At 39.2% G+C, this 72,089-nt stretch overlaps 3 pseudogenes across 3 annotated transcripts; all 3 read right to left on the minus strand.

Moving 5' to 3' along the window:
• Positions 1-3,515: 3,515 nt before the first annotated feature.
• Positions 3,516-12,698, minus strand: LOC309847264 (spermatogenesis-associated protein 31D1-like; annotated as a pseudogene). The gene is made up of 4 exons: positions 12,691-12,698; positions 5,726-7,568; positions 5,034-5,246; positions 3,516-3,629 (listed from the first exon to the last, which is right to left on the minus strand). The product of its transcript is annotated as a spermatogenesis-associated protein 31D1-like (transcript).
• A 374-nt stretch (positions 12,699-13,072) lies between these two features.
• Positions 13,073-25,707, minus strand: LOC309847265 (spermatogenesis-associated protein 31D1-like; annotated as a pseudogene). Its single transcript has 3 exons — positions 25,635-25,707; positions 14,956-15,016; positions 13,073-14,731 (listed from the first exon to the last, which is right to left on the minus strand). The product of its transcript is annotated as a spermatogenesis-associated protein 31D1-like (transcript).
• Positions 25,708-28,517: 2,810 nt separating this feature from the next.
• Positions 28,518-33,561, minus strand: LOC309847266 (spermatogenesis-associated protein 31D4-like; annotated as a pseudogene). The gene is made up of 5 exons (XR_014316556.1): positions 33,468-33,561; positions 32,940-33,067; positions 31,969-32,014; positions 31,328-31,388; positions 28,518-31,084 (listed from the first exon to the last, which is right to left on the minus strand). The product of XR_014316556.1 is annotated as a spermatogenesis-associated protein 31D4-like (transcript).
• Between the last annotated feature and the right edge of the window lie 38,528 nt (positions 33,562-72,089).

Genomic DNA, 72,089 nt, shown 5'->3' on the forward strand with positions numbered 1-72,089 from the left:
TAGAGGGTATTATGCTAAGTGAAATAAGTCAATCAGATAAAAACAATTATTATATGATATCACTCATATATGGAATTTAAAAATCGAAACAGAGGATCATAGGGGAAGAGAGGAAAAAATAAAACAATGAAATCCGAGAGGTGGACAAACCATAAGAGACTCTTAAACACAGGAAACAAACTGACAGTGGCTGGAGGCGGAGGGAGGTGAGAGGATCGGGGGGGGGGACATTAAGGAGGGCATGGGATGTAATGAGCTCTGAGTATTATATAAGACTGATGAATCACCAAACTCTACATCTGAAACCAATAATACATTATATGTTAATTATTTGAATTTAAGTAAAAAATTGAAAAGTAATCTACTTTGAAGGATTATAAATATTGAATAGGATAATATACATAAAAGCATTTTTGCAAAATTGAAGTACAGCAAGCAGTACCTAATTTTTCTAAATTAAAATAAATCTGGCTCAGAGACCCCATGTTAAAGGAAGGTATCCAATATTAGTCATTACTGGCAATGGAGATGGGGGAGAGGCTTTTGATATCAGGCAAATATTCACTATCAGGCAAATATGTAAGAAGGAGACTCTACCCTTGAGTCCATCGTGGTTGCCATTGGGATGTTGATTGCACAAACTCCTTTGGCCCATTGAAAGGCCAGTCGTTGTATAACCTCTATGCCAACTGTGGGCAATGTAATATTTTGTTGCAGCTCCCAAGGTAATGCAGCTTGATGATCATTCATCTCAGCAATCATCATTTCATCCCTTAGAAAAATTGTGCTATTACTTAGTATTTACCCTAAAGATATAGATGTAGTGAAAAGAAGGGCCATATGGACCCCAATGTTCATAGCAGCAATGTCAACAATAGCCAAACTGTGGAAAGAGCCAAGATGCCCTTCAACAGAAAAATGGATAAAGAAGATGTGGTCCATATATACAATGGAATATCACTCAGCCATCAGAAAAGATGAATACCCAACTTTTGCATCAACATGGATGGGACTGGAGAAGATTATGCTGAGTGAAATAAGTCAAACAGAGAAAGTCAGTTATCGTATGGTTTCACTTACTTTTGGAACATAAGGAATAACATGGAGGACATTAGGAGAAGGAAAGGAAAAGTGAAGGGGGGAGAATTGGAGGGGAAGGTGAACCATGAGATATTAGGGACTCTGAGAAATAAACTGAGGGTTTTAGCGGGGAGGGAGGTGGAGGAATGGGTGAGCCTCGTGGTGGGTATTAAGGAGGGCATGTATTGCATGGAGCAACAGAGCAACAATGCTACATGTAACTGCAATGTTATATGTAAACAATGAATCTTGGAACACTACATCAAAAACTAATGATGTATAGTCACGAACATAACACAATAAAAATTTAGAAAAAACTCACACACACAAAAAAGAAAGAAAGAGAAAAGAAAAATTGTGCTATCTCCTAGAGACTTCCACACAGAACACACTTAGGAACTCCTCTTTTACACCATTAATATCAAGTCACTAGAATCCCTGGTACCTTTAGGTAATTCTCCTTTCAACCCAGAACCTATGTCAACCCCTGTCTCCTCTCTCCTGGGAACACCTGGTAAAATTTTTCCTCTCATGTAAGAGTCTGAACAGGACTATATAACAGGAGCCTCACAATTTCTCTTTGGGGTCAGGAAACATGAAAACCACTAATAACCCATGACACCAGAAGCTCAGAACTTCCTCTAAGACAAAAGGGAACGTTAACTTTTATTCCTTCTGGAGTCCCCTCTGGCAGGGAATAGAAGCTGTCAATAGCTTGGTAAATTATCCTACCTCAAATGAAGGCCGCTTAAAGCTGGGAAAGAATCCCTACAGAGAAAAATTACCCACTCTTGTCATTGCCTGCCCAACCTCCGCTTCACAAGGAAGCACTCGTACACTTCTATAAGAGTCAGTTCTGGGGTGCCTGGGTAGCTCAGTCAGTTAGGCATCTGCCTTGAGCTCAGGTCATGATCCCCAAGTCCTGGATTGAACCCCACGTCAGGTTCCCTGATCAGTGGGCCTTCTTCTCCCTCTCCCTCTGCTGCTTCCCTGCTTCTGTGTGCTTTCTCTATCTCTCTATGTCAAATAAATCTTCAAAAAAAAAAAAAAATCAGTTCTTTCCCTGCTTCCCCATCCCCACCAATGAAGGAAAGAACAGACAGTGAGTCTCCTGGGAGAAATAAGGAGGCAGCCTCTAGAAGTCTCTGAACCTGCCACTTGGCCTTCCTAATAAAAATCAAATGTAGCCTTGTGACCCCAGTAAAATAGCCTAGTTTAGGCTCTGATCCAGCCAGTGGAAGTTCTAGGCGAAAAGCCTCAAGAGAAGAGCCCCTTCAGATAGCCTGGGCTCCTTCACTGCAACTGCCAATTGGGGCACAAATCTGTGTTAATCCTTCTGATGGCTGCCTCAAGGAACCCGATTGCCTTAGGCACCACCTGGCACTAGAGAAATTCACAATACCTGAAGCTGGGATCTGGGGTCCCCATGCCCAGTCAACATCAAGGTACCAATCCATGCATTTTTGTCCACCCTGACATTAGGTTTAGAGATTAAGATTGAGGTTGAAAAATTCAGGTAACCCATTCCCATTGCATTATATGTCAGGGACAATTCTTTGGGCACCAGACTATATCACTAATGTATAAATGAAAGTCTCTTGAAATTTCATAACATTGGGATCCTGAGTGTGGGCACAAAGCACATCTTTTCCTAGAGAAATTGATCCTCATCTCTCCAATCATTTTTCAGCTAATATAGTTCTTACTTTTTATGATCATGATACTTTCTCTGAAAGAAAGGAAAACAATCCTAGAAGCAGAACAAAAGTATGAGATCACTCGTGGATGGTATTACTATGTAATTTGGACAGATGACTTCCTATATGTTCTGAGTGTGCAAAGTCTGTCTCATTACATCATCCAATGTTTCTCTGAATGGAAACAATAGACATTAGATATGACTTGTTATGTGACCCAAGGCCATTAACTCAGCCCATTTGAGCCTTTACATCTCTCTTGGTTGGAAGTCTTCAAGCCATAAAAACAAGGAAAATATCTCAAAATTGGAGTTACATACTCTGAGATCCCTAGTACTCGCTTTTCCATCAATTGGGTGACCCATTCTCTCTGATGTTCAAGCTATGAGAATTTAATTTGAAATGATGGATGTACTATATTAAATATATAAATAAGAACAGAACTTGAATCTTGTGAACAGTAGGGTTTCCTTCCTCTATAAGTGTGGCTAGGTCTACAGAAGTTGAAGGTTACTTATTTAAACCTGTGGTCTGCAACCTAGGGCAAAGTGGAGAGACTGTGATAGAGCCAGGATGAGCCATATTACATCTAGTTTTTCCTCCTGTCTAAGTCTGAATACTGGTAAGTCAGATGGTTCTGAGGGCTTATTTTACCATTCAGGATGAACCCATAGTAACTTTACCTCTCTGCACCAGCACCTTTTCTTCCTTCTTTGGATGCTCCAGTCTCTTTGCTGTTTACTTTCCAGCTGCCACTCCATTTAGCCAGTAAACAGTTTTGACCTTGATGACTTGGATATGAATGAGGACAAAGATCCACATGGCACCTTTGGCCACTTTTGCTTCAGCAAACTGAATAGGGTGTCCAAGAAGAAACCCTTGCATTAGGAAGACTTCTAAGAAGATTCCAATCATCCCCACTCCCTAATGTTCACACTCTTATGTAATTACGCCTCCCCTTGAGCATAAGCGGACTTAGTGATTTGCCTCTGACTAATAGAAAAAAGGAAAAGTAATGAGATGTCATTTCCATTAGTTTACAAAAGATCGCAACTTCCGTCTTGTTTGCAGACTCTCTCCTTGATTTGGTGAAGTAAGCTGCCATGCTGGAGAAGCCCACATGACAAGGAACCATCGAGCTACAGCCAAGAGCCAGCAAGGTACTGATGATCTCACTCCAAAAGACTTTGAAGAACTGCATCCTGCCAGCAACTGTGTGAATGAGTACAGGATTTGGTCCTTCCCCACTCAAGTCTCCAGATAAGAATGTAGCCTCAGCTGACATCTTAATTTCAGCCTTGAAGCAGAAAATCCAGGTAGGCCTTGCCTGAAATTCTGACCCACAAAAGCCATGACATAATAAGTATGTATTTTTTAAGCCACTAAATTTTGGAATATCCATTACACAGCAATAGATAATTAATGAACCCCTCAATTACTGTAAACTTGGTATAAAATGTTGCATGTCTGGGAAGACAGGCACCATACAGGATGACAGTGTCCCTGGCAACAACCCTGGAAGTACTCTCTTCATGCTCAAAAACTATACCATATACACATATGATGTTGAAATGGTATCATTGGGATGAAATTAGCCTGAGTATCCTCCAGGAGGTGAGGCTTAGATGACAGTAACTCATCCCACCCAACAGATAATTTGGGAGCAGATGAAAAGAGTTTGAGTCAAGTTTTACACTGTGAAGGTTTTTCTCATAATTTGTGAAGTCCTGAAGGTTTTCAGAGTAAGCTCTTTGTACTTTTTATGAAAAAACAAAACAAAAACAAAACAAAAAAAAACTGTAAATGTTTTAAATATAGGATTTTCAGAGCAGGATCAAATAAACAACCCCAGGATAAAACTGAGAAGGCTACTGTCTGGCTTCTTACAAGGGACTGGTGCACTTGTAGAAGCCAAAAGAGTTAATCATTAGGAGTTGAATGCGCTGCTTCCTTTCCCTGAGTGCAAGCCCCAGCCCCAGTCTCAGTGTAGCACACAGAGAACACCACTCTCAATTAGAAGAAATGTTTATTGAGGAGGATTAATATTCTTGGTTGTACTGAAGGTTGTTCTTATCAGAGGATATACTGTCATCAAAACTGTGAAGCTTTCTCAACAAGGACTGAATGATTTCTTTAGGGAAATTTTTCTCCCTGGAAGTGCTGGAGAAGCATTTTCTGCTTGAGTAGAAGAGTCAAATCTCTAAACACAGTACTTTCATCAGGGTCACCCCTGGTGGCCCAAAGGACCTGTCATACTTGATGCACACAGGTGGGGCTTGGATGAGGCACAGACTCCCCAGAGGCCAGAGAAGAAGGGAGATGACTCTGGCGTAACAGCTGATCCTTGAAGGCTTCAGCTTTCTGGGGATGTCTGACCCTGTCTCTGTTCCGTCTGACACTTGTAAGACGGTTCTGGTCAGCACAGGAATCTTCTTGGCTGCAGGACTTGATACTTGCCCATTTCTCTTGCTGTGGGTCAGAGAGAGTCTGACAGTTGGAGGGTTGTCACTTGTCAGGCCCTATTTGGGCCTGTACATCCTCCTGCTACTGGCTTAACTCTGAGGCCTCAGATCCATACATATGTGTCAGCTTCTCTTCTAGGACCTTCCCAAGTGAGCTTGTGAGTTTCAGGAAGCTGATCACTCCCAAAAGTAGCCACATTTTCAATTGAGTTTTGGCGCTGCGCTAAGGTGGACATGAACTTGACTTTTTTGTTGGGGACTTTCTTGATGCCCTGTGATTTTTTTCTTAGAATTGATCCACTGAAAAAATTGCCTCATCTTTTTTCTGAAGTAAGTTCAAGAGGAAACTGTTCATTCTATGACAGAGTTGGGGAAGCACTCTCTCATTTTCTGTCCTCAATGTAGTAACTCCTCTCTGCCTACAGATGTCCCTACTCCTGAGTCCTTACTTCTGCATTTTCTTGCTTTGGGATCCTGAGGTCTCACTTTCTTTGCACTTCTTCTTTGTGGGAAGTTCATAGGCTGGACCTTACAGAAGGCCAGCTTTGAGTCCCAGGATTCCTGCTGCTGCTCTATGCTAATTCTGCTGTCCTTCAGTTGGATGTGCAGCACCTGGGATGCTTCCATGTCTCCACTGCACACACTCTGAGACTGAGTCAGTGAAGCCTTGGAAGTCAAGCTATTTGAAGGAAGGGGCATGTCAGTAGGACATCCTTGAGCCTGGTTATGCTCCTCACTCTCTAGTTTAAACTTTAACTCACTTAGGATCTGTCCTTTCAGGTCTGATAGTTTAGTATCTTGTGAAACCAATATTTTTGGTGAGGGGTGTTCTGTGATCAGGGAATCTACTTCTGTGATCAGGATCTACTTTACTTATGTTGATATATATCATTTTGGAGCTTCCCAGCTCATTGGTTGTCAAGATGTCCCAAGATTGGGATTAAAGGGTACAGAGCTCCTTGGTGTTGAATATATCCCTGGATAAGTTGGACATGGCAAAATGTTCTAAATTCTCCTCCACCATCACTTTGCCCTGTTCCATTTCTACTCTGTTACTGGAACTCACATTCTCATGCATGCACTCATGTCCAGCCTCAGCTTTTCTTGTGAGCACCTCTGGGCCACATGTGTTGTCTTGTACAGTCTCACTGGGTCGCACTCGAGCTCCGATGCTGTGTGCAAGGGGATGAAAAGTCTGGCTGCCCCACTCAACTATCTGGATGCACTCTGCAGTCTTATGGTCAGTGTCAGAGTGTGATGGCTTCCAGCTCCCCATCCTTCATTACCCACAGATGACATAGAGGGGAGAGGATGATCCACAGGGGGGACTGACTTTGTTGTTCTCATCCTGTTTCCCAAAAAAAGTTTCAGAGCTTTCCTCAGGGGGTTTAAAAAACTCAGCTTTGGAATCCACCCCAGAAATATGCATAGCCGAAGAGGGAAAGTTAAATTGGGGAAGAGGCCATGTTTTGGCTTCTCTCAACATACAGAATTTTATGGATTCAAGAACCCTGAGGAGTAGACCCCACATTTGCCTCATGTAAAATCGTATAATATGGGCCTCTAGCACCTGTCATGTACTGGGATCAAGAAAAGAATGCTCTAGTGTGGTGCTCTGGCAGTAAACCCTACCCACCATTCTTTTTAGAATCTATGTTTTCTGTAGCAATCTAGGGACTCCCAGAGAAAGGCAGTGTATTGTCATCAGCCACACACGAATAACAAACACCTACAGGAATCCTACTACAGTGATCCGCAAAACTTCTTGCTCGTAGTAATCTAAGAATTCTCTTCATTTGATTCTGGTCTGTGTCCTTCCTTGAGACATTTAATAATTCATTTCTTGGGTGATTCCTTGAAAGACACACAGTTACTTGTCTCCAAAGCAGCCCTCAGACCTTTCTGAGACCCTTTGTGGGCTGTCTTCTGGACTATTCTCCAGGATATATCCAAGATTACTCCTCATATCCTTCTTAGCTGGAACTTTGTTTGGACCCTCTCATGGAACCTTCCAGGGAGATGCAACTCAGTATTTGCTAGATCCCTGCTACTATGGCCCTGAAGCTCAGAGAATTATGAGTTAACATGTCTGCCTTTTTGCTGAGAGATTTCTGTTAATTTATGCTGAGGCTCCATCAATGCTAGGGGCTCTAGATTTCTACAGTCATGGAGGCACCAGTGTGGGATTACCTTCCTTGGACTATGTAACTGTAGTGTCCCCTGGGGTTCACAAGTGATATGAAAATTGGCAGGAAAGATGGAGACTGGTACATAGGCATAGGATGACCAGCTAACAAATGGAAGGTTGGGAGCTTGAGACAAGTGGTTTCTTTTTTTTTTTTTAATTTTTAATTTTTTTTTCAATTTTATAATTTTTAATTTTTTTTAAACATATATTTTTATCCCCAGGGGTACAGGTCTGTGAATCGCCAGGTTTACACACTTCACAGCACTCACCAAAGCACATACCCTCCCAAATGTCCATAACCCCACCGCCCTTCTCCCAACCCCCTCCCCACAGCAACCCCCAGTTTGTTTTGTGAGATTAAGAGTCACTTATGGTTTGTCTCCCTCCCAATCCCATCTTGTTTCGTTTACTCTTCTCCTACTCTCTTAAGCCCCCATGTTGCATCAGCACTTCCTCATATCAGGGAGATCATATGATAGTTGTCTTTCTCCGCTTGACTTATTTCACTAAGCGTGATACGCTCTAGTTCCATCCACGTTGTCGCAAATGGAAAGATTTCATTTCTTTTGATGGCTACATAGTATTCCATTGTGTATATATACCACATCTTCTTGATCCATTCATCTGTTGATGGACATCTAGGTTCTTTCCATAGTTTGGCTATTGTGGACATTGCTGCTATAAACATTTGGGTGCACATGCCCCTTTGGATCACTACGTTTGTATCTTTAGGGTAAATACCCAATAGTGCAATTGCTGGGTCATAGGGCAGTTCTATTTTCAACATTCTGAGGAACCTCCATTCTGTTTTCCAGAGTGGCTGCACCAGCTTGCATTCCCACCAACAGTGTAGGAGGGTTCCCCTTTCTCCACATCCTCGCCAGCATCTGTCATTTCCTGACTTGTTCATTTTAGTCATTCGGACTGGTGTGAGGTGGTATCTCATTGTGGTTTTGATTTGTATTTCCCTGATGCCGAGTGATATGGAGCACTTTTTCATGTGTCTGTTGGCCATCTGGATGTCTTCTTTGCAGAAATGTCTGTTCATGTCCTCTGCCCATTTCTTGATTGGATTATTTGTTCTTTGGGTGTTGAGTTTGCTAAGTTCTTTATAGATTCTGGACACTAGTCCTTTATCTGATATGTCGTTTGCAAATATCTTCTCCCATTCTGTCAGTTGTCTTTTGATTTTGTTAACTGTTTCCTTGGCTGTGCAAAAGCTTTTGATCTTGATGAAATCCCAATACTTCATTTTTGCCCTTGCTTCCCTTGCCTTTGGCGATGTTCCTAGGAAGATGTTGCTGCAGTTGTGGTCGAAGAGGTTGCTGCCTGTGTTCTACTCAAGGATTTTGATGGATTCCTTTCGCACATTGAGGTCCTTCATCCATTTTGAGTCTATTTCGTGTGTGGTATAAGGAAATGGTCCAATTTCATTTTTCTGCATGTGGTTGTCCAATTTTCCCAACACCATTTATTGAAGAGGCTGTCTTTTTTCCACTGGACATTCTTTCCTGCTTTGTCGAAGATTAGTTGACCATAGAGTTGAGGGTCTATTTCTGGGCTTTCTATTCTCTTCCATTGATCTATGTGTCTGTTTTTGTGCCAGTACCATGCTGTCTTGATGATGACAGCTTTGTAATAGAGCTTGAAGTTCGGAATTGTGACGCCACCTACTTTGGCTTTCTTTTTCAATATTCCTTTGGCTATTCGAGGTCTTTTCTGGTTCCATATAAATTTTAGGATTATTTGTTCCATTTCTTTGAAAAAGATGGATGGTACTTTGATAGGAATTGCATTAAATGTGTAGATTGCTTTAGGTAGCATAGACATTTTCACAATATTTATTCTTCCAATCCAGGAGCATGGAACATTTTTCCATTTCTTTGTGTCTTCCTCAATTTCTTTCATGAGTACTTTATAGTTTTCTGAGTATAGATTCTGTGCCTCTTTGGTTAGGTTTATTCCTAGGTATCTTATGGTTTTGGGTGCAGTTGTAAATGGGATTGACTCCTTAATTTCTCTTTCTTCTGTCTTGTTGTTGGTGTAGAGAAATGCAACTGATTTCTGTGCATTGATTTTATATCCTGACACTTTACTGAATTCCTGTACAAGTTCTAGCAGTTTTGGAGTGGAGTCTTTTGGGTTTTCCACATATATTATCATAGCATCTAAGAAGAGTGACAGTTTGACTTCTTCTTTGCTGATTTGGATGCCTTTAATTTCCTTTTGTTGTCTGATTGCTGAGGCTAGGACTTCTAGTACTATATTGAATAGCAGTGGTGATAATGGATATCCCTGCCATGTTCCTGACCTTAGCGGAAAAGCTTTCAGTTTTTCTCCATTGAGAATGATATTTGTGGTGGGTTTTTCATAAATGGCTTTGATAATATTGAGGTATGTGCCCTCTATCCCTAGACTTGAAGAGTTGTGATCAGGAAGGGATGCTGTACTTTGTCAAATGCTTTTTCAGCATCTATTGAGAGTATCATATGGTTCTTGTTCTTTTTTTATTGATGTGTTATATCACATTGATTGATTTGCGGATGTTGATCCCACCTTGCAGCCCTGGAATAAATCCCACTTGGTCATGGTGTATAATCCTTTTAATGTACTGTTGAATCCTATTGGCTAGTACTTTGGTGAGAATTTTTGCATCTGTGTTCATCAAGGATATTGGTCTATAGCTCTCTTCTTTGATGGAATCCTTGTCTGGTTTTGGGATCAAGGTGATGCTGGCCTCATAAAATGAGTTTGGAAGTTGTCCTTCCATTTCTATTTTTTGGAACATTTTCAGGAGAATAGGAATTAGTTCTTCTTTAAATGTTTGGTAGAATTCCCCCGGAAAGCTGTCTGGCCCTGGGCTTTTGTCCGTTTGGAGATTTTTAATGACTGTTTCAATCTCCTTACTGGTTATGGGTCTGTTCAGGCTTTCTATTTCTTTCTGGTTCAGTTGTGGTAGTTTATATGTATCTAGGAATGCATCCATTACTTCCAGATTGTCAAATTTGTTGGCGTAGAGTTGCTCATAGTATGTTCTTATAATTGTATTTCTTTGGTGTTAGTTGTGATCTCTCCTCTTTCATTCATGATTTTATTTATTTGGGTTCTTTCTCTTTTCTTTTTGATAAGTCTGGCCAGTGGTTTATCAATTTTATTAATTCTTTCAAAGAACCAGCTCCTAGTTTCGTTGATTTGTTCTATTGTTTTTTTGGTTTCTATTTCATTGATTTCTGCTCTGATCTTTATGCTTTCTCTTCTCCTGCTGGGTTTAGGAATTCTTTCTTGTTCTTTCTCCAGCCCCTTTAGGTGTAGGGTTAGGTTGTGTACCTGAGACCTTTCTTGTTTCTTGAGAAAGGCGTGTACCATTCTATATTTACCTCTCAGGACTGCCTTTGTTGTGTTCCACAGATTTTGAACCATTGTGTTTTCATTATCATTTGTTTCCATGATTTTTTTCAATTCTTCTTTAATTTCCTGGTTGACCCACTCATTCTTTAGAAGGATGCTGTTTAGTCTCCATGTATTTGGGTTCTTTCCAAACTTCCTCTTGTGGTTGAGTTCTAGCTTCAAGCATTGTGGTCTGAAAATATGCAGGGAATGATCCCAATCTTTTGATACCAGTTGAGTCCTGATTTAGGACCGAGGATGTGATCTATTCTGGTTAATGTTCCGGGTGCACTAGAGAAGAATGTGTATTTTGTTGCTTTGGGATGAAATGTTCTGAGTATATCTGTGATGTCCATTTGGTCCAGTGTGTCGTTTGTGGCCTTTATTTCCTTGCTTATCTTTTGCTTGGATGATCTGTCCATTTCAGTGAGGGGACTGTTAAAGTCCCCTACCATTATTGTATTATTATTGATGTGTTTCTTTAAGTTTGTTATTAATTGGTTTATATAGTTGGCTGCTCCCATGTTGGGGGAATAGATATTTAAAATTGTTAGATCTTCTTGTTGGACAGACCCTTTGAGTATGATATAGTGTCCTTCCTCATCTCTTATTATAGTCTTTGGCTTAAAATCGAATTGATCTGATATAAGGATTGCCATTCCTGCTTTCTTCTGATGTCCATTAGCATGGTAAATTCTTTTCTACCTCCTCACTTTAAATATGGAGGTGTCTTCAGGTTTAAAATGAGTTTCTTGTAGGAAACATATAGATGGGCTTTGTTTTTTTATCCATTCTGATACCCTGTGTCTTTTGTTGGGGAATTTAGCCCATTAATATTCAGGGTCACTATTGAGAGCTATGAATTTAGTGCCATTGCATTGCCTTTAAGGTGACTTTTACTGTATATTGTCTCTGTTCCTTTCTGATCTACCACTTGTAGGCTCTCTCTTTGCTTAGAGGACCCCTTTAAATATTTCCTGTGGAGCTGGTTTGGTGTTTGTAAATTCTTCCAGTTTTTGTTTTTCCTGGAAGCTTTTAATCTCTCCTTCTATTTTCAATGATAGCCTAGCTGGATATAGTATTCTTGGCTGCATATTTTTCTCGTTTAGTGCTCTGAATATATCATGCCAGCTCTTTCTGGCCCACTAGGTCTCTGTGGATAAGTCTGCTGCCAATCTAATATTTTTACCATTGTATGTTACAGACTTCTTTTCCCGGGCTGCTTTCAGGATTTTCTCTTTGTCACTAAGACTTGTAAATTTTACTATTAGGTGATGGGGTGTGGGCCTATTCTTATTGATTTTGAGGGGCGTTCTCTGTACCTCCTGAATTTTGATGCTTGTTCCCTTTGCCATATTGGGGAAATGCTCTCCAATAATTCTCTCCAGTATACCTTCTGCTCCCCCCTCTCTTTTTTCTTCTTCTGGAATCCCAATTATTCTAATGTTGTTTCATCTTATGGTGTCACTTATCTCTCACATTCTCCCCTCGTGGTCCAGTAGCTGTTTGTCCCTCTTTTGCTCAGCTTCTTTATTCTCTGTCATTTGGTCTTCTATATCGCTAATTCTTTCTTCTGCCTCATTTATCCTAGCAGTGAGATCCTCCATTTTTTATTGCACCTCATTAATAACTTTTTAAATTTCAACTTGGTTAGATTTTAGTTCTTTTATTTCTCCAGAAAGGTCTTTTATATCTCCCGAATGGGTTTCTCTAATGTCTTCCATGCCTTTTTCGAGCCCAGCTAGAACCTTGAGAATTGTCATTCTGAACTCTAGACCTGACATATTACCAATGTCTGTATTGATTATGTCCCTAGCCTTGGGTACTGCCTCTTGTTCTTTTTTTTTTTTTTTTTTTTTTTTGTGAATTTTTCCACCTTGTCATTTTGTCCAGATTAGAGTATATGAAGGTGCAAGTAAAATACTAAAAGGGTGCAACAACCCCAGGAAAATATGCTTTAACTAAATCAGAAGAGATCCAAAATAGTGAGGGGGGAGAAAGTGGATAAAAAGACGTTCAGAAAGAAAGAAAGAGAAAAAAAAAATAAAAAAGAAAGAAAAGAATTTAAAAAAGAAAATGAATAAAGGAAAGTATAAAAAAGAAAAAAATATATATATATTAGATAAACTTTCAGAAAGTGGTTGTTTTTCTGTTTCTAGAATTGCTGTTCTTCTTCTCTTCAATCTGCTGATGGATTTGTAGGTGTTTGCAATATTTAGATAAGCTATCTAGCTGATCTCCTGCTAGCTGAAGTAGTCTCAGCCTGCTACTTCTCCGCCATCTTGACTCCTCCCCCATCTCAGACAAATGGTTTCTTGAGATTTCTGGAACACAGGGACTAAACCCTACAAACTTTCTGTTACTTCTGCAATATGTGCCATTTCAGGTGTTGATTTTCCAAAAAGATATGAGGGTCTGACTCATTCTTGGATCTATGGAAAGACACTGCATAGTCCTAATCTGGGATGAAGAAGAAGATGGGAGGCAGGACTGAAAATAGGCCTGGGTTTTCACCTGAGTGAAAGATGGAGGCTAAGATTGGGGCAGGGTTTGAGATAAGGCCTGGGGATGTACACCAGGGAGAGCAAGGGATTGGGAATAAGGAAGTGATGGAGATGCTTGCATTTTGATAGCAGAGATATTATGAATTCCTTGAATAAGACAGTGTGACACTCTAGTGGGGACGTACTACTAGAAAATAGGACAGTGGCTATGAAGGACTCACTCTGTAAAGAAAGAAGACCTTGGAAGTGCTGGGTATATTTCTGAAGCAAGTTCCCTGCCAAAGCCTTGATATAGAGGAACTGTTGATAGAGAGCTGATCTGGTTTGTCTTCAGTGTTCCAGCCAGTTTTGTGGGCTGTAGTGAACTGTACATCAAATGGCTGCAACAAATTCCCCAAAGACGTCCATTGGTATTTTGACCACATTTGTTTGGAAAATGGCCCCTCCTGCTTTCTTCTCTAACATCAGAAAGCCATTGTCTCTCCAAGAGGGCCTGGGAGTTAAAGTCAGGGAAAGAAATTCCACTGGCCTCATTGTGCTTAGTAGCAGAGTTTCTCCAGAGATAGGTTTCTGGTTGATGGAGGTAGACTTGCTCTTGCTGAGAACTGGAGTGTGATAATGTGGGGAGGAACATGTTCTTGGCATGAGCCTGCCAGGAGGAGAAATCTGAACTTGACAGACTTGAAGAATCACTATGTCTGATTATTGGGACATTAGTGGACAACCCACCAGGGCTCTCTAGAGATGACTTCTCAGGAACATGGTTCAATGAAATGGAAGTCGGTTTGGATTGAGTCACAAAGGGCAGTTTGGCAGTGGCGAAACAGTTGGTGGAACATGATGACAAGCAAATGAATCAGTGGGATTCCTTGTCTGAGACAGATTTGGTAAGAGGTTTATATCTTGTGAAATGGTGGGGTTAAGAGCAGAGATGGTATTTAGAGGTTAAGTAGCCTCTGGTTGGACAAGAGAATCTCCTTTCTGAATGTCATATAGTTTGAAAGGGGGAATGGCAAGGGGATGGGATATGGAATGGCTCACTGGAAACTGAGAATCCAAGGCTTTTGACTCTAGTAGCAGAGAGTGACCAGGGTGTGAGGGTAAGAAAAAATCAGCTAAAGGGGTCATTGGGTTAGGTGAGAAGATGGTGGGGACTGGTAGAGAAGGCTCAGACAAAGGGGCTGGTATTAGGTCTCCTGGGCAGACTACTGAGAAGTCAGGGGATGAAGTTTATGATGAGTCAGTCACAGGAGGGGTGGAAGCCAAGGGGATAACAGAGGGAGCAGCATCTTCCAGAGCCTCAGGGAACAGCAGCTGATCCATCTAAGCAGTTGTGGTATTACACACATCACAGAGGGAGTCTCAACATAACAGTTGACAAAAGTGGATGGTATCATGATGCCACCTAGGGGGCTGTGGGAGACAGGAGGTACAAAGCTGCAGTCAGGACCAGAACAAATATGAGTGACCCTGGCAAAGGTAGTCCCCCACATTCACATCCCCAGGACTTTCAAATTCTAACTCTGAGGAGTTTCCATCCCATGTCAATTCCAGGCTTCCCTGAGGCTCTAGAGGTTCAAAGACTCTGCTTAAAAGGGAGGTACAGGAAAAAAAAAAAAAAAGTAATGTTTAGTTACCTTTGTAGAAGAGAAAGCACATTTCTTACCTCTTCTACTTGACTCTGGCAAGTTCTCCAGCCTGGGAAACCAGGAGATAGATGAAGATAGAAGCAAAAGATCTTATAAGAAGCTAAGTAGAGTGTCCTTTACATGATACTCTTGGTAGATTGGACTTGCAGAGCTCCAAGAATTAGGATATAAGGTCACGTGGTCAATGCTAATAATAATAAGACTTATATTGTTCTATCATTCACAATGGGCTTTTATACATATTATCTATGCTATGTAATACTGAAAACCATCCTACGTGGATCATAGGTCAATGGTCATCTCAAAGAGGAAATTGAGTAGCCATGATGTCACAAGTCTTTCACAAAGTCAGGAGACAGATATTCTGACTCTTGACATCTCACATTGCCATCTAATGGGCAACACCCATTGTCCAGATCCATCACTTCTTCATGCTCAGTAATGGTCAGATCAGGGAATCTGAGAAGGGTTTTGTGATCTGACTACCTTTCCATGAGCCTCTCTTCTTGGGCCTCTGTTTTCTGAGAGGGAAAGTGTCTAGCAGCTGGCATCCTCTGAGATCATGGACCTGAGCCCTTATGGAGAGAACAGCAAGGATCACCCTTGGAGAGTTCAGGTGGAATAGGCAGACCCTTACCTTTCAGAGTCCCACCTTTTCTCCTCCTCTTGGCTCTGCCCTGATGTTAGAACAAAAATAAAAAAGAATGAGGGGGGTTGGGACCCATGTCTAAATCTTCTTTCAGAAATGGAGACATTCTTTATCCAAGAATAGTAGGACTTTAATTAATAGAACTTCGTGTTCCTTGCTTTTTTCAGTTTTTAAGGTGATAAAGTATTGTCAATATTTACTTCTTTGAAAAACTCAGAGGAGGATTTTGTCTGGGAGGTCCACACTTGATACTCTCAGTCAGAAGTCCTTTGTTCAATGAGGACATAGAAAATGAAACCCAACACTCACATCTATGCTGCCTCAGGTAGGACCCTATATCCCAGGTCATAGCTTAGACCCCACTGTCTTCTTAGAGGTTTAGCAGTGTTCTCCTGATCAGCCCAGCATGAAGGAAGGCTTGATCGAGTGATGCTGGACATGGGAATGTGACTCACAATCAGCTTCTGGGAAACTTACACAGACCTTACACAGTCTCTTACACAGACCTCCTACTCTCAAAATAACCCAATTCAGGACTACAGAATCCCTGTATTTGGGATTTTAACCAAGATCCGTCACCATACCCAGATAGACTGTGAGTTTCAGGGAGAAACCTTAGTCCTTCCTTAACCCTTACCCCTGCCAGGCCTCTTTTCCTAGAAGAACGGGTGTCTGTTCTCTTAAGACTTCCTATTTTAGGTATTTCTCTAGCCCTATCAAAAGCATTTAGAAATCTGGGAAATGGAACAGGAAAACAAAGAATCCATTCTCTGAAGGACAACCTCTGGATTGAACAGACTGAAAAACTGAACAGACTAATAATGAATGACTTTTCTTGGAATGATAGTGACAAACCACTACCTCAAATCTCCAGAGAGTATCAATGCGGAAAATCATACCTAAGATTAGCTTACCTGAAATAGAAAGCACTGAAGGCTCAACACTCTGCTCCTGGTAGGAACACTTAGAAACTTTAACAATTTGCTGGAGAATGCATATGGCCTAGCATGACAGTGATAAATTCCTGGAGTCACAGTCTGATGGGAGCCCCCCACTTATATGGGTTTTATTACTAGGAACCCAACCTTGTTTTCATAATAAAGAGCTACTTGCCCCCCAAATGTTTTCTGGCATTTTCTGGCCAGTAAGAATAGGGTTAGGGAGATAGGTAACCATTTTGAAAACATTGTGAAATATTCCCAGAGTGTTTTCTATAAAGGAAGCCTACTCAGAGGGGAAAAGCCTACCACAGCATTATGCCCCATGGGAGAAGGTCAATTACCCAACTACAGCCACCGCCTCTAGGTTTCCTCTCTCATCCAAAGAGTGGAACAAAACAAAACAAAAATCTCTGAAACACTAGTGAACATCACAATCCAGGAACATAAGGCCATCATTAAAAGATGATGATTAATCATATCCCTTTGCCTGACACCTTACTACAGTATTGACAGCTCTGGTGTAGGAACAGGATCACAGCTAAAAAGAGCTACAAGGTATAGGTTTTATTTAGGGAGATTTAGGGAAACCTAAAGACACTAGGGGAGACAAAAACAAGGACACTAGAGGAAACGGCAGCCTCTGATAGGTATAGCTACAGTAAATATTAAACACACCCCAACACCTAACCAGATTAACATAAGATTTCACATTAATGGTCTCTTTATTTCAGTTCCGATTACCCAATACATTATTTTTGGCTTTCAAAGAAAAATTACAAGACATGCTAAAAGGCAGGAAAAAGCAAACTATTAAGACAAACCAAGCATCAGGTGTACAGATTCATAAATGACACATTTCAGAATTCTCATATGTGGAAGCTAAAGTAACCACGATCATTATGATAAGGGCTCTAATGGAAAAGGTAGACGGCATACAAAAGCAGATGATGTATGTAAGCTGAGAGAAGGAAATTCTACAAAAGAATCAAAGGAAATACTAGAAAACAAAATCAGTATGACAAATGAACAATGCCTGTGATTGAATTATCTATAGGTTGCATACAGTCAAGGAAAGATATGTGAGTCTGCATAAATGTCAGTAAAAACTTGCCAAACTGAAATACAAAGAGAAAAAGAATTTTCTTAATCCTAAAATCTAGAATATCAAAGAATTGAGTTTCAAACTGTGTAATATATATGTAATTGGAATACCAGAAGAAGACAGAACAGAAAAAATTTTTGAGGTTTTAATGGCCAAATAATTTCCAATATTAATAACAGATTCATGATACATTGTGAAAGTTCAAAATACACCAAGCAGGGAAATACTAAAAAAGTCTATACCTGGACATATCATATTCAAACTATAGGAAAACAAAAGATAAACTTTGAAAGAATCCAAAGGGAAATAGAAACACTACTTCTAGAGGAAAAAAACTCAAGAATCATGACCTACTATCATAAACCATGAAAGTAGGAGATTGGAGTGAAATGTTTAGTGTTGAAAGAAACAACCACCAATCCAAAATTTTATATCTATTGATATTATCCTGCAAAAATAAAAGAGAAATAAAAACTTAGACAAACAAAACAGGGAATTCATCACCAACAGACCTGCCCTGCATAAATGTTAAAAGAAGTTCTTTGGCAAGAAGGGAAATAACTCAGACCTACATAAAGGAAAGGAAGAGAAGGAATGAATCAGGGTCAAATAAAACTTTCATTCATCTTATTCTCATTTGACCTAATAATAATAATGATAATGTGTTGGGTGATTATAGTATATGGATAAATGAAATGAATGGCATCAATGTTACAAGGGACAGGAGGAATTGGACACTCCTGCACTATCTATGAAGTGATATAACATTATATGAAAGTGGGCTTATAGTAGTTACAAACTCTAGGATAACCACTAAAATATTTTTAAACATAATAATTGATAGACTAACAAAAGTGAGAAAATAGAATTATATATAATGCTTGTTTAAAACCAGAAAAAAAAAAAACAGAGAAAGAGGGAAAGGATAGGTATAATGAATAGCAAATAGTATGGACAAGGGAGAGATATTAATCCAACTATATTTAAAAATCACTCAATGGAAGTGGTCTAAATTCACCAATTAAAAGAGGAGACTGTCAGAGAAGATTAAAAACAAAACAAACAAACAAACAACAAAAAAAAAAAACCCCAAAACAAGACCCAATTATATGTTGCCTATAAAATACCCACATTAAATACAAAGATACAGATAGATTAAAAGCAAAGGGACAGAGAAAAATGTGCCATGCTAACACTAATGAAAAGAAAACAGGAGTCACTCTATTACTTTTGGACAAAACAAACTTCACAACAAGGAAAATTACCAGGGGTAAAGAAGAGCATTACACAACAACAAAAGAGGTCAATTCTCCAAGAAGACAGAACACTCTTTAACAGGTACACATGTAACAACATAGTGTCAAAATATGTGAGCCAAAAACTGGTACAACTGCAAGAAAAAATGGATGAATCCACTGTTATTGTTGGAGATTTCAACAGCCATTATCAGAAATTGACAGATTCAGCAGGCAGAAAACCAGTAAAGATATAGTTGCCCCAAACAACATTATCAATCAACTTGCTCTAATTGACATTTATAGAATACCTCATCCAACCACAGAATACACATACTTTTCAAGCTCACATGGAATGTGCGCTAAGATGGACCATATTCAAGGCCACAAAACACACCTTAACAAATATAAAATAGAAATTACACACAGTATGTTTTCAGACCATAATAGACCTAAACTAGGAATCAACTACAGAAAGATAGCTGGAAATCCCAATATGTTTAGATTAGATTAAATGACACACTACTAATACACAGGCCAAGCAAGACTCAAAAGAAAATAAATATTTTAAACCAAATGAAAATTAAAATACAACTGAAGGGGTGCTTAGGTGGCTCAATTGGTTAAGCGTCTGGCTCTTGGTCTCAGTTCAGGTCTTAATCTGAGGGTCATGAGTTCAAGCCCTGTCTTGGGCTCTACACTGAGCATAGAGACTCATAAAATAAAATAGAATAGAATTAAAAAACAAACTACTTAGTATTTCTAAGATTCAGCAAAAACATCATTTCGAAGTTGTTTTGAATTCATCTATTTGGAAAGAAAGATTTAGTATCTCTGAGAGACTTTACTTACCTGATTGAATTTCTATTTCCAAAATACTGCTAAACACAGTTTCCTCTTTCAGTAGCACAGCACCAGGAGGAGGAACCCCACCCAACCCAGGAAGGCAATGATGGGAAGACTGAGCAAGTGTAACTGGAGTTCAGCCATGGTGCAATAAGGCTTCTCAGACAAAGATGATTCACATCACTGAAAATGCACTCCTGCCTCAGGCAGCTGAGCATGGAGAATCCATGTGCTAGACTAGAGTTCCAGGCCCACATCACAGGGCTTTAGTTCAGACACCAAAGATAACTGAGTGTTGGGAAGGAGACAGCACAGGAGAGAGAAACTCACATGCAACGCTTCCCCCACTATCCAGCCCAGCAGATGTGTCCATCCTTCCTGGCCTGTTAGATGCCTCCAGCCTACCTTCCTTCTCCACCTAGTCACATATCATATATTTACCTCAGTGAAATGTTCTCGGTCCCCTGTTACCCTGATATCACCTGAGACCCTTCTCACTGCTTGGTGATCTCACTTTGGACCTCAATTCATCTCTAAAGGTTTGCTCTACCCCAGGATTTACATTCTCAAGATCTACTCTGCCTTCAGCTGCAGCTCTCCCTCAAGCATTTTAACCTGTATGAAACCAGAAATAGACTCAGCAGCCCCACCCTCATAGCTTCTCAAAAGTAGCCCCACCCTCATAGCTCCTCAAAAGTATTCAAAAGGTTCACTGAAAAGCATGAGAAAGCAGAATAGCCTGTACCAAGGAACAGAAAGCATGACCAAGAGGGAGACAAGGGCACAACATATCCATGGAACTGAGGAAAACAATTTAAAAACTTTTAGTAATTCTTTCATTTCCCCAAATCCATCTTAGGCTATTCATGCCCTATAGGTTCTCTACCACAGGTATAGTGTCTTGCCCTGATGCTCCCTCTTTCCTCTCTGTCAAGTCCCCCTTTTCCTCCCAACATTTTTAAAGGTTCCTTTATCTTACAGAGCAAGTGTGCTGCATCACAGCAGACCAAACTCACCTTGATTTAGGAGGTAGGCTCCTCTATCATAATGTCTAATGAGCGCAACTGTAACTATACCTAGCAATACCTTTTGGTTTTTTGAATGACACCTATGTTTATTTCTTCCATGAAAAGTGTTTTTCCCATATACCTTCTACCTTACCTTTTCACCAAAATACCTTATTGTCATCTCTACCAATTTTAAATGATAATGTCATTATTGTTGATGGTTATATGTATTTATTTCTTCTCCCCATGTACCTAGTCATTTAATAGTTGAAACCATTATGGCTTCATTATTTAGATTATAAACAGTTGAAATTAAGCCCTGTATCATTTCCTTACTTGACCTGCCTACATTCCCTCGCTGATGAATCAGTCTTGGCCCTAGACACCCAATCCTTTCCCTCCCATATGACGAGGGTTTGCCAGTAATGACAGCCTTCTTTTCCCTCTTAACCTGTGTCCACAGCTTCACCATTGTCTCTCCCAAAGGAAAGTAGACTTCAAGCCCACCCCACTTCACATACCTCCCTTGACTACAGGACGTATGTCTGTTAAGAAAAAATCCTTCCACATATCTTTGAATTTCTGGAATTGTTTTTGAATAGGCCCCTATGACTCACAATTATAAAAACATACTTTAAAGTCTGAGCAAGATAAGCTCCACCCCAAAAAATTTCCAGGTGTGAAGGGGTTATAAATATGGCACATGGAATTGATTTTTCAAACCTGGCCTTGTTCTAAAAGAGGCTGAGAAACTGATCCCAATTAAAGGAAACTAAAGATTCTCAGCAACTGGATGTAGTATGTGACTCTAGACTAAATCCTGTAAGGAGGTTTACACACACACACACACATACAGGACATTACTTGATGATAGAAATGGAATTTGAGTGGGGGAAATAGTTAAAAGTCTTACATCAACGTGAAATTTACCGAAGGAGAAAACTGTGCTGTCAGAGAATATTCTTTTTAATAAGAAATACACTATGAAATATTCAGGGAGAAGGTGCATGATGCATGAAATGTATTCTCAAATATTTAAGAATGCATGCACAGTTTACATAGGCATATATATGTTTTCCTATAGAGAGAGAAGGGGAAGGAGAAAAGGAGAGAGAGATTGTAAACAGATCAAAATCTTAATAGGTAAATCTGGATAAAGGGTATATGGCTTTACCATCTATGTGACTTTTCCACAACTTTATTTTCAAATATATTTTTAAAATAAATTTAACCCAACCTTTGAGACTTCTTGCTTTGATTCCAGAAGCTACTGCCTCCACCATACCCCAACCCCAGATGTGTGCAATGCCAACTTTAAAACAGTTGTCTCAAGTTTTGTCCAATGCAAGAAACGTGGAATCTTCTCTGCACATTTGAAACATGCTAACATTTCAACAAGGTTTTACAAATTTGGCAAAGAGCACCCCAACTAAAAAAAAATTTTAGAAATTATATACAATATAAAACAAACAACAAAGAACAAAAATTCAACATCAACATTGTTTACTAACACGGAACACCTAATTTCCTTTTTCTCTAGTGCCACCTGGTTGCTCCTCTCCTGGGTTTTGCAGTGTGAATTGATTTGTCAGTTCTTTGTTTGCTCTGCTAGTCAGTTACCAGTCCTCCACCAGACTTCCATCTTCCAAAAATGTGTTGACAACCTTTGGCCTTTATGCTTCCCTTCTTGTCATCTTTAAGCATTTATTTTTAAATACTTTGTTTTAAAATCTTTATTGAAATACAGCTCACATATCATAAAATTCACCCAATTAACATGTATAATTCCTTGATTTTCAGTATATGCTTCACAGCAGTGAATTTTAAAATGTTGTCATGACTTAAGAGAAACAAATCTGCAACCTTTTGCTATTATTCTCCTCTCCCCTCCTCCCTCTGGCTCTAAGATGAACTCCTTTCTGCTTCTAGATTTCCCTATTCTGGATATTTCATGTGAATGGAGACATATGTGGTCATTAGTGACTGGCTTCTTTCATTTAACATGTTTTCAAGGTTCATCCCTCTTGTGGCATGGATTGGGCTTTTTTATTCCAAAAAATATTATATCATAAGGATATGTTATATTTTATTTATCCATTTCTCAGTTGACAGATGTTTGGATTGTTTCCATCTTTTGACCTTTTCATAAGATAACTACGAACGTTTGTTTATAAGATTTTTTTTTTAAGATCTTTATTTATTTATTTGACAGACAGAGATCACAAGCAGGCAGAGAGGCAGGCAGATAGAGAGAGGAGGAAGCAGGCTCCCCGCTGACCAGAGAGTCTGATGCGGGGCTCGATCCCAGGACCCTGGGATCATGACCTGAGCCAAAGACAGAGGCTTTAACCCATTGAGCCACCCAGGCACCCCTGTTTACAAGCTTTTGTGTAGACCTATGTTTTCATTTCTCGTGAGTATATACCAAGGAGTGGAACTGCTGGGTCCTATGTTCGTTCAGCCTATGTCTAACATTTTGAGCAACTGCCATACTGTTTTCTAAAATTGCTGTACCATTTTTCATTCTCACCAACATTGTGTGGGGGTCCTAATTTCTCCACATTCCCACCAACATTTGTATTCTTTTTGATTTTAGCCATCCTTGGGGGTGTGAAATTTTGGCAAATACTGATTTTGATTTGCATTTTTCTGATGGTTAATGATATTGAGCAGTTTTCATCTAATCTTTTACTTTTAATGCCATTTTGGGAAAGAGGGGAGTGTTTGATCTACTCCATTATAGGTGAAACACAGTAGTTTATTTGAAAAGTGACAGGACATATTTTTCTTCTAAATATTGAAAACACACAATGTCAAGTCTTTAACAACATATATGGTGTTCTTCTATATATTTTTGCATATTACAGTTACTGAGTGATTAAAGGACAGTGAAATTCTGCCCTGAATTTGCTCCGTAAGATTACGTTTTCTGTGGGGTTGAGAAATTCACTCAAATGGCTTCTCAGGGTTGACTATAAGGCAGAGCAGAACTGATTACCAAAGCCTCTAAAGCCCAGTGCCTTTTTGTCACCAATGCTGCATACACCTTTTGTGAATAAGTGTGTAGCACAGGTGATAAACATCCAGGAAATGTGGGAGCTTTAACATGAACACATAGCATATGTCTCAGAGATGCATGGCAAGGTGTTTTACTGGGCCTTTGCACTTTAATCACAGTGTATCACACCCGCCCAATGATAATAGTGCAAATTGGGTGGCAGATATGTGGGAAGTTATATTGTTCTGTGTGCCCTTGGACAAGGTTAAACATTTCTGTAGTAAAAACCATTAAAAAGATGATGTTGGGCGCCTCATAAGGACAGGGAGGAGGGGTCAGAAGGAGACCTGGCAAGGGTAGATCAGCCCATCAAGACAAGAAGTTAGCTCTCTCTCAATAAAGACATTAAGAAAGTGTATTTCCTTTGAGATTGGGAAGGAAACCTCTTTCCATATAACAGGAAGAGGAAAATGAAGAATGGGGAGATATTTTTTGGAAAGATTTGGGTTTCTTTTGTTTTGTTTTGTGAGAAACTCCATCACTGCTTTCTTGCTCCTCTGTGAGCTGTGATCCAGCACATCTGCTGAACAAGTGAAGATGGCCTAATTTTGAGGAAAGTAAAGGAAATTGAAAATAGATATGAGGGCCACCTGGGTGTCTCTCAGTTGGGAATCTGCCTTCAGTTCAGGTGATGACCCTTGTGTCCTGGGATTGAGTCCTGCTCCTTGCTTGGCAGAAAGCCTGCTTCTCCTTCTACCTCCGCCAGTCCCCCTGATTGTGCTCATGCTCTCTCTCAAATGAAATTAAAAGTAAAATAAAATAACTTAGATCTGAGAACACTGAGGAGAGAATGTACTAAGGAAATAGTGACCTAACGCCATTTATTTTGTTCAAGTTAGTAGGTCTCGGATAAGTATTTGTGGAATGAATGAATGATTTCCAGGTAGTGCTGGGGCTGAATTTCATGTGACATCAGTAGACTCAGTTGTGAGTAGACTCAGTTTTGACATGGGAGATTTAATCCAACAATAATCAGTTACATACAGAAAGGCATTTCTTAAAAAGGCAGAGAGACAGGATTTTGCCAGACAGGAAGGACTGAAGGGAATTAGATGGGGTCATTCACTTGTACTAGAGCCTGTTTTGGTTTTTTTTGTTTTGTTTTTTAATTGAAGAATGGTTGATACAATATCACATTAGTGTCAGGTATGCAACTCTATGCTGTGCTGTGCTCACCACAACTGCAGCTACCATCTGTCACCAGATAACACTGTTCCAGTACCATGGACTCTATTTCCTATGCTGGACTGGTGCTTTTTAAATGTTGGTTACCCGACAAGCCATCAGCGAGGAAAGGAAGAATAAGGCCTTGCTGGATAGGCAAGAAGTGGAAAGTGGATGAGGTGGAGTAGAAAAATTAGCAGGGACACATAAGCTGGAAGGACAGGGGCATGAGGCAGGAGGACAGAATGTCAGACTATAGGATTCCTGATGGCAGTAGTATTCCTGATAAGCTCTATAGGGTGGCACAAAGTGCACTGGTTTGGCCATAATGGACTCTAAAATGAGATTATATAGGAATCAGCAGGTGGGGTTACTAGCTGGTCTGTCAGCATAGATGTTAGAGCCTCCTGTACCCCCTTCCTCACCTCTTCAGGCTCCCTGCCCAGGGCCCCTTCCCACTTTATTATCCCCCTCAGGGCCTCCACAGCATCAAACATGCATTCTTTCTGTGACCACAACATTCAAATAGTGTAGGGTCAATGATAACCTGGACAAGAAGCTACAAGTATGGTAGTGAGAGAGGTCATGGACATTTTTTTGTTTTAACCCTGAGCAGTCCTGAGTCTGTCCAGAAGACTACCTCAGGTGTTCTCTAGCACACTCACCCCATTTTTGAGTCCCAGTCTGAGGTGGAGTTGCCTTCCCTCCAGAGCCCTGTTGTGTGGGAATGTGTGCCATCATGGACCCCCCCCCCCCCACCAAATAACCATTCCATTGAGTTCCATGATAAGCCTCCAAACATCTGTATCCTGGTACACAGTCTAGAACTTACCTCTGGTTCATAAGTTGCACGTCTTTTGGGGAAGAGCTACCATGGCTCCACTAAGGCCGTGAATATTGAAGGTGGCATACTGCCATCCTAGCCATAGTAAAGGCCGTATCTTATATATTGTCATTGAGCGTGGATGGAAGGCAGGCACCAAGATCACCTTCCCCCAAAGGGGATGCCATGCCTGACAGCCTGCAGGTATTGCTTGCATACTCAAGGAACAGAACCATGCCTTTTTGGTATAAGGCATCGGTAGGCTGTGCCAGGCTCTAGTCTGCCTCAAGTGGTGGTTTCTGGATCAGACTGAGGAAGGAGGAGAGAGGGACAGGGTCCTGTGAAGGGGATGATTAGACAAACTTTTGTTCTACCAGCAAGGTCCCTCTTTCACCTTTTCACTTCTTCAAGGGTGTCTTATCCTAGAAGGTGGTTGCTGCCTTCAGTCAACATTCCTACCACTAACAGCTAAGTGATGCTTTTGTTCTGCAAAAAACATCCTCAGTCCAGCAGCCTGAAGAAACACCCAGGGAAGGGAAGCACTTCCAGTGGGAAACCTCAATGTCAGGGTTTAATGTGACTCACAGGACAGATTCTTCAACATCATCTAGGGTATTCTTTAATTCTACCCCAACAAGCCCAAGATCAACCCAAACAACAACCCCCTCCCCCTAAAAAAACACTCCCATTCAGAGTTCATCCACCTGTGGGATCCTCTGATCACTGACTTCCAAATGATTAAGCTACTGTAACACAGTAACGGTGAAGAAATAAAGTGGCTTAATCATTATTTTCTGAAAACGATATCTGTCTTTGATCCTCCTCAGATATAGACTTTCTGTAAAGTGTGTAAAACATTCAATGAGGGGAGAGGTGTGAGCTGCTATACATTTTCAGTAAGTCTAAGCCATGGGACAGGAGAGAGAGTGCATCTTCATCAGAGAGGAAATGGGCATTTGGGGGCACTTGATACATATTTCCCAAGAGGTCCAGGAGACTGGTCACCTTTTAGAAGCCGAAGGAAGCAATCAGTAACAGCTGAACTGAGTTACCCAAAACCCATGCTCCCAAGACAGTACACAGAACAGACCTGACTTTATTAGAGAAACATTTATTCCTCACAAGGGATTATATTGGGGTAGGAAATGCCCCCCAAAACCCTCTCACTGGAAATTCTGAAGAAGGGTTTTCTATCTAAACAGTAGACACGCGTCTCTGCACACAGTGCCTTCAGGAATTTTGAGAGTGGCTGGAGGCCTTATGCCCATAGGTGGCCTTTGGGTGTGGCGCAGGCTCCTTGAGGGGCATGGAGAGGGGATACCTCTGATGTGGTAGCTGCTCCTTAAATGCCACAACTTTCTGGGGCTGTGTGTCCTTGTTTCTGAGCTGTCTGTTACTTCCAGTAAGGCCTTGGCCAGCAAAGACAGCTTCTTGCTGGCAGGACCTGATATTTGTCTCCTTACCAGCGGGAACCTTGTAGTTGAAAGGAAACCCGGGGACAGGCTGTGCCTGGGCCTGCACTTGTGCTTTCTGCTGAGTTTTCCCAAACTTGGTTGGGGAGGGAATGGGCTGCTGAGGGCAAGTGCTGTCTATTGGACACCGATGCCCCATTCTCTCCTCTTGGAACTTCCCAACAGCTACCATGATTTTCTGAGCTTCAGGTGTCCTGGTAAAGGCAGCTCTACCATAAAGTAGGCCTCTGCTTTCCACAGATAGGGGACTATGCTTCTCCTGGAAGTTTTCTTGCCTTTTTTTGTTTTTGTTTGTTTTCTTGCCTTCTGCATTTTATCCCAGGAGTAAGCCATTGCAAAAAATCCTGAAAGAAATAGTGAAAGCCTTTTCAATAAAAAAAAAAAAAAAAAGACTCTTCTGTGGAAGACTTTCAGGAGGCAGCTGAACTTTCTGTGATAGGGTCTGGGAAGGCTAGCTTCCCAGCTTTACCTTCAATACTGCATCCTGAATAGGGAACCTCTTCTTCGCTGCCACATCTTCAGTGGGGAACCTGTTCATTCTCGGTTGGGATATTCCCAGTCCTAAATCCCCCTCCACCATGCTCTTGTGCCTTGGAACCTGGAGGCCTCATGGTCTTTGCAGCCGGTGGGGGATTCTTATTCTGGCACTTCCTTAGGACATGCTTAGGGACCCAGGACTCCTGTTGTTCCATAGTAATTTCTGTGTCCTCTGGATGGACATGCAGCACCTGGGAAGCTCTCATGTCCCCATGGTAGACACCTTGAGTCAGTGAGGCCTTATAAGTCGAATGATCTGAGGCAGGGGGCAGGCCAGTGTATGGGGCTTGGACCTGGCTATGCTCCCTGTTCTCCAGCATAAGCTTTAACTCGTGCAAGAGTTGTTCTTTGAGATTCAATGATTTAGGATCTTGCGGAATTGGTATGTTTGGTGGGATGGTGGTTTTGACTTGATGCTCATTCCCCTGTATAATTTGAGAGCTAACTGGCTTGTTGGTTGTCAAGATGCTAGGTTGTGATTGATGTGTATGGAATTCCTTGGTCCTGAATATCTCCCTGGACTCTGTGGGCACAACAGGTTCTGGATTAATCATCTTTATGCCTTGTTGCCTTCCTCTTCCAGCACCAGAATTTGCACTCTTACCCTTTGGCTCATGTCTGAACACACCTTGCCTTGTAGGCAGCCTTGGGGAGCCGTCTGCTGCCTATGGCATCATGTCTGACAGATGTAAGAGTCTGGCTGCTGTCCTTAGTTTTCAGAACATCCTCTGACAACTGATGATATTAGAGGGTGATTGTCTTAGAATTCTACGTTCTTCCTTGCCCACAGTTGAGGTGACAGGGAGAGGATGATCGGGGATGGGGGCTGAATTTGCTGTTCCTGCTTTGTCTCCATGGTGAGATTTCAAGGTCCCATCAACGGAGTATGTGGACTCTTTTGATTTAAAGTGCTGCATGGATTCAAGGACCCTAGGGGGTAGGCCCCAAGTCACCTTCTTATTAAACCTTTTAATATGGTCTTCGAGCTTCTGTTCTGCACTAGGTTCAACAAAGGGAAGCTCCTGGAAGGTATTCAGGGAGTCATCCTCAACCTCTGATGGTGACAAACTTCTCTGTTTTATTTCAGTCTGGGATTTCTCAGAAAGAAGTGATGTCTGCTTCATAGTATACCATGAATTATGCACAGTCCCAGGCAACTGACCCTCATTGATTTCCTCAGACTTTCTGCATAAATGTATCTTCAGGGCATTTTCAAGTTGTTTCTGACCCATAGTCTCCACAGACACCATGGAGTTTTTCACTGCTGGGCTCCTAAGTTCTTTCTCAGAATCATACCCCATATCATTATCTGAAGAGCTAACTGGGTCACTCAACAGATAATCTTTTAGACCATTCTCTGGGTTGTGTCCCTGATCTTTCTCCAGGTAATCTTCTTACTTTGCCAGGTCATTGTCCTCTAGCAGAAGAATTTCTGGGCCCTCCACATACACGCTTTTTGACATACTCCATCTGATCTGACTCTTACTAGAGATCCCCGAGCGTCCACTATGGCCCTGAGACTCACGTAGATGTGGAAGAGTACTTGGACCGCTCATCAGTGCGAGAGGCTCCTAGATCCTGCGGGGCAGGCCCCACCACTGTTGGATGAGCCTCTTTCGAAGGTGACTCTCTAGTTTTCTCCAAAGCTCTTCAGAGGAAACTGTCCAGGAGGGACAGAGATTACAACTTGGGCCTTGGTGGCCTTGTGGCTGAGAGAAGGGTTAGGAGCTGAAGGGCAGTAGTCCTCCTGGGGTCTTTAGTGGGTAAACCCCACACACGTTTCTGTACTTTCTGTAACACGTTCTATTCCAGATGTTGCATTTCTGTTGACGCGAAGCTCTCAGAATCATTTTGAGGTCTGTGAAAACACACTCCACAGATCTTGATGTCAGGTAGAGGACCAAGGCAGGATTGGGAGTGGGGATTGAAGGTGGGCCTGGGGATGGACATGAGGGAGAGGTAGGGGCTGGGTTTGAGGCAGGAGTTGAGGCGGGTTCTCAGGCAAGGATGGAGGAAGCGGATGGGGAACTACTGGGGATTCCTGCTCTGGGGAGGCATTCGAGATGTTATCTGAGGCATCAGTAGCACGGAAGAAGGACTCACTCTGCGGAATTTGGAGACCCCAGAAGAACTGGATGGGGGTTTGCTGTAAATGGCCCTCCTCCAAGGTTGTAGGATATGGACACTGCTGATGCATAGGCAGCTCCTTTGATTGGTCTTTGCTGCTCCAGAAAGGAAGGGAGGATGCCAAATCATGCTTATCAGCAACTCTTTGCTTTGGAAAAGAAAGCTTTGCTCCCTTCCACTTGAGGAAGTCACACCTCTTTTGAACTTGTTTCTCTAGAAGTGCCAGGGCATCAGGGCTGAGAAGTGAGAGGTTACCAGGCTCTGCAAGGTTGGCTGCAGGGTCTCCCCGGAGGAAGTCTTTGAAGAATGGAGGGCCAGACAATGGAAATCACGTGGAGCCAGGGTTGAAGGGAAGAAGTCTTTGGCATGAGTTTGCCACCAAGGGAGGTCTAAAATTGACAAGCTGGAGGGGTCAATGCCTGTGATTGCTGGGACATAAGTAGACAACCCACAAGAGCTCTGTGGGTGTGAGCTCTCTGGAACAGGCTTCCTTGAGATGGAAATCAGTTTAGATTGAGTCACAGATAAATTGCAGTCTGGCAGTGGTGAAGCAGACCGGGTTGGTGGTGTGTGGTGACAAACAAAGGTCTCAGTGGGATTCACCCTCTGGGACAACCTCAGTAAGGGACTGACATCTTGAGAAAGGGTAGGGTCCAGAGAGAAGTGGTATTTAGAAACACTGTCTCTGTTTGGACAATATGGTAACTCTATGGGCATGATGTAGTGGGATAGGAGGAAAGGCAAGGGGCTGGGATGGGTAATGGTCCCTTGGGAATTTGGAATCCACGGGAGGAAAAGGCTTTGGTGGCAAAGAATCACCTGGTGGTGAGGGTGGGTAAAAGTCTGCCACAGGGATCACTGGGTCAGGTGAGAAGATGGAGGCAGGTGGCAGGGAAGGCTCAGGCAAAGAAGCTGATATCCGGTCCCCTTGAGGGACTGCTGAGAAGTCAGGGGAGAGAGTTAATGATGAAGAAGTCACATGAGCTGTGGAAGCCAAGGGAGTAGAATCTTCCAGAGCCTGCAGGAATAGCAGCCGATTGATCTCAGCAGTTGTGCTATTACATACTTCACAGGAGGGGTCTGGACATAATGGCTGATGAAAATGGATAGTATCATGATGCCACCAAGGGGGCTGCAGGAGACAGGAGGTACAAAGCTGCAGTAGGACCAGAACAAGGGGATGAGGACATGCAGGCCTGACAAGGGTGGGGCCACCTGAAGCCTGATGCCCCTTTACAATGCCCCACCTTTATGACTTGACAGTGTACTCAGTAGCCTTCACCCCAATATCTGTTCCTATGGAAACCCCCTCCCATGGTATGACAGACTGCAGTGAATCCTGCAATTGCATAAAACGTGCTCTAAGAGGCAACAGGATAGAAGGGGAAAGACTGGTCACCTTCTTAAAACAGAGATCAGCTTCCGGGTCTCCTCTACTTCCCGTTGGTACCATCTGTCATCTGGGGAAACAGGAGAATGAGTTATATAGTGAAAGTAGAAACATAGGTAATAATACAGGATTCCCCTTATGGGACAGCCTTGGCATGTTGGGACTCTGAAAGCCTCAATAATCAATAGATGAGGGCACATGGCCAATGATGTGAAGCCGGTTAGTAATCTTTCTTCTTGTATAATGTACTTTCATGTAAATTTTTCCATGTGATGATCAGACCACCTCCGTGAAACACAAAAGTCAGTGGTTACCTCAGGGAAAAATCCTGAGTATCCATGATGTCACAGAGCTTTCACAAAGTTAGGAGACAGAAGTTCTGACCCTTGACCTCTCACACGGCCACCTAATGGGCAACACTCATTGTTCAGATATCACTGCTTCATGCTCAAGTAATAGTCAGAGCAGGGAATCTGAGAAGGATTTTGCACTCTGGCTACCTTTCCATGAGCCTCTCCTCTGAGGCCTCTGTTTTCTGAGGGGGAATGTATCCAGGAGCTGCATCCTCAGAGATCATGGACCTGAGCCCTTATGGAGAGGACAGCAAGGGTCATTCTTGGAATTCTCAGGTGGAATAGGCAGGCCCTTACCTTTCAGAGTCCCACCTTTTCTCCTCCTCTTGGCTCTGCCCTGATGCTAGAACAAAAATAAGAATGAGGGGGGTCTTACTCTTATCTCAGAAATGGAAACATTCTTTATCTAAGAATACTGTGACTTTAATTAATAGAACTTTGTGTTCCTTGCTTTTTTCAGTTTTTAAGGTGATAAAATGTTCTCAATATTTACTTCTTTGAAACATTCAGAGGAGAATTTTGTCTGGGAGGTCCACACTTGAAATTCTCAGTCAGAAGTCCTTTGTTCTATGAGAACATAGAAAATGAAGTCCAACAATCACATCTGTGCTACCTCAAGTAGGACCCTGTATCCTACTCATAGCTCAGACCCTACTCTTTTCTCAGAGGCTCAGCACTGATCAGCCCAGCATGAAGGAAGGCTTGATCGAGTGATGCTGGACATGGGAATGTGACTCATGATGAGCTGCTGGGAAATTGTTCTCTTACACAGACCTCATACTTTCAAAATAATGCATTTCCGGACTCAAGAATCTCTGTGTTTGGGATTTTACCCAAGACCCACCACCATACCCAGATAGACTGTGAGTTTCAAGTAGAAACCTAAGTCCTTCCTTAACCCTTACCCCTGCCAGGCCTCTTTTCCTAGAGGAACGAATGTCTGTTCTCTTAAGACTTCCTGTTTTAGGTGTTTCTCTGACTCTACCAAACTCATTTTAAAACTTGGGATTAGGGAGCCTAATTGGCTCAGTTGGTTAAGTGTCTGCCTTGGGCTCAGGCCAGGATTCCAGGATCTTGGGATCTAGCCCCACATTGCACTCCTTGTCTAGCTCTCCATCTGTGCCTCTACCCCACTTGTGCTCTCTTGCTTTCTCTTAAATAAAATCTCAAAAAAAAAAAAAAACAAATAAAATTTGGGATTAGGAATGGAAACCATAATAATCAGTGTTGAGCACCACCACCGTCCAGCCCCCACAAGGATTTCTTACCTTTTGGGTAGTTTTGGTTTTCCAAGTTGGAAGTGGAATCCCCACCAGGTAGCACAGGAACAGAAGGAGCAATCCCAACCCACAGGAAGGTGAAGTTGGGATCAGTCTCCAAGCATGTTGAGCCAAAGCTCAGACATGGTTTAGTATCGCTATTCAGAAATGAGAGAACATTCCAGTGTTTGAACTTCATTGTCTGAATCACAAGACAGCCTATACTGTGCACACACTGAATATATATCCTCCCCAGGCCTACATCACAGAGCACTGTCACAAAGAGTTTCTGAGGGTGGGGGAGGTGAGATTCAAAGAGGATGTTCCATTGCCCCTCCCCCACCCACCAGCCCAGAAGACCCCTCCACCTTTCCTAGGTCCTTCAGGTCTACCCTACTCTGGCATCCTATTTTTATACATATTTTCATTATATCATACACTTACCTTTATGAAATTTTCAGTTTGTTCCATCTATAACCCACATATTAATTACCTGGGTCCCTCTTTACCATTAAGAGACCTTAACTTGGGTCTTACCAGTTCCATTGCCTTGCAAGTCTGCAAAAATGCCTGGAATTTTTGCTTGTACTCTGACATTTACACTCAGGATGACATATGTTCTCAAATCCATCTTTCCTATAGAATGTATTTGCCTTACCTGACCGCAGATATAGACCTTAAAGTTCTTTCTTATTTAGTTTTGAACATGTTGCATAGCAAATTTTATTTTTTGTTTTAACCTTTAGGATCTTCAGAGAGGCTAACTTAATTAAAATCAATAATTTACCATTAAATATTCTCAAAACTAAAATCAGTATAAAACAAAATAAATAAACTTTCAAATGATCTTGGAGTGTTAAGTCTGTAGCACTTTTCTGAAGTTAGGAGAGAAACTGCATAAAATCTTTGGGGATGTGCCACACACACACACACACACACACACACACACATGCATGAGTGGGGGAGAGGGGCAAAGAGAGATAATCTTCAGGCAGATGTCCCACTGAGCATGGAGTCCAATGGATCTCACAACCTTTGAGATCATGACCTGAGCCAAAACCAAGAGGTGGCCACTTAACCGACTGAGCCACCCATGCAGACTTTAACTTCATATTTTAGATAACCTTCAACTACTCTTTATGGTTATTAAATAAATATAGATTTTAGAACTTGAGATTGGACTCTGCTTATGTGCAGCAGTATTTCCCAACTACTGCTGTAGAAGACACCTATTAAAGGTACTTACCTTCTTTGATTAGGTATATTGATCTTAATTCAAAGCAAACAACACAACAAAAAAAAAAGCCTCATTGATTTTAAAGATTCTTTCCCTTTTCCATTTGCTCCTCACTTAGTTGGCATGTTGTTATACACTATTCCTACAATTGGCTCCTGGGAAATTGTGATAAATTACAAACAGTAAATCCTGAGTTGATATTTACTGATTTGGCAGTAAGTTGGCATCTCTAAACCAGCTGTGAGTAAATTAGCTGACGTGAGAATACAAGAGAATACATTCTGTATAAAAGGGAATTGAGTTTTTTCTCCTTGTGCTGTCAATCTCCTCTCAGGGTTAAGAACTGCCCCTCACCCCCACCTCACCCAGAGCATTCTATAGGATAACCAGGCTCTTGGGACTATGGAACCAGCTGACTGCAGTAACTGTCTCTTCTTTATTGTGCCCTTTTCTTCCCCATGGTCATCTATTTTATTTCTTCAGAAGGGGATTATGTATACTTGAAAGTTCCCTACTTGTCTGTAACCTTGACGACTTCTTTAATAATCTCACACAGACCGACACTGTGATTTTGTCCCTCCCCTTCCACGTCCACCCCTTTCCACTGTCTTAGTTCCATCTGTTCATAAACATAGCAAAAATAGAGAAAGCTTTCAATGTTTGTATTAAATAAAATCAAATGCATACACCTTCAAGAAAAATTATATGTATTCAAAGAATTCCCTCTTTTTAAACTCTGTAGAGCTGTAGAGCAAAATAGAAGTTCCAGGGTGTAGTTCACATACTTTCTGATTTAATCAGATGAACTTCCTTCTATCGTGATTTAATCAGAAAAATGTATGTTGCTGCCAATATCCTTGAAAAGTTATGAGGTCAACCTCATTCATGCATTCGTCAGTAAATACTGAATGTCTCTTATATGCTGGGGGCTGTTTTAGGAACTTGAGGATATAGCAATGAATAAGACAGACGCAGCTCTCAAAAAAGTTATATTCTATTGTTTATGTGCATGGAGTTGGGTAGTTGATGAGGGCATTAAATTTCTTATTCTTTGTCCAGGGTGTTTAGGTTCCAGTCACTATGGCAGATCAGCATTCAGCAGGCCTCAAATGTCATCATTTGGACTGACTGTGGGCTGGGATGCTAACTGTAGTACAATCTGGAAGCCTCTGTATTATCTTTTGTTTCCAAAAACTTTTTAGATTTTATATTTTTCTCAACAACGTTTGGAAGACAAACACATCTGTTGTGTTTCTGCACATCTTATCAGTGAGGCATTTCCTGCCCTTTGTTTCAGGCTGTCTTTTCAGGGATATTTATATCTAGAAGAGTCTTAGTAGATAGAGATAGTGTCTCCCTCAGGAGTAAAGGGCAGGCATGCTTCTTGTCCAATATAATAAAGATGATGTCTCCCTCTGGAATAAAGGGAAGGCATGCCTAGTGCTCATTATAAAAGATTCAAGTTCCCTAAGCTCCAGGTTCCTCTCTTGTAATGCAACCCTCTGTGTGCACAGGTATCTTCTTGCTTTCTTCACATCACCCTGTGGGAATTGGGATTCATGGAACTACCACAAAAATGCCAATACTCTAGCTACTGCTGTTGCTGTGAGTTATAAACTGGCCTTCATCTATGACCCAGGAGTTTTGGGTCTTCTGCCCTCATCCATGAAACTTGGCAGGATAACCTGTTAGCTTGCAGATAGGAAAAATCTCACACCCTTTCCAGCTCTTGAAGGTAATTTTGTGAAGGAAACCATATTGAACTGAATGTTATTCCAAAGGTCTTACTGGTAAATGATTATTCACTACTCTGGAGCTTAAAAGGGAATGAGGCAGGGTTAGGAAGGGGTGATGTTTCCTACATTCCAGTTCTTGAGGAACACGGCTATATAATCTCCACATTTGGAGGGGACAGTGGAGTCAGAGCTGTGAGAACAAAAGTGAAATGTTGATATATCTCCTTTAGCACTAATCTTTTTTGAAGTGACTACTTTTTATATGAATTTTAATAAAATATGTTCTCTAATTTGATACCTTTTTAAACACAAATTATTAAACAGGATTCCTGCCTTCTGCAGGAGGCAAGCTCCTCACTGTGAACATAATTTAGTGTATGAAACTACAGTTGTGTTTTTGCTGCTCTGCAGATGCCTTAGGCTGACAACTAAATTTGCTGTCTCCTTTCTAGGTGTTGATGGCCAATTCACCAGAACACAACCTTGTTCCCTTGTTACTTCTTATCTGCAGACCCACATTTTTAGATCAGAATACTGAATTTCACACAACTTCTGGGCCCCATTCTACCATAAAGAGGAGGGCAGGCTCTCCTACATAGTAAGTGAGTTATAAACTAACTCACTGAGCTCCCTGAGATTTTTACCCTTTGGGCTGTGACTTACAGATATATATGGGGATGTTATGTGTTATCATCATCATTTTCTAGATGTCTCTCTTTTCTAAGTTTTAAAAATTCTCTTGTGTATCATTTTTGAATTAATTGTACAGTGAGTCACTTTTCTGTGTGTGCTCTGATGTCTGTTTTGCAATGGGTGTGATGATTGTGTATTACTAATTTACTTGCTTTCTAACTAGTGATAGTCCTGATTTAAGACAGTGCTTATTTTAAGTTATTTAATTATTTATTTTATTAATATTAATGATATTGATTATATTAGAATAATGTATTATATTTTATGTAATACTATTTATTATATAAAACATTCAGTTTTTATATAATATATATAACTTATTCCTACCATATATGGAACACATAACTAAAGGTAATAAGTATATATTTATATGAATTCATATAATAAATATCTATATACAAAATAATTATATATAAATATTTGCCTAGATAGAATACTAGATGGTTAGGAAGGTAGGTTTTGCTGTGGTGACAAATTAACCTCCAAATCTCAGTGGCTTAAATTACAAAGATTTATTTCTTGTGCGCACACTCTGTCTTTCATGACTGGTGAGGGATCCTATTCCACATAGTTGCTTGGCATTCCAGGCTGAGCCACCTTGTGATCCTGCCATCCTAGCATGTGGACTTCTGAGTGGCCAGTGAAAGAGAATAGAGTACAGAGAGTTCATACCTTCTCTTAGTGGCCTCTGACCATATATGGCACATGGACTTTCTACTTAGACCTTTGGTCAAATCTAGGCAGAAGTCCTCCCTAACTCCAGAAGGGACTGGGAAATAAAGGGAAGCATATGGAATATTAGGTGAATATTATTACATCTGCCCCAATAACAACCAATCGAGCTGGGTGAGCAGGAGAATCGTCTGCACTCCTACCCTTGGCATGGCAAGGATACCTGTGCTCCCTCTGGCATTGCAAAAAGTAGCTCGGCTTGAGTCTCCTTCCTATAGCCATCTGAGGAGAGATGCTTACCACACAAAATGACCCCAGAAGCCAAAAGGCTATGCATTACTGTTGAGAGTAGGAGGAAAAGGGAATGAAAATGGAATCATGTGGAGTGCCTGGGTGACTCAGTGGGTTAACGCCTCTGCCTTCGGCTCAGGTCATGATCTCAGGGTCCTGGGAGCCTCCTCTCTGCTCAGCAGGGAGCCTGCTTCCTCCTCTCTCTCTCTGCCTGTTTCTCTGCCCACTTATGATCTCTGCCTGTCAAATAAATAAATAAAATCTTAAAAAGAAAAGAAAATGGAATCATGCAATGGGGAGGACGTCGTAGAACCAATAGATGTGTCTCATGAGAGAGCCAGCATTTGAACCCCTATCATTCAGATGGCATTGAGGCCAGGCAGTGTTAGTCAGAGAAGCAGGGGTAAATAGTAACAGAATTTCAGTCACACGCCCAGTTAACATTTGTTCCTTTGCTCCCTATTCTTTCTCTTGGCACCTGACATGAATGAAGGTAGGTTTTGTGAAGAAAGGAGAACAGATGATCCCCAGAAAACCTGCTAGCCAGTCCTAACTTGAAGATGGAGGTAGGGAGGAGGAGCAAAAGACCACAAGTATTCATACATGTGTGTGCATGTACATACATAGAACAGACCCATGTTCATGCACACACACACACACACATGCACACACTCATACTTTAAAGTCCTAGAGCTAAAGCCTCATTGGTGATGGATATAGGATCATTTTAAATCAGCTATGAGACTGGAGCTTTAAAGTGAACTAGATAGGACTCTTGTTATGGTCACTTGCAAAGGCTATTGGACTCCCTCCCACCTCTATTAGTTGTGATGTCAAGTTATGACACCAAATACACACACACCAAGAAGGTATAAAAGTATTCATTACTTACATTATTGAAGTTCAGAATTCCTTGAGGGAGACAGAAAAGGGGACTGGCCTGAGTTTTTATTGTAGTTGGGAATGGGGTTGGGCCCACCTGTGTACATATAGGGGCTTGTGTAATATTAATTTCTTTTCAGAGTGCCAAAGGAGAAAGTACCTAGGGTTTTTATAAGCTAACCCAGATGTGGGGCACAAAAGGTTAGAGTGAAGCTAGGCTTAAAAGTTATCAACATCAAACATCAAAAAATGGAGTCAGAATCTTCATTGCAACTCACTAACTGAAAATGGTGAGCTATAGTGGAATCTCCCTGAGGCATTCATTGGTTGAGGGACAGAGGAAAGGTGGCATTTTGCAGTAGAAGAAAAGAAGGTTGAGAGAACTCATGTCAAGTCCCTTTTATGGCAGAATGGCCTCCCTCTGAAACAGGTTGAGGCACAAAGGACTGACTCTCAGTTCTTATTGTAAACTTAAAACATGGGGTAGTATGTGCCCTTATTCCTGTTGCTACGTAAGTGACCTCACAGAGGCAAAGAGATTCTAAAAAGTGCTATAGTTTTATTAAAGTTCTATTTAATAGAGCACCACTATATTGGTGTCTATCTGACCAAGGACAGGAAAGTTCAGTTCTTAGGAGTGAGTATAAGGTCTAGATCCACCAGCTCTGACATGAGACCCACCCACTAAAGCATAGATTGTGATGTGATAAGGGGCCTTGTAGAGAGTTGGCCCACTAGACCAGAGGTACCTGCAAGGTCCCATCAGGGTATCTGCAAGTGTATTATGCAATGATGGCACATATCTCAAGAAGTATTAGTATTTTCCCCAATACACTATTTCATTTAACATTTAATTAGCCATGTAAAATAGTTAAAAGTCTCACAGTAGAATTATTTTAAAAAGGAAACCTAGGTTGGGAGGGAAGAGACACTTTGGTTAGGAAAAATCATGACTATTATTGAAGAAAATGTCCTCTATTTTCCATTGCATTTGAAAGTTATTGCCCATAACTTTAAGGCCTTTAAGGCCTTAGGGGTTTGGGATTAAACTGAAGTTTATAAAAGTACTGTGTTAAAGAAGGAATTATACACCATCTCCCTCCCTTTTCATGTTATATTAGAAATTACCATAAATCCTAAAGTTATTTAAGGCTCTTTTCCCGAATCTAGCTAATGTAATTAACTGGGACCCATGTTAAAAATGATACTATATGTGGAAAACCCAAAAGACTCCACTACAAAACTCCTAGAACTTGTACAGGAATTCAGTAAAGTGTCAGGATATAAAATTAATGCACAGAAATCAGTTGCATTTCTCTACACCAACAACAAGACAGAAGAAAGAGAAATTAAGGAGTCAATCCCATTTACAACTGCACCCAAAACCATAAGATACCTAGGAATAAACCTAACCAAAGAGGCACAGAATCTATACTCAGAAAGCTATAAAGTACTCATGAAAGAAATTGAGGAAGACACAAAGAAATGGAAAAATGTTCCATGCTCCTGGATTGGAAGAATAAATATTGTGAAAATGTCTATGCTACCTAAAGCAATCTACACATTTAATGCAATTCCTATCAAAGTACCATCCATCTTTTTCAAAGAAATGGAACAAATAATTCTAAAATTTATATGGAACCAGAAAAGACCTCAAATAGCCAAAGGGATATTGAAAAAGAAAGCCAACGTTGGTGGCATCACAATTCCGGACTTCAAGCTCTATTACAAAGATGTCATCATCAAGACAGCATGGTACTGGCACAAAAACAGACACATAGATCAATGGAACAGAATAGAGAGCCCAGAAATAGACCCTCAACTCTATGGTCAACTAATTTTCGACAAAGCAGGAAAGAATGTCCAATGGAAAAAAGACAGCCTCTTCAATAAATGGTGTTGGGAAAATTGGACAACCACATGCAGAAAAATGAAATTGGACCATTTCCTTACACCACACACAAAAATAGACTGAAAATGGATGAAGGACCTCAATATGAGAAAGGAATCCATCAAAATCCTTGAGGAGAACACAGGCAGCAACCTCTTTGACCTCAGCCACAGCAACATCTTCCTAGGAACATCGCCAAAGGCAAGGGAAGCAAGGGCAAAAATGAACTATTGGGATTTCATCAAGATCAAAAGCTTTTGCACAGCCAAGGAAACAGTTAACAAAATCAAAAGACAACTGACAGAATGGGAGAAGATATTTGCAAATGACATATCAGATAAAAGACTAGTGTCCAAAATCTATAAAGAACTTAGCAAACTCAACACCCAAAGAACAAATAATCCAATGAAGAAATGGGCAGAGGACATGAACAGACATTTCTGCAAAGAAGACATCCAGATGGCCAACAGACACATGAAAAAGTGCTCCATATCACTCGGCATCAGGGAAATACAAATCAAAACCACAAGGAGATATCACCTCACACCAGTCAGAATGGCTAAAATCAACAAGTCAGGAAATGACAGATGTTGGCGAGGATGTGGAGAAAGGGGAACCCTCCTACACTGTTGGTGGGAATGCAAGCTGGTGCAAGCACTCTGGAAAACAGCATGGAGGTTCCTCAAAATGTTGAAAATAGAACTGCCCTATGACCCAGCAATTCCACTACTGGGTATTTACCCTAAAGATACAAACGTAGTGATCCAAAGGGGCACGTGCACCTGAATGTTTATAGCAGCAATGTCCACAATAGCCAAATTATGGAAAGAACCTAGATGTCCATCAACAGATGAATGGATAAAGAAGTAGTGGTATATATACACAATGGAATACTATGCAGCCATCAAAAGAAATGAAATCTTGCCATTTGCGACAACATGGATGGAACTAGAGCGTATCATGCTTAGCAAAATAAGTCAAGCAGAGAAAGACAACTATCATATGATCTCCCTGATATGAGGAAGTGGTGATGCAACATGGGGGCTTAAGTGGGTAGGAGAAGAATAAATGAAACAAGATGCGATTGGGAGGGAGACAAACCATAAGTGACTCTTAATCTCACCAAACAAACTGAGGGTTGCTGGGGGGAGGGGGTTGGGAGAAGGGGGGTAGGGTTATGGACATTGGGGAGGGTATGTGCTTTGGTGAGTGCTGTGAAGTGTGTAAACCTGGCGATTCACAGACCTGTACCCCTGGGGATAAAAATATATGTTCATAAAAAATAAAAAAATTTAAAAAATTTTTAAAAATTATATGGATTCCCAGACCAACTTCCTCAGAATATCCAGCAGGGAATTTTATAGATTTGTATTTTTGACAATTCCATTTCCCCCAGATGATTCTGACAGCAGCCAACAGCTGATGCTCCTTTAGTATGAGGCATTGTATCTATTCTATTTTGAATCATAAGAGCTCTCCTGTCAAGGGAGGAAAGCCTAGAGCAGTATGGTAGGAAAACAATGGTTTTTAGAACATATGAGCTGTACAAAAGAACTCCTTTGGGTTTAATTACACTTAGTTGATTCTATTTTGGACATGCTGGGTAAAGAGCATATTTTGTTGGCTAATACACAGCTCATTTTTGTTGTTTGGTTGTTTGGTGAGAGTATTAGTGGCATTTAGATGGCCTTTCCTCTTTGGTCTAACAACACTCAGTCCCACACCACCATTAGGGCACCTTTCACATGCTAATGCCTCTTTAGAAATCCATCTGCCCCTTCCCAGAAGACTGAGCTTCTTGAAAGCAGAGAGCAAGAATTTTCTAAGGTGGAGCTTTGACAGTTAGGATAAGGATTACTTGTTAAATAAATGTAAGAATTAAGGAATGGATTAATGTGTGAATATGTAAATGCATGAGTGTGATAATTACATTAATTAGAGGGGTTCAAAATAATTATGAACAGGCAGAGGACAAAAATCAATCAGAAGTTCTTTTTCAAAGAGAGCTTATATGACCATTATTTCCAAAGAGTTACTTACCCACCCTATGTCATAAAAATTTGAGCACTAAAGCTTATGTATAATGAAAGGGCAGTAAAACCCTCTCAAGGTCTTTAGTAAAAAGCAGCTGCTAAAATTTCTTAACAGGGAGAACATCCTGAAAGTGGAATGGTAAAACGTGCCCATATATATAACCTAAAAACATGCATGTGTCATGCAGGAAAGCTTTACAAGTAGGAACTTGTTAAACATTTTTACTATACTTTTTATTCATTTATTAGCTTGCGTTCTTGCCTGGCATTGCCACACTTCTCTTTGTTGAAGAATTTTATGCTTGCTTGTCTATCTATTTATATGAACATCTATGTGCCAATTTTCTTAACTCTATATAGTATCTATACAACACACATCTATACTTCACACACTGGTACTTAATAAAGATTATTTAAGCATGAAGATTTGATCACTGGCAAATGGCACTTGAATATTTAATAGAAGAAGACATCTTTGCATTTAAATGTACACTCATTCTAAAAATGTTAACCAGAAATACTTGGGGGGAGAACCTTAAAGAATCAGCTATCATGTTTCTGGATTATGTTGGCAATAATTCTCCACTATATTAGTTCCTTCAAAGGTGAATGATTTTTTATTATGGTATAACCTTAACTTGCCATCTGTTATGAAACAGTGTATGAAGCTTAAACTTAGGATTTTCAGCTTCACAAATTCTCCAACAATTATGGACTCTTACTGACTTCATAATTAAGTCTAGACAAGGTTAACCTGCCATTCTGCTAATGTGATTGTTCAGCTGTGAACCTTGCAAATTCTTGAAACTAATTGTGATCTTTGCTGTGAAAAACAAATATTTTTATAAAACTTTCAGGGAGTGAAAAATCCTATGACAAATCAGAAGGACTCTTGAGGCTTAAGAGACCTTTAAATCCAACTCTCTGTCCACTTCCTGGGATAGAATCCCAAATTGAAAAGCAAACGAAGTAAGGAACTTTTTCAACATCAACTCTGCCAAGGGCAGAGTTAGAACTAGAACTCATTTCTTTCTAATCCAAAATTTGGGGCAGTATCCCACACAATTTGAGTGGAAGATGGTGTATAAACAGAAATGAAATTTATCCATGGCAGAGCATTCAGGAGCTGCCCTTTAATGAAACAGTATTCTTGTGATTATGCTGCTATACGACTCTTACATGGTCAGATAATTTACAGAAACTTGCTGCTGTGGGCAGCATCTGCTGTTGCTATATATGACTTGCTGAGTGTTCTTCTCAGTAGAATATATACTTTGATTACTGGATAAATAGTCAGCATTTTATGAACTATATGTTCATATATAGTTCTTATGAACTATAACTTACTTGCCACATAGTTCTCAATAATGACCAGAAGTTTAATAACAGTTACAGATGTTTGCCTCTGATATGAAAAGATTTCCTAAAATGATATTAGACCTACTACCATTAAGATGGAAGCCCTTCTTGGGCGCCTGGGTGGCTCAGTGGGTTAAGCCGCTGCCTTCGGCTCAGGTCATGATCTCAGGGTCCTGGGATCGAGTCCCGCATCGGGCTCTCTGCTCAGCAGGGAGCCTGCTTCCTCCTCTCTCTGCCTGCCTACTTGTGATCTCTCTCTGTAAAATAAATAAATAAAATCTTTAAAAAAAAAAAAAAAAGATGGAAGCCCTTCTTAGTTCAGCCCAGCTCAGTGCTTGCTCATTCTCTATCTTTCTCTCTCTTTCAGTGGAGCCTCAACTAGTAAGGGATAGAGAAAGAATACTAACACAGGAATGACGAACCCCAAACTCTGTGTTCCTAGCTGTTATTCTATATTGCCATTCATGTGCCTTGCTCCTCCATCCTTGCTGGGTCAGCTTGAGCTAATGGCCACCTCCAGGACAGTGGTGCAGATAATTCAGGGTCCTTGCTTGAATACACCATAACATAGTACTTTCTCTGATTCTGTCATACACAGCAGGAGACAAAGAAAGCTGCTTTAGTCATGAATGTTCAACATTTCATTGTATTTAAGATTATTTTCCCCTTGAATGGATTCAAATTTTCATAGTTGCCAGCAACTGTGGCCCTCTAAAAGATGTTCTTTCATGATGAAAAGCACCCTTTAACCACTTAGACCTACCCTTCCCACGTATACTAAATGCAGTCCAATTTAATGAGAACATGTCTAGCCAATCCAGGTCATAAATGAATAAGTCTTTTACTGTGGGTGCATTTGACATAATAGAAATTATTCTCAGAGGAGGATTATCAATTTAAAATATACAATTTGGGTAGATATACCACTGATTTTACTGCTGAGCTGTTCTTTCCAACACAGTCAAATGTGTCTTTTCAAAAAGCAGAGCTTCACGCTGCAGTCAGGGCGTGGATATATGAGGTCCTAGAATAATCAGAAAGCCACCTGGTTATACAGCTTTTCAATTCTCTCATTCGGTCATTGTCTTCCCTTCAACCTTTCAGAAGAAGAAAAATATTATTCCCCATGGCAACGTCTAAAAAAATTACATTGGCCCCATTTAGACAGGAATTCCAGAATGAAAGCAGTATTTTTTTTTTTTTTTTTTTTTAAGTAGTGGCAAGATAACTCTGAAGTGCTCTGTCATGGAAAAAATGTAAGGGTAGAAAGAGTTGTAGGCCTAAGGTTTGCAAGAGACAAATTGTTATCATTCCTTCCTACCCATCCTGTTCTCCTCATCGCTTTCTTGTATACTGTTTATTCTTTTTACCCTTTGTTTTCACTCATTCCTTCCTTTCATAAACTTTTACTGTGCCTCTCCCATATTCTAGACCCTAAGGAGATGGGGGGAGGGTACATGCCCACCTTCACATGGGACTGCATGTATGAAACACATAGCATTGCTGGAAAGAAAAGGGAAAGTGGGGAGGCTCCACATCAGTGGTTCTCAACCGCAGCTATAATTAGAATCACCTGGAAATTTTTAAAAACAAAACCCAAAAAACCAATGCTAGGGATATAACCCCAGAACAATTGAATCAAAATTTCTGGAGAATGGTGGATGGGGTTTTTTGAGGATTCAGAACCATTGCTTTCTATGGAGAATACAAAAGGAAAGAGGAGTTCAGGGTGGGGTTAGGGAGCCTTTTGATGTTTTTAACTTGCCTGTTTTTTTGCAGGTAGCCTAATAGACCCTGGCAGATCAAGAGAAGGTAGCCACACAAATATCAGTGGCTTTCCTTAAATTAACAAGGAAAAAATACCATTAATTCTACCAACTGACATCATGATGATTACAAAGGAATCTCCCAGCCTTTGGAATTGTAGTTGACAGTGCCTGAGCTTGCTGACTTCTAGTGGCTGCCCTCTAGATGAAGAAGCAAGGCTCACCCACCATCTCCTCTCAACGTGGACAGCCCACTTGCTTTATATAACCCCAACTTTTGCCTTATGAAGTTTCAAGTTGTAAAAAGTGAGACTCAGAGAGAAAAGCAAAGGGAATTAAGGGAAGAGCAGGTTTCCCTTCTATGGATAGTGGAATTTCAGGTATCAGTCATAAAATAGTGGCACAACAAAGAGTATCCAGCCCATTTTGTGGTGGAGGAAACTGAAGCGGAGTTTAAATGACTTACAGTACTCCCAATGTTCTTGTCTAAGACTTCCCAAAACTCAGTTCTCCAGGCTCTATGTCCTCCCTCTTTCAGTACCATGATGCCTAGTTGTGCGGCAAATTATGTTTTGAGCAAATGACAAGTATCAATCATGAAAATAAAGAAGGAAATCTCTCCATGAACGAGAAAAAACATATTTATGGAGTAGAGACACTATTAATAATAGGCCCTCATGCTGAAGGCAGAGCTTGGATTCAGAGAAGCAGAATATTTGCTTGGCAACCTCCCTTCCACCCCCAGCCCAAAAGAAAAAAATAGGGAGAAGGGGAGAGCAGCGGTCGTAGTTTTGTGGACTGTCAACAACCCCAAGGTGGTTTTGTGGAGCTATGTTGTTTGTGAAAATGACCACAGGTCTCAAATCATAGCATAGCAAATGCCAGCACAGTAGAGCCATGTTTAAATAGGAACCACAAGTAAAGGCAGATACCATTCCTTACAGAGTACCTGAGGTGTTAGCTGAGAAACTGCACTTCATTCAGTAATAGAAATAGTTATATATGGCTGAGTTGGAGTCAAGACTATGAAATTTCCTTGCTATTTCGGGGGCAGGGCAGTGGGAGGGAAAGAAAAGGGAAGAGGGGCGCCTGGGTGGCTCAGTGGGTTAAGCCGCTGCCTTCGAGGGTTTTGGGATCGAGTCCCACATCGGGCTGTCTGCTCAGCAGGGGGCCTGCTTCCCTTCCTCTCTCTCTGCTTGCCTCTCTGCCTACCTGTGCTCTCTCTCTGTCAAATAAATAAATGAAATCTTTAAAAAAAAAGAAAAAGAAAAGAAAAGGGAGGAGATGTGAAAGAGTGGCTAGTGTGGAGAACTGTCTCTTGGCTCCTATAAATTTATAGAGCTGGTTTTTGTGGAGTTGGTTTTGTTCTTTGTTGAACAGGTAATTACAGGAGATGAGACAGGTAAGGAATAGAGGAAGAGGCTGCTGACATAATTTTTATGTCTTGCTTGGAAGGTAGACTGTTAAAAGTCTTGGATTTCTAGTCTAACTTGAGTTGATCTTATGATACTTAAGATAAACTAATCTGGAACATATTGGTATTGAACTATGTCGGTCTATGTCAATGTCTTAGTGGAGCTGTAAAGCAAGATCACACTTCATTTGGCACAGGGGGAGTTTTACTCCAGAGAGATACTCTTCCCCTCTCTGGAATATGACATGGATGGTCTTAAATTCTAAAGCCTAGGTACTCAAAATATTCCTAGTGAAATGGGTGAGCTTATCTCTACTGGGTGGGAAGAAATTATAGGCTAGAAAGGAAATGACCCCTTGGATGAACAAGAATATTTCCTTTCCATCATCCTTGCTGTTTAATGAAATCATTTAAAATATTACAATCTGGATTTGAAGATACTGCAGAGAATTAAGGAAAGAGCATGCTTCTTCATACATGGGACAGTGGAATCAAATGGAGGTTTGCAGCACCCCCTCTAAAGACACAGTGGTGTAGGAGAAATAGACACTCTTAAAAGATGTCCATATCCAGCATGGGGGTCCTGTCACAAGGGGACAGTGAGAGCAGAATTAGAGGACATAAGCCAAAGGACATGAGAGTTCCGATTCTGAATATCAGTGAAACAGCAGTGGTAACTCTCAGACAGAACTGTAGGCAATGTGTAAGTGGGGGCACAGGGTAATTGTAAATTGGAGAATAAATGGAAATATAACTTCAATTAGAGCCAAATCAGTGAAGTTGGTATTCTGACTGGCAAATATCCTTATGAGACGATCCAGAAACCAACAAGTATTCTGATTAAACTGCCAAACATTATCATCTGTTGTCCTTACAAGCCAGGCCTGATAGTAGAAACTGCTAACAAACTTGTATTGCATATTTCTTCTGTGCCATATACAATGCTAACACTTTAAAATTCTTAGGATAACATTTTGGGTTTCATATCACAAGCTTTCTTTTGTCAATGAGGAATGTGTGCCTTTAAAAGTTTAAATAAATTGCCCCAAATCAACAGTAAGTGGTGGAGATGGGAATCAAACAGAGATCACTTCTAAAGCCTGAGCTCTTGACCACCCCACTATAGTGTCCATTAGGAACTAAAGATGAAGGTGTGGCAGTGGTGGGGAGGGGGAAGAGCAAGATGAATGAAACTAATATAATTACACAATTTTAGGACATGTCAATATAATCAGTTTTTCAGGAAAAGAAAGAATAAAACATTTATTTTTTTATTTTTTATTATTTTTTTACATTTATTTTATTAACATAATGTATTATTTTCTTCAGGGGTACATGTCTGTGAATCATCAGTCTTACATAATTCACAGCACTCACCATAGCACAACGTCCCAATGTCCTCCCAATGTCCATAACCCAGCCACCCTATCCCTTCCCCACCCCCAGCAACCCTAGTTTGTTTCCCGAAATTAAGAGTCTCTTATGGTTTGTCTCCCTCCCCAGTCTGATCTTGTTTAATTTTTTCCCTCCCTTCACCCCACAACCCCCCACCCTGACTCTCAAATCCCTCATATCATAGAGATCATATGATAATCATCTTTCTCTGGTTGGCTTATTTTGCTTAGCATAACACACTCTGAAGTTCTATCCACGTCATTGCAAATGGTAAGAGTTCAGGGTTTTTTGATGGCTGCATAGTATTGTTATATATATCACACATCTTATTTATCCATTCATCTGTTGACAGACATCTACATTCTTTCCATAGTTTGGCTATTGTGGACATTGTTGCTATACACATTGGGGTACACATGCCCCTTCCGATCACTACATTTGTATCCCTAGGGTAAATACCCAAGAGTGTGATTGCTGGGTCATAGGGTAGCTAGCTCTATTTTCAACTTTTGGAGGAACCTCCATACTATTTACCAGAATGGCTGCAACAACTGATATCCCCACCAACAGTGTAAGAGAGATCACTTTCTCTGCATGCCAACACCTGTCATTTCCTGATTTGTTCATTTTAGCCATTCTGACTGGTGTGAGGTAGTATCTCACTGTGGTTTTGATTTGTATTTCCCTGATGGAGAGTGATGTCGAGCATTTTTTCAGGTGCCTCTTGGCCATTTGGATGTCTTCTTTACAGAAATGTCTGTTCATGCCTTCTGCTCATTTCTTGATTGGATTATCTGTTCTTTGGCTGTTGAGTTTGCTAAGTTCTTTATAGATTTTGGATACTAGCCCTTTATCTTATATGTCATTTGCAAATATCTTCTCGCATTCTGTCATTTGCCATTTGGTTTTGTTGACTGTTTCCTTTGCTATGCAAAAGCTTTTGATCTTGAGGGAGTCCCAATAGTTCATTTTTGCCCTTGCTTCCCTTAGATTTGCTGATATTTCTAGGAAGAAACTGCTGCAGCTGAGGTTGAAGAGGTTGCTGCCTGTGTTCTCCTCAGGATTTTGATGGATTCCTGTCTTATATTAAGGTCTTCATCCATGTAGAGTCTATTTTTGTGTATGGTGTAAGGAAATGATCCAGTTTCATTTTTCTGCATATGACTGTCCAATTTTCCTAACATCATTTGTGAAGAGGCTGTTTTTGTTTTTCCCATTGGACATTCTTTCCTGTTTTGTCGAAGAACATGGAGTTGAGGGTCTTTATTTTGGGGCTCTCTATTCTGTTCCATTGATTTACGTGTTTCTTTTTGTGCCAATATAATACTGTCTTGATGATTACAGCTTTGTAATAGAGCTTGAAGTCTAGAATTGTGATGCCACCAACTTTGGCTTTCTTTCTCAACATTCCTCTGGGTATTCGAGGACTTTTCTTGTTCCATGTAAATTTTAGGATTATTTGTTCCATTTCTTTGAAAAAAATGGATGGTATTTTGATAGGGATTGCATTAAATGTGTAGATTGCTTTAGGTAGCATAGTATAGACATTTTCACAGTATTTGTTTTTCCAATCCATGAGCATGGAACATTTTACCATTTCTTTGTGTCTTCCTCAAATTCTTTCATGAGTGTTTTATAGTTTTCTGAATACAGATTCTTTGCCTCTTTGGTTAGGTTTATTCCTAGGTATCTTATGGTTTTGGGTGCAACTGTAGATGGGATCAACTCATTAATTTCTCTTTCTTCTCTCTTACTATTGGTGTATAGGAATGCAACTGATTTTGGTGTGTTGATTTTATATCCTGACACTTTACTGAATTCTTGTACAAGTTGGAGCAGTTTTGGGGTGGAGTCTTTTGGGTTTTCCACATAAAGTATCATATCATCTGTAAAGAGTGAGAGTTTGACTTCTTTGCCGAATCAGATGAATTTTACTTCGTTTTGTTGTCTGATTGCTGAGGTTAGGACTTCTAGTACTATGTTGAATACAGTGGTGATAGTGGACAGCCCTGCTGTATTCCCAACCTTAGGGGGAAAGCTCTCAGTTTTTTCCACATTGAGAACGATATTCACTGTAGGGTTTTCATAGATGGCTTTCATGATATTGAAGTATACCCTCTATCCCTACACTGTGAAGAGTTTTGATCAAGGAAGAATGCTATTCTTTGTCAAATGGTTTCTTCAGCATCTATTGAGAGTATCATATGGTTCTTGTTCTTTCTTTTATTAATGTATTGTATCACAGTAATTGATTTGCACATGTTGAACTAGCCTTGCAGCCCAGGAATAAATCCCACTTGGTTGTGGTGAATAATACTTTTAATGGGGGATGCCTGGTGGTTCGGTTGGTTAAGTGTCTGCCTTCGGCTCAGGTCATGATCCCAGGGTCCTGGGATCGAGTCCCACATCGGGCTCCTTGCTCAGTGGGGAGCCTGCTTCTCTCTCTGCCTCTTCCTGCCACTCTGCCTGCTTGTGCACACTCTCTCTCTCTGACAAATAAATAAAATAAAATCTTTAAAAATAATAATAATACTTTTAATGGACTGTTGGATACTATTTGCTAGTATTTTGTTGATCATTTTTACAACCACGTTCATCAAGGATATTGGTCTGTAATTCTCCTTTTTGATGTGGCCTTTGTCTAGTTTGGGGATCAAGGTAATCTTGGCCTCATAAGATGAGTTTGGAAGTTTTCCTTCCATTTCTATTTTTTGGAACAGTTTCAGGAGAAGAGGTATTAATTCTTCGTCAAATGTTTGGTGGAATTCCCCTGGGAAGCCATCTGGCCTTAGGCTCTTGTTTGTTAGGTGATTTTTGATGACTGCTTCAATCCCCTTACTGGTAATGGGTCTGCTCAGTTTTCTGTTTCTTCCTGATTCTGCTTTGGTAGTTTATATATCTCTAGGAATGCATCCATTTCTTCCAGATTTTCAAATTTGCTCGTGGATATTTGCTCACAATATATTTTTATAATTCTTTGTATTTCTTTGGTGTTGGTTGTGATTTCTCCTCTTCCATTTATGATTTTATTAATTTGGGTCCTTTCTCTTTTCTTTTTGGTAAGTCTGGCCAGCATTTTACCAATCTTGTTAATTCTTTGAAAGAACCAGCTCCTAGTTTCGTTGATCTGTTCTACTGTTCTTTTGGTTTCTAGTTCATTGATTTCTGCTCTGATCTTTATTATTTCTCTTCTTCTGCTGGGTTTAGGTTTCTTTGCTGTTCTTTCTTCAGCTTCTTTAGGTATAGGGTTAGGTTGTGTACTTGAGACCTTTCTTGTCTCTTGAGAAAGGCTTGTATCACTATATACTTTCCTCTCAGGACCGCCTTTGCTGTGTCCCACAGATTTTGAACAGTTGTGTTTTCATTTTCATTTATTACCATGAATTTTTTCAATTCTTCTTTTATTTTCTGGTTAGAGAAGCATGTGTATTCTGTTGTTTGGGGATGGAATGTTCTGAATATATCTGTGATGTCCTTCTGGTCCAGTGTGTCATTTAAGGCCTTTATTTCTTTGTTGATCTTTTGCTTGGATGATCTGTCCATTTCAGTGAGGGGGGTATTAAAGTCCCCTACTATTATCACGTTATCTTTGATGTGTTTCATTGATTTTGTTATTAATTGGCTTATGTAGTTGGCTGCTCCCATAATAGGGGCATAGATATTTAAAATTGTTAGATTTTCTTGTTGGCCAGACCCTTTAAGTATGATATAATGACCTTCCTCCTCTCTTATTTTTGTCTTTGGCTTAAAATCTAATTTATTTGATATATGGATTGCCACCCCAGCTTCCTTTTGAGGTCCATTATCATGGTAAATTTTTTTCCATCTCCTCACTTTAAATCTGGAGGTGTCTTTGGGTCTAAAATGAGTTTCTTGCAGACAGCATATTGATGGGTCTTTTTTTTTTTTAATCCATTCTTATACCCTATGTCTTTTTTTTTTTTTTTAAGATTTTATTTATTTATTTGACAGAGAGAAATCACAAGTAGGCAGAGAGGCAGGCAGAGAGAGAGAGAGGGAAGCAGGCTCTCCGCTGAGCAGAGAGCCCGATGCGGGACTCGATCCCAGGTCTCTGAGATCATGACCTGAGCCGAAGGCAGCGGCTTAACCCACTGAGCCACCCAGGCGCCCCCTATGTCTTTTGATTGGGGTACTTAGCCCATTGACATTCAGGGTAACTTGAAAGATAAGAATTTAGGGCTGTTGTATTGCCTGTAAGGCAAATGCTACTGTCTATTGTCTCTGTTCCTTTCTGGTCTGTTACTTTTAGGCTTTCTCTTTGCTTAGAGGACCCTTTCAGTATTTCCTGTAGGGCTGATTTGGTATTTGCAAATTCTTTTATTTTTTGTTGGTCCTGTAAGTTTTTTCTCTCTCCTCCTATTTTCTGTGACAGCCTAGCTGGGTATAGTATTCTTGGCTGCATATTTTCCATGTTTAGTGCTCTGAATATCTCATGCCAGTTCTTTCTGGCCTGCCAGGTCTCTGTGGATAAGTCTGCTGCAATCTAATATTTCTACTGTTGTATGTTACAGATCTCTTGTCCCAAGCTGCTTTCAGGGTTTTCTCTTTGTCACTGAGACCTGTACGTTTTACTATTAGATGATGGGGTGTGGGCTTATTTTTATTGATTTTGAGGGGGATTCTCTGTGCCTCCTAGATTTTGAAGCTTTATCCCTTTGCCAAATAAGGAAATTCTCTGTTATAATTGCTCCAATATACTTTCTTTCCCTCTCTCTTTATTCTTCTCCTGGAATCCCAATTATTCTAATATTATTTTGTCTTATGGTATCACTTATCTTTATGATTCTCACCTCCTGATCCAGTAGTTATCTCTTTTTTATTCTTGGCTTCTTTATTCTCCATCATTTGGTCTTCTATATCACTAATTCTCTCCTCTGCCTCAATTATCCTAGCAATAAGAGCCTCCACTTTTTAATTGTACCTCAATAATAGCTTTTTAATTTAAACTTGGTTAGATTTTAGTTCTTTTATTTCTCCAGAAAGGGATTTTATTTCTCCAGAAAGGGATTCTCTAGTATCTTCCATGTTTTTTTCAAGCCCAGCTAGCATCTTGATAATATTCATTCTGAATTCTAGTTCTGACATCTCACTAATGTCCATATTGATTAGGTCTCCTCCCTGAGGAGAATAGACGGGGTGTCCCCAGATCTGCACTTGTGCAGTCCCTTCTGGAAGAGCAGTGGCCCGACTGTGCCTTGGATTATGGTTTAAGGTAACCCCAAGCTGAGATCCCCCTCCTTGGCTCTGTCTCTGCATCTAGCTTCCCCAGCTCTGCCACACTAACACCTCTGGTCTTTTGGTGACCTCATGAGTCGTGAGATCATGCTGTCCTGGTGAGGGCTCTACCCCCCGCTTAAGCCTCTGGAGTGACATCCCTCAGTGCAGCAGACTTCTAAATGTTCCAATTTTGTGCTCCACTGCCCAACTGCTTGCCAGAAGCCAGCTCCTCTCCCTTCAGTTTCTCTTCCCATATATTGCCTCAGATTCACTTCTCTGCACATCCTACCTTCCAGAAAGTGGTCACTTTTCTGTCCCTAAAATTGCTGTTCTTCTTCTCTTCAATCTACTGTTCAGTTTATAGGTATTCAGAATGGTTTGATAGCTGGGACCCCACAAAATTTAGGTCTCCTACTTCCCTGCCATCTTGCTCCTCCACCCCCGGAATAAAACATTTAAACTGTATCAATTGTAAGATACTCTTGCTTTCAGGAATATTAAAGTAACGAACAAATATAGAATATGGGAAACATAGTACATCGAGTGATTCCCATGTTCCAAGGCCCTTGTGTATTATTTTATGTAATGTGCACAACAATCCTCAGAGAAGTAAATGACTTGTTCAAAGGTATGTAACAGGTCAGCAACATCACCAGAATTTAAACCCATAATTCCCTGTGTATTAACTCAATATTTAGGGGGGTACAAAGCCTCCATTTCTAGTTTTTTCTCCCAAGACAGGATCCCATGATTGAAAGAATGGCCTTAGATGTGTTTTCCATAATTGCTTCTCCTGAAATCAATGTAGATGACAGTTCTACGATCACCTTCACTCATTTTGGATGCATTAGAGAAAATGGTAATGGCTTTTGCCCTTTACCTAGTAACCACAACTTTCAGAAGCTTTACTTTAGAGCCAAGTTACTTATGTGATTTTGAACCAGTTTTCTTTGGAATCTAACACTGAAGTGGTTCAAGCATCATACATGAAGAGCTATTATTATTTCTTATCCAGAAAAAATATATTTCAATGTGTCAGCTTCTCTCAGTGTGCAGTACTCTTTGTGCTATATACACATTTGGAAACTGCAGCAAATGTTTTTGGAAAAATTAATTTAATTTAAACTGATATTTATTACCCTCTGGTTAATAGAATTAAATATAACTTCTTAAAAGTTTCTTGCTTGTAATTGAAGATAATAGAAGAATATTTGTCTCACCGAGTAAAGGAATTCTGGAAAATTGAAGTCCAATTGGATTGTTAGAAAATATAGGACTAAATCATCATATACACACCACACACACACACACACACACACACACGAGTGTGTCTACATGTATATAGATGTGTACACTACCCATGTATACGTATGCCCTTGGAGGAATCATTTGACCTCTAAAAAAGGTAATGGATATAAAAATATTTCTAGATAAATACATTCACACATCACAGGCATAAACGCATGTACTCAAATGTATACATTTTCATATACAGGCACTCCTCATAGAGACTAGTCCTGAAAACTTGATTAGGGAATTGAATTTTTCTTTAAATAGATTTTAACTAACTTGATGGGCCAATATTTAATTGAATACTTTTTAGTAATATTTGTTCTTTCTCTTTTGTTTTATATATTTAAAATTTTTTTTATATTTGCATTTATTTTAATTTTAAAATTGAGGTATAATTGACAAAATCACTTCTTTTTCAAAAGTTAAAATTCCCGGGCGCCTGGGTGGCTCAGTGGTTAAGCCGCTGCCTTCGGCTCAGGTCATGATCTCAGGGTCCTGGGATCGAGTCCCGCATCGGGCTCTCTGCTCAGCAGGGAGCCTGCTTCCTCCTCTCTCTCTCTGCCTGCCTCTCTGCCTACTTGTGATTTCTCTCTGTCAAATAAATAAATAAATAAATCTTTAAAAAAAAAAAAGTTAAAATTCCCTGGGCAGTTTATATGATTTACAAAAGAGAGGTAGACACTTCTCAAACAAGTCATCCATATTTTAAATATATTCATATATTGCATTTATTTCATCAATGTCAGTCACTCAATGAATATTTATTTAGCACCTACTGTAGACATAGCTTTCTGACAGGTATGGAAGAAACCATTATGTGCATGCATGTGCATGCCCCCACCCCCAGAATTAGGGTATAAATTTGTAACCAGAAACTTACTGAAATAATAAAAATTCTTTGGTCTTCCTGAAGTCTGTTGGTCCTTGGGAAGCTATTAACTACATATGGAACCGAGCTCTCCTGGGCACTGTTAGCAACACAGTCCATTCTTAATCTCAGTCTTTTAGTCTAGACCAGACATTTGCACTTGATTCCCATATGCAAATCCAAGTCCACAGCCAGCTAGTCCAGTATATTCATTTTAAAATCCATTCTACAACTTCAAAGTCAACAACAGATTGAGAACATTAATCTAAGCAGAAAAATACACGTTCAGATCTTTAAACTTTTCACTACTACTTGTAGGCTGCATGGAAAAAGAGGGATAATTGAAGCAAGGACACCTGATGGAGACCATTTCGGTGTAGTTTAGCAATCTCTTGTCTATGAGTCTGGGATTGTACGCTGTTGAAAATCCTTCAACAGTTAAGTAATACCAAAAAATTGGCCCCCTCAAGCCATAAATTACTTTGATATTCACCACAACACAACAACAAACTGGCTCTCAAGTTTGGCAACCATTTGAAAAGAGGCGGGCCTCCTCTCTGAACTCTGAATGGAAACATTATTTTTCCTCCACTAGAAGCCATCATCACTCTTTCACCATAGGGAAGGTCACACCATCTTTCACAAAAGATTTGCCTGCTTGTAATTACTGCCTGCAGCACACAGACAAACGCAATCTTTTAAAATGCTAACTGTGTTATACTTAGACCCAAGGGATCCGGGGTACAAATGTAACTTGGCCTTACCAGTTTGTCTTAGCGAGACCTTACAGTGCTGATTGAAAACAGCTGAACTAAATCAACAGTTACCTTGAGCCAGGGGCCTTTGGAGAGCAATTAGAGTCAAGGCTTGGGTTTTGAACCCAATATGCTCTGTCAGTCTCAATGATTTGTGTTTGTTGTACTCAGTCTCATTTCCTGCATGAAATATGAGGCTGTATAAAGAGGAAAAATTCCCAAGATTAAAAAATATTTGACCTCAGTGCATTTGTGAGCATAGAAGTACACATGTCTAAATGACCATTTGGGTTTGTAGTACAAAGTTCTATTGATGTTGGCAGCCTGAGCTTCCCAGTCTCAAAGCCACATGAATGGTTTCCAGTTTCAGCCAAAAAATGTTTTCCACATGCTTTAGTGTGGGCCAATTTACACAGTAGATTTTGTGGAGACTGCGGCCAAGTGCTTCATAAAGGGCTGCCTTCTCTGGGATCAGGGAAACCACAACAGACACATTGCTAATGCAATCTAATTATCTGCTTGAATATTTTTCCAGATGTATCCAATGTCTAAAAATACTGCAATAAAAAAGGTATTATTTGGCTCCCTTGACTGAAACAGTGGCATAAAGAACCTGTTTGTCTAGAGGGAAAGTTATGACATTGTACCGCTCTGACTGCATTTAAATCAGTCAAACAAAACAGTACCCACAGGGTGGGCCATGCTTTCTGTTTGAATGAGTCTTCCAAACTGAGACCCTCGTATGAGAGATCTTCTTTGTATAAAGAGGTGACCCTCTCACTTATAAGTTAATTCCTCTCATTTGTGGTTTCCTAATTTGATTGAGGTTGGTTAGTGTAATTCATGACAAAAAGAACCCATGCTTTTTCCACTAAGCTCACAGTATGCCTCACACAACGGGACAGCAGACCATTTCCTTCCTGTCAGCGGAGAAAAATCTTTTGACTAATAAGCTGAGATTTTTACCCTGTCCCCATAGAAAAACTGGCTGTTCTGAAGGTCTTAATGTTTCCCTTTTGTTTTCCTTCAGCAGGATTTATTTTTGTATAGCAAGCCCCATACTTCAGCCTAGTTTCCTTTGTGTCATTTGGATCTCAGCTAGCCCAGCAGATACATGATGTTATGCCAGGTTATTGTTCAGGTTGTTGGCAACAAGGCTCATTCCTAACACATCCAGCTGCCTAGGAGAACACAAGCGCATTCAGTAGGAATTTGTTGAACTAAACTGAGAGGTCAGTTTTACTAACCTGTCTTTTAACAAAGACTTTAGAAGGAACTATAAAATTCCAAATAAATAACTAAGGCTAGGCAAAACACCCCACGCACACATGCACACACACAGTTTCCCAAGAAACTGAAAAACTTTATGAAAAATTTGTATCCTTGTCTTTTTTTTTTTTTTTCCCCAATCCTCCTTCGAGCAGCAAGGGTGGGAAAGGGGTGCATTCTGTATTACACCTTTCAGGAAGTAATAAATCAGAGGCAAGACATCACCTTCACTATTTTAATTTGTCTCAGTCACAACCACAAAACCACTGTGCCAGCTTCTCTAATTTCCATATTGCACCACTAGAATGAGAGAACTGCCCAACATGAGGATAATTTAAACAGTTATATACTGAAGTTGTGGCTGAAACTAACAAAAAAAGGAAACAGAGTGCCAAGGACTCCTGTGAGCTAAGGATGAAGAAAGGAGCCCCCCCCCCCCCCCGGCTGATTCATTCCATCTTTCTTAATTGAGCTATTTCCTTGCAAGGGGAGTTCTTACTGATTGATTTGACTCTGTTGTTTCTTGTGAAATCTTGAAACCATATTTTTATTCACTCCATTGTTCATTTGTGGGTGGTTGTTGTTGTTTTTTTCCTCTCAGCTGGGATATGGTGTCAAAATCTGTTCATGTTCCCTAGAAGATATCCATAGGGAATGAGGTCACCTGGGTTTTACAATTTGAAGAAAATAAACGGTTAATTCCTCTGGCAATCCTTTTTCATTAGATAATCTCCCCCCTTCCCCCAGCAATATATGATTATACTGTTTCCATGTATCATTAAGATATTCTCAGGGAAGTGGAAGCAGATAAGGCATGCAATGAGATGCTATTCGCTTTGGCAAATAGAGGTTATATTTAAAAGTACATTGTGTTTGGTATCATCAGAAGAAATGCCTTGTGATCAAAGTAATTAGTGCTAAGTTATGAATAACCTCATATTCATCTCAGGCTATTTATGTTTTAAGGAATCATGTAAACTAATCCCCAATAATATTTAATTTATTTATTTCAGGCAATGTGAAAAATTGAAAACAAAACAAAACAAACAAAACCTAATCTTGGAGAAAACAAGATTTGGCATCTGGATCTCAACTCACAAGCCGGCCTGCCCAGGTTACAGCTTTGCTCTTGATGTAAGTGTTTTGAGTTTTCACATATGATTCTCTCTCTAAAGCTTTAGAGAGAATGTACTTTTCTAGGGATTTCCCCCTTTTATGGAAGCTGGTTCTCTTTACTAAATTCTTTTGTATGACAGTATTGTTAGTACACAGGGTAACTGTAAGTCCAAGAGTTACTGTAGCACAAAATAAAGTGGAGCTCTGAGATCTAAATTTGAGTTTTAAAAATGCTATCCATAACCTTCATAATTGTTTTGGGCAAATAAAACCAAAATACTTTTTTTTCTTTAATTTGTCAAAGAGCAAGTTAAGAAATGAGCCACTTTGAACTGAATTGCTAGGAATTAGACTTTCATGGTTCCTAAAGTTGGCTACTTTGGTTTTGAAAGTTTTGGTTTTGGTTTTCATGGTTTTGAAGATCACAGCATGACATAAAGCAGTGTTTCTCATAGTCCATAAATCATTTGTGTCCCCTTGTGGTTTTTTAGCAGAGTTTAGAACATTCTGAGGAAAAAGAAATTAAAGCAAACTTTGTTTCCAGGTATTTAACAAATTTAAAATGGAAGATTATATAGAATTCTCACTGAGCTCTCCCATGTTCTTAAGTCATTAACATCTTAAAGGTAACCCATTCATTGAAAGGACTCTGATGATCAGACTTCAGCTTCCAGTCAGTTAACTGGGTGCAATGCATTTAGGTTAACTTATTTTCACATTACTAGCATGTTACTTGTTTGTATTTGTACATTTGCCTTTTTAAAGATTGTTATTATTGGGAACTATTATTAGATTTCTAATTTTATTAAAGAAGCAATTGCATACACAAGTAGTTTATGCAAACATAAAATGGTTATAAAAGTAGAGACAGAAATACACCACCACCATAATCATTTTTGGTGACCAGGTTTCAGAGTGAATGTAGAATGTGATTGCATATATACTGAAAGGAGGGGAAAACAGCTAGAAGCAACCAGATATAAAAAGTGGAAATGGGAAATCCAAAAATAAACAATGGAAAATTTTACTTAGAAGGCTAACAATCATTTTGACCCTTGTGTGTAGTAAACTGCCTTTTATAAAATTTGGCTAATTAGTGGCATAAGGCCATCATATTTTGCATATAAGTGCTATGTACCTCTCTGGTTTAAAAAATGGTATTTTTCTATAGAACTATTTTCCAGTTTTAAATTGCTGGATTCTATCGCTGAAGGAATTGGAGATATCAAAACTATAAAGGTGTAATTCAGAAGTTACCCTTCTTGTAGCAAAAAAGCACAAGTCATACTTTTTCAACTTAACTGTAAAACTAGCTACAAAGCTAATAACAAATAATGAGCTCAAAGTGAAAGCATAATAAGAATTGGCAAAACTTACCTATCATATGAAAATTGCATATCATGGAATGTCAATGGCATGTAATGTGTGTGGTCTAGGAGATATTTTGCTCTTGGTAGGGCATGTGTAAGGTGTGGATCAGGTTTTGGCTAATATGTGATGTGTGCATCACAGAAGAAGTATTTGGTGTGTTGATTTTTGTTTGTTTGTTTTTGTTTTGGTTTGGTTTGGTTCTGTTAGCCGTTCAAGTTTTTGTGGTGGAAAACATTATTATTTTTTTTTAAAGATTTTATTTATTTATCAGAGAGAGAGAGGGAGAGAGCGAGCACAGGCAGACAGAATGGCAGGCAGAGGCAGAGGGAGAAGCAGGCTCCCCGCCGAGCAAGGAGCCCGATGTGGGACTCGATCCCAGGACACTGGGATCATGACCTGAGCCGAAGGCAGCTGCTTAACCAACTGAGCCACCCAGGCTCCCTGTGGTGGAGAACATTATTAATATCACTGTTTTTCTGAAGTATGATGTGCATTGGGAAAAGAGTATTGGTATTGTTCCTAACAAGTCATCATGCATGTGTACCACAAGGAACAGGGGTGCTACACAATATAAAATGTGACAAATTGCCAATGTGCATGCATTACTATTCACAGTGAATGGCTGATAATCAACTATATGCCTCCCAGTCTTGGTTCTGTGTTGAAGGAAATACAGAAATTTGTGGATATAATCAGATGGCAATATATGTCTGTTAGGATGGTCTGGGAAATGAGATTTTTCTTTTCCATGCTGAAGTATGCTAGCTCCCAAGATGAAATTTCCATAACTTTTAAAATGATGAAATATAATGCACACAGAAGAAAAGGTACAAAACACATAAATGTACAATATAATGAATCATTAGAAAGTGAACATCTTTTTACCTACCATTTAAAGAAATAAAACCTTGTCTACACTGAAGAAGTACTCTTCTCCATCACATTTCCTTCATTCTCTCTGATATGTACAATGTTTTCTCCTTTGATATCCTCTGTATTTCTGTTACTTTCATATGTAGTCATAAATAAAATGGCTAATATTGACTGCTTTTAAACTTTATATAAAGGCATAGTTTAAAAGAATTTCTTTTGATAATATGTTTGTAAGATTAAATTAGGTTGTTTGTACAAAGCTCTAGTTAGTTCACTTCAATTATGGCACAAAATTACATTATATTAACAACCATGAGTTATTTATCTATCCTATCATCCTTATTTCCTGATGGATATTACAGTTGTTTTCAGCTGTGGCAAAAATTGTTGCCATGAACTTTTATTTACATGTTTCCTTACACACATGTGGTTGTACTTCTCTAAGAATATACCCAGGAATGGAATTATTTGGTATTATTTGGTCACAGACTATTGTTTTGTTTTGTCATAGATTAAGTATGGGAAAGGACAGTATTAAAGTCGTTGAAACAATTTTCACTCACATTAGCTCTGTATGACAATTTCTTGTTCATTTTTTCACCAGCACTTGGTATGGTCACACTTTTAAATTTGCCCAAGCTCATGGATGTATATAAAGACATCATTATGACTTGAATTTGCATATGAAGGAGGAGATTTTTTAGAAGCATCTTTGACATAATAAATGAAATTTTAAAATAGCTTCATAAAATTAGTAATACAGTAAAGATCTTTCTCTGTTATTTGAAATGATTCATTTAAATGATGTGCCTCAGTATATTCTCTAATAGCTAAAATGTCATCACTCTTAATGTTAATTGTAGCATACTAATATTTATTACAAAACCAATCTGTGTTAGAAATGCAATATCTGCTATTTTTATACTTTCCCAATACTTGATATTTTGCTTCACTTGTTAGATAAATAAGTTAATGATTAATTGGCTTCATTTGAAAATTACACTCAGATAATGAATAGAATATAAGCAAATACTTTTCAGATGTTAATATAACTAAAGGATACTGGTAATAATCCATTTGTCTTATCTTCCAACTTGAAACTTTGAAGCCCCCCGCTTTTGTTTCCATTCTGCTTACTGACCTCATTGGTGAAAGAGAGCTTAATGTTATAGTCAAAGGATATCTCCATCATTTTTGGTTGAATGTACAATAGAAATATCTCAAAATTCTCTGAAAGAAGTCTCCAGAATGAGAATGCTAGCAGTCTCAGTGGAGTATAATATTGTAAAAGAATAGTTAGTATAGTTTATATAATACTAAAAAAAGAAAACTGGTTACAAGTCTTAGTTTGAACTAATAAAGCAACTTTTATTTTTGTTGAGGATGCCAAACAAAACCATCTTAATCTTTGATAAGAAATGATATATTAACTGTGATTGTATTGTATATGTCTTATGTATGTTATTCAAATTATTATGATAATTTTTCAGAAAAAAGCAATGATCACACTTACTCTAAAACACTATTGTGTGGTCTATCAATGATCACAATTTGATAAACACTGGTATAAAGTACCAGTGACTAAGAGTTAATGACAAAGACTAGGACTGACTTGGCATTGCAGCTTTGACAATTTGAAAGAATTATTAATACTTCTGAGTTTCTATTCCTTCATCTGGAAACTACATATCATACAGCTGCATTGATTTGCTCGTACTGTTTTGTCTAAATGAGATAATATGAAATATATCTTAAAGACCATTCTGCTCTCTGTTATGATGGGGTGGCTGGTATCAGACTCACTGTTCTGTAAGAAAAACTTTGAAAGTCAGGTGCAATTCAACAACAAAAATGAAAACAACAACAAAAAATGTCCTTGAAGATACTAGAGAACAAGATCCTAGATGAATTTACATTTTGCAATTTCCCTTCAAGGCATTTTCTGACCACTAATCAGTATTTGAACAGGGAATGGTGCTGAGAAAGTAAGTATAAAGCAAAAACTGAGCTAAGGGGAGATTATCACAGCATCAGGATTGTCTAAAGAAGAGGGGTTTTAATAAATACCCTAGAAATTACTTAGTAGATCCCTGAACACCTACTCTCTAGGAGCAGTAGCAAGCCAGAAGTAGACTAGTCTTTACTGAATTACGGTGATATGTGTATATTCTATATACGCCTGACAGATGAAACCTAAATCCTCTTTGGAGGAGATAACATCATTCAGCGGCACTAGCTTAATTCATATATATCATTTAGCATTTATTCAGAAATTACCAGTCATGCCAAAAACATAACCAAAGCTGGAAAAATCAAGAGAAAAATAGAAACAAATCCATAAGTGATCCAGCATTAGAACTTACAGACATGAACTGGAAGATTATTGTGACAAGTTTTTAAAAAAATGGAATAGGGAAAAAATGGAATGACGGAAGGTAGAAAATTTCATAGCAAATTAAGAAACTATAAAAATAATGAAATGTAAGTGTTTATAACTAATGCATTTAATAGTTGATTAGACAAATACAAACAGGTTGAATAAACTAGAAGATAGCTTAGTAGAAAATATCTAGATTCAAACAATAAGAGAGAGAAGAAAAGATACTTTAAAAACCATAAGAGATATATGGGACATGGTGAAAGGACTGAATTTATGTGTAATTGGAGTCCAGAAGAAGTGAGACAGAATGGCATAGAAGCTTTTTTTAAAAATATCATGGCCTGGAATTATCTATAATTGTTGAAAGGCCCATTGATTCAAAAATATCTCTAAATCAAAACCAGGGCAAAATCAAAGAACATCACACCTAGACATATCATAGTAAATCTGCTGAAAGACAAAGACAAAGAGCAAATCCTAAAAGTATCCATAGGATAAAAAGAAAGGTTACCTTTAAAGGAACATTAAAGCAATGGCTGAATTTTCAATAGTATGATTTCTTTCTTAAATGTTTTTAAGAATTCTCCAAAGGATCTCTCTAGGCATAAAATATTCTTTGCAGGAAAGTTTTAAACTTATATTTGATTCACTATAGATATAAGAAAATTACATTTTCTGTTCCCTCTCTTAATTAGGATAGTTAATTTTTAAAAAGGATTTTGTCTAATTCTTCTAAATTTTATATTGTTAAGATAATATTTTAAAATCATATGCTTTTTTTGAAGTGTACTTTCTAGGAATATCTTCTTTTGTTTGCATGCTACTAGCAACTTGTGATTTCTTTTTTTTTTTCTTTTTCTTTTTCTGTTGCTTTTCCTAAGGGTGTATCACTTTTATTAATACTTTTAAAGAAGAAACCTTGGGCTTTGTTTATTTTTCTTTACTGCATCCTGATTTTTGTTTTATTGACCATATCTATCATACATTTTTATTTCTTCTATTTCTTTGACTTTATAATGAGTTTCATCTTTCAGGTTCTTTAGATGGTTGCTTATATCTTTGATTTTCAGGCTTTTTTCTTTTCTAATATACTCATTTTAACATATAAATTTTGCTCTGATAATTACTTTAACTCATTTTTCAATTCCAGCATAATCTTAACACCAGAGGACAATATAAGAATTTTCCTAAATGTCATAATGGCCAACTTCTGTCATTAAAATAAATGTAGTGTTTTTTTTCCCAAAGAAAATATTAGTAAAATCTACCTAGAAATATAAAAAAGAATAATACATTATATCCAAGTAAGCTTTCTTCCAGTAATAAAAAAATCAATTCAACAATAGAAAAATAAGTCAACATTATTCACCACATGAAAATTAACTTTTTAAAAAAGTACAATTTGATCATCATAAACTTTTTTTTAAAAAAGCATTTGGTAAGATTCCACAACCTTCAGGATAAAAAGCTTTGATATCCTTAATCTGACAAAAAATGTCCACCAAAATATCTACAATAAAAATATATTTAATGGTACAATGATGAAAGCTTTCCTCCTAAGACTGGAAGTGACAAGCATGTCCTGCTCTTGTCTCCAATATCATACTGGAGGTTCTACCCAGTGTAATAAGATAAGAAAAAGTAGCAAAAAGACATAAGAAGCAGAAAGGTACAAATGAAATTGCCATTATTTGTAGATAACATGATTGTGTTCATAGAGAATTAGCAGAAGAATCTATATATGAAGCTCTGAAATTAATAAATTTCATAAGTTAATTGGCTATAAAATCACTGTATCAGTTAATTATGGTCCTACCCACTAACCACAGGAAAAGTTTTTAATGAAATTTTAAAACATCATTTACTCTAATAGCAAAACAGAAATTAGTTAGCAAAAAATACACGAAGAAAGCTATATAAGAGCTCTAAAAATTTAAAAAAAAAATAACCTAGGAAACATTGTATGAGAAATTAAAGCCTAAACAAATGGAATCTATATCATGTTCATGGATTAGAAGACTCAAAAGTGAAGAATGTTTTTCTGTAGATTCAATATATTACAATTAATATGCAAGCCATCCAATGGAAGGAGTAGTGAAAACTGATATGTTGATTTTCAAACAGTTTTCACAGAATGAGAACAAAGTGGGAGTACTTGTATTTCCAAATATCAAGGCTTAATATAAAGTAACTACAACAGTGGTATTGGTGTCAGATTAGACAAACAGAACACAGCAGAGGAACCAGAGAAAGAACCATATGTTTATAGTCACCTGGTTCCTCTTTGCAATGCGATGGAGAAGGAATTCCTTTTCAGTAGATGCAGTTGGATCAATTGATTATCCATAGAGATTTTTAAAAAGGACCTTTACTTCACACTTCACACTTTGCATTAAACCACTTTCTAGTGGGTCAAAGACTTACACATGAAACAAAACAATAAAGATTCAAAATATAAGAGAATGTCTTCATTATCTTGGAGGTATGCAAAAAAATTCTCTTAAACACTAACTGAATAGAAGTACAGAAACAGTAAGCACAATACAGAAGATTGATAAATTCTTCTTCGTTGAATTTAAGAACTTCTCTTAATAAACTTAACAGGTACCACTAAAAATTTAAGTCACAGAGTAGAATTATGTTCACAATAATAGAGCCCAAAATAAGGAAATCCTGAAAATTAACAAGAAAAAAAAAAAAAAAAGAACAGAAAATCTTATGTAAGAAAAGACAAATGACTGGGTGCCTGGGTGGCTCAGTCCTTAAGCGTCTGCCTTCAGCTCAGGTCATGATCCCAGGGTCCTGGGATGATGACTATAACCAGGTGACTATAAACACATGGTTCTTTCTCTCGTTCCTCTGCTGTGTTCTGTTTATCTTATCTGTTTGTCTAATCGAGTTCTGCATCAGGCTCCCTAAGTCTGCTTCTCCCTCTGCCCCTCTCCCCCACTCGTTCTCTCTCAAGTAAATACATAAAATCTTTTTTAAAATGGACAGACATTTCATAAACAGGTAATAAGCCCATGAAAGGGTGATCAGCGTCATTAGCCACTACGGTAATACAAATCAAAACTACAATAAGACTATCATGAATGTATAATGTATACTAGAACGTATAAAATTTAAGGGGAAGAAAAGGTAAAACCAAGTGTAGAAAATACAGAGCAACAGAAAACCTCATTCCCTGCTAATGGGAGTAAAAACTTTAAGAATCACTTTGGAATTCTGTTTCGCAGTGTGATCATATGGCCATGTGCTACAGCAATTCCATTTCTAGGTACCAATGAAAAAGCATACATAGATGCAGCAAAGTGTATAAAAGAGTTCATAACAATATTATCCAGCATAAAAATGAAAATCAATCTAAATGCTCAATAACAATAAAATGAATAATAAATTGTGCTATATTATACAACAGAATGCTACCAGGAATGAAAAAGAACAAACTACTGCTACATGCAATGTGGGTGAACATCACAGGGATAGTGTTGAAAGATAGAGTAGAGACAAAAGAGTACATTTGTTTAATTTTATTTATATAAAATTCTAATACAGGCAAAACTAGTATGTGGTGATAGAAGTCAAAATAGCAGTTGTATTTGGTGAGAAAGTCATGATTGGGAGGGTGCATGAAAGACTTCTGGAAGTTGGTAAATTTGATCTGAGTCATAGTTAACAAGTGTGTATGTAAGTTAAGTTTATTGAGTTGGATTTGTGTACCTTATAGTGTATTTGTTATACCTCACTACTAAAGTAAACAAACCAACAAGTAAATGAATAACTTAAAAGAGAAAATTTAGGAATGCTTATTCATTCTTCTCTTGTCTCAGCTGATGATAGGAACATCTTGGCTGATTATAGGGACATTACAATTTTATGTCTTACACTGGATGTTTTCATGAGGTTCCTAAAATAAGAAAATGAAACTCTCCAATCCAGACCAAAGAGCATGGTGGGGCAAAGGAGAACTCAGTGGGCTGCTAAAGGACAAAACAATGATCTCTGAGTGGAGCTTATAGAGGAGGATTATCTCTTACACTGTGTTGCGTGATCCTTAATGGTAGTGAGGAGTAAAATACTCCTCTCAGCACACCCAAGTGTATACATAGCAAAGTGCCTGGAACATAGTAATAATTTAAGCTGATATTTATTCAGGGCTTACTCTGGGTTCTGTGCTAGGATTCTTACAAGTATGATCTCAATTAATTCTCACAAAAACCTGTGAGATAACTAAGATTTTGTCCCCATTTTAAAGTTGGTAAAACTGAGACTTATGGAAACTATTTCACATGCCAAATCATCCAGTTTTTTTTGTTTGTTTTTTTTTTTTTTAGATTTTATTTGTTTATTTGACAGAGATCACAAGTAGGCAGAGAGGCAGGCAGGGGGCAGGTGTGTGGTGGGGGAAGCAGGCTCCCCGCTGAGCAGAGAGCCCAATGCAGGGCTCAATCCCAGGACCCTGAGATCATGACCTGAGCGAAGGCAGAGGCTTAACCCACTGAGCCACCGTGGAGCCCCAGATCATCCAGTTTTTGAGTGGTGTGCCTGGGTGGCTCAGATGGCTGGGTGTCTGCCTTCGGCTGGGGTCATGATCTCCAGGTCCTGGGATCAAGCCCCATCACTTCTCCCTTGCCCTCTGCCTGCTGATTCTCTTTCTCTCTCTCTCAAAATAATAAATAAAATCTTATATAAATAAATAAGAAAATCCAAGGCACTGCAAATCTTGAGACTATGTGCATAACCATATTTCTAAGAAAGCTATTGGGTATATGAAACAGGAATTTTCTCTATATCTCCATTATAGAATTAAAAACAGTCCATTTATTTATTAAGGTTAAACTTTGTAATTTCTCCTCCCTAGTCTATGAAATCCTTGAAGCAGGGATAATATTTTATTTGTCAATAAGTCCCCATTTTGTACCACAGTGCCTGGCTCATAATAAATGATGAATTTAAAAAAGATTTGGCTAGTGAGGTTCCTTGATTTGCCATGGTTCTAGGGTTACTGTAGAATCTGTCCACTCCTGTATACGTGTTTCTAAGTAAAATGGAATTTACCTCTCACAGCGAGCTTCCCAAGGGTAGTATGAGTATTCACAGAGTCATGATGCAAATTGTGGGAACTTGGTGATATCTGCTAAATCCAAAATTAACCACTGCTCCAGGAAGAAAGGAAACAAAATGAAGTGAAAATAAAAAGAAAAAAAGTATAAAAGTGACCTAGTGATTGCTTGAGAATGTAATTGAAAGTATTTTTATAGTCTGTGGAGTAAAAGCAAACTTTCAGATTCTGAACAAAATTTCTTCACTCAGTTACCACATTTTCCACTTTCTCATTGGAGTGATGATTTCTTAATGCAATATTTTTGTGTTTCCTGGACACTCTTTGTGTTCAGAAGATAAGCTGTCAACACAATCTCAGAGAGTCTTTTGGAAGGGAAAGAATGCTTGGGGATTCTACCTCTGCCTAGAACCCTGCCAGGAGACACATGCCCTAAAAAAAAAATGTCCCTTTTCCACCAACTCTGTCCTTGGAGAGGAACCAATTTTCCTTGCTTTTAGAATGCATAACTTATACAGAGATGCCTGATTGAAGACTTTAGCACATCATCCCTGGAATACCTTGGTCTTTGGTTTGGCAAAACATCAATACCGGAGGTGGTAACAGCTGTGCAACAATTTATGGGAGGGGCATGGGGACTGGCAGCTGCTTTTATTTTTCCCTGTTCTGGAAGCTTGTTTCCTTTGAGTCATTTTTTGATTGTGATGGATTTATTTTCTGTTATGTATTATTTCAAAGATCTTGGGCAATCTTTTTTCAAGATTCATGAAAACAAAGATTCACAGTTCTGATGAGAAAGGGTGTTTAATGTCTGTTGGAACCTATGTTCCTATGCATTTTTATGGCACATATTTGGCATTCTAAAAAGTTATGTAGTATCTGTGATGACACATAGAAATCTCTAAATTATAGCATTTAATGGCTGATCATTCATAAGTAAAATTTTAATGTACTAGAGTTTCAGATTATCCTCTCCTGTATTGATATGATTATTTTAAATGAAACCTATGTTACTTCTTCAGTATGAAGAAGTACTGCAAAGAGAGGAATATATTAAGGAATAATTATTTATTTTTTAATGTTAACAAATATGGAACATGATTTCAGGTGACATTTAAGACCTTCTTCATCTCAGGCAAGTAAGACTTCAAGATAGGACATATCTTGTTCACTTCTACCTGTGAGCTTATTGTGGGAGAGTCATATTTTTTAAATAATAGTTGTTATATTTTTTAAATAATAGTTGTTTCTAACTAGGCTACTAAATTTTTTCTTTTCTGAAATTCTATATAAAAAATTAAAAAAAATTTTACCTCAATAGATCTGTTTATTAACAGCAATTTCTAAGAATAAATTCACAGAATTCCTCTCTCTTTATCATGAAAAATGTAGATGTAATGTGAGAAAGGTACTAGGAAAACATAGCTAATGACTTACCCCCACCCACACCCACCATGTTGTAAGTTAGGTCAAGTTTGCTTTTAACACCATTTCATTTTCCCTTTTATTCCTTTAGTAATAAGTAAGTTTTTTCGTTGCAAGCAATAGAGAAGATACTAACTTAAATAGCAAATAGCTTATTAGGATATAAGCATAAGGCATAACATAAAGGAGTGATACTAAAAAAACCCCATTAGAAAGATATGAAGAATGGACAAAGCCTGAGGTAAGTCTGACGAACCAGCAAGTAAAGGTCAAAACTAGGTAAATTCAAGTTGTCTCTGTATCAGGAACTAAGAATGGCTAGGAAACACTGGACCGCTAAGGCTGAGGACAGTTTCAGCTATTCATCAGTGGTTTGTCTAGATTGGGCCACATGCCACCCATTGACCAGGGTAAGGCAGAAGATCTTGACTAACATAAAGAATCCAACAGCTAAAAAAAAAAAAAATAATCCAACAGCTGTTACAAAGGTAGCAGACCACTCAAAAATTCAGTAGCTTGAATTCATAGTCATTTATTTCCCTAGGCATCTACAGATAGGCTGGGGATCAGCTGATCTAAGTTGGGCCTAGTTGTGTGACTCTGTTTAAAGATCGGGTCAGGTGGCAAAGATATATGTCACATATATTCCTTCAGGGGCCCAGATAAGGGCCAGGAGCTATATGGGAGAGGTTCTTGTCATGGGAAAGTACAAAAGTGCAAGTCCTACCATATAAGCATTGTTGAAGTCTCCACTCATCACATCTGCTAACATCCCATTGGACAAAGCAAGTCATGTGGCCAAACCCAATGTCAAATGATGGAGAAGTACACTCTGCTTTTTGTGGAAGTGACAGCCAAATCAACTGACAACAGGGATGCAAAACAGGGGTACAAAAATTAGTCAATAATTAAATTGGGCTAATTACCTAAGAATCAAAAAAATAATAATTATAATAAAAGAAATCAACATTATTACCAAAAACAAAAAGGATGCTTGATAGCAAAAAGAAATGAGCCCAACAAATGACTAATTCCTGAAAGGTCTTGTTTTCACCTGGTTCTTACAAATTTTAGTTTTAGGTAGTTCTTCTATTTCACCTTCATACACCAATAAGACTCCAAGTACTAACAAAATCATTTTATGGCAGTGTTGTGACCAGTACTTCAAGCAATAAGTAGAAGTGGTCAAATCATTGTTAGATAATGTGCCTCCTTTTAGGAACAAACTTGCAAGTAATTGTAATTTCAATACATTGTGAAAAAAAGTCATACAGAAGAAGGAATTGTTACTTACTATATAGAGCCTGTGAATATCCAAGCACCTGGTAAACTAGGCCAAAGCAACAAGTTCAGCTATTTGGGATCTCTGTGTTGCTCACTTCAGCACTAGCCACTTCTAAAGGATGGCTGGGTAGCGGTGGCTGTTACTATTCTGTGCTTTGCCTTGCCTGGGGAGTGCTAATGGAATCTGGACAACAGATTTTAATGAATCAAAGGGTCCCCTAATGCTGGTCCTCAAATCTAGGCTGGGGTGGCTACATCAAATCATATCTTCAGATTCTAGGGCTCCATTCATAAGAACCCCAATTGAGTATGTCTTGTGTCGAAGCCCTAATATTGATTTTTCTTCTGACATTCCAGAACTCTCTCAAGTGATTCCAAGGTTTATCCAGGTTGAGAATCTACTTAGTCCAGTGGTTTAAGCATGAAAAAATCTACTTAGTCCAATGCTTTAAGTATGAAAAAACAGAGTGGATATCAGTATGACTTTCTTTCCTGTGTCACACAAGCTTGTTTGGTGTCAGAACTTAGACTAGTACCTGCTCTACTGTCCTGTCTCCCAGTCCAGTGCTCATTCCTCTATACCCTGTTCTTTCCTTCACAGAACACCCAGAAGGTATCATGCTGATCTGAACTTCTGGAGAGTGAACCCCATCCCCTCCCCATTCTCAGGCACATCAGTTTCACTCTGAAGCACATGTAGATGTAGATATACTTGCATACTTATGTAGACTTCATCGGTCATGGTTGCTAGAGAGGTGAGCTAAGACCATTTTTAAATGAAACCTCCAAATCTTTTTTGCCCCAGAGGCACAGAGTATAAGCCAAAGGTCACTGTGATAAGGGAGACAGCCCAGAT

Source organism: Mustela nivalis, assembly GCF_964662115.1.
Source record: "Mustela nivalis genome assembly, chromosome: 13".
NCBI lineage: Eukaryota > Metazoa > Chordata > Mammalia > Carnivora > Mustelidae > Mustela > Mustela nivalis.